General features: G+C 42.2%; 5 protein-coding genes across 7 annotated transcripts in view; 3 read left to right on the forward strand and 2 right to left on the reverse strand.

Moving 5' to 3' along the window:
• The first annotated feature begins 2,792 nt into the window (after positions 1-2,792).
• On the forward strand, positions 2,793-34,720 carry fndc1 (fibronectin type III domain containing 1). 2 transcript variants are annotated; one of them, XM_062412135.1, is made up of 22 exons: positions 2,793-2,898; positions 8,785-8,979; positions 10,902-10,970; positions 14,398-14,643; positions 14,813-14,911; positions 15,102-15,219; positions 15,318-15,505; positions 16,016-16,123; positions 16,530-16,718; positions 16,808-19,468; positions 19,618-19,736; positions 20,029-20,140; positions 20,289-20,633; positions 21,124-21,198; positions 22,130-22,279; positions 25,470-25,706; positions 27,875-27,983; positions 31,536-31,615; positions 31,864-31,893; positions 33,177-33,338; positions 33,424-33,546; positions 33,907-34,720. In XM_062412135.1, the coding sequence occupies exons 1-22, from the start codon at positions 2,826-2,828 to the stop codon at positions 34,020-34,022; spliced, it is 5,604 nt and encodes a 1,867-aa protein (XP_062268119.1). In that variant the 5' UTR covers positions 2,793-2,825; the 3' UTR covers positions 34,023-34,720. The 2 variants fall into 2 exon arrangements, with proteins under 2 accessions (XP_062268119.1, XP_062268120.1); XM_062412136.1 differs by lacking the exon at positions 21,124-21,198.
• Positions 34,721-53,088: 18,368 nt separating this feature from the next.
• Positions 53,089-55,545, reverse strand: sod2 (superoxide dismutase 2, mitochondrial). Its single transcript, XM_062411072.1, has 5 exons — positions 55,388-55,545; positions 54,700-54,905; positions 54,486-54,602; positions 53,755-53,934; positions 53,089-53,656 (listed from the first exon to the last, which is right to left on the reverse strand). Exons 1-5 carry the CDS (start codon positions 55,414-55,416, stop codon positions 53,511-53,513), a joined length of 678 nt encoding a protein of 225 aa, XP_062267056.1. The 5' UTR covers positions 55,417-55,545; the 3' UTR covers positions 53,089-53,510.
• A 1,207-nt stretch (positions 55,546-56,752) lies between these two features.
• On the forward strand, positions 56,753-63,011 carry wtap (WT1 associated protein). 2 transcript variants are annotated; one of them, XM_062411073.1, is made up of 8 exons: positions 56,753-56,925; positions 57,488-57,525; positions 57,639-57,694; positions 57,797-57,855; positions 57,971-58,095; positions 59,121-59,299; positions 61,526-61,680; positions 61,798-63,011. In XM_062411073.1, the coding sequence occupies exons 2-8, from the start codon at positions 57,496-57,498 to the stop codon at positions 62,445-62,447; spliced, it is 1,254 nt and encodes a 417-aa protein (XP_062267057.1). In that variant the 5' UTR covers positions 56,753-56,925; positions 57,488-57,495; the 3' UTR covers positions 62,448-63,011. The 2 variants fall into 2 exon arrangements, with proteins under 2 accessions (XP_062267057.1, XP_062267058.1); XM_062411074.1 differs by lacking the exon at positions 56,753-56,925 and adding an exon at positions 56,978-57,105.
• Positions 63,012-64,024: 1,013 nt separating this feature from the next.
• acat2 (acetyl-CoA acetyltransferase 2) lies at positions 64,025-68,163 on the forward strand. Its single transcript, XM_062411076.1, has 9 exons — positions 64,025-64,183; positions 65,112-65,246; positions 65,345-65,526; positions 65,878-65,995; positions 66,088-66,231; positions 66,581-66,703; positions 66,800-66,954; positions 67,042-67,152; positions 67,419-68,163. The coding sequence occupies exons 1-9, from the start codon at positions 64,135-64,137 to the stop codon at positions 67,587-67,589; spliced, it is 1,188 nt and encodes a 395-aa protein (XP_062267060.1). The 5' UTR covers positions 64,025-64,134; the 3' UTR covers positions 67,590-68,163.
• Positions 68,164-68,223: 60 nt separating this feature from the next.
• tcp1 (t-complex 1) overlaps positions 68,224-70,689 on the reverse strand; it is a 4,715-nt gene continuing 2,249 nt past the window's right edge. Inside the window, exons 7-12 of the mRNA XM_062411075.1 lie at positions 70,454-70,580; positions 69,936-70,111; positions 69,680-69,803; positions 69,296-69,488; positions 69,026-69,189; positions 68,224-68,624 (exon numbers count right to left, since the gene is read on the reverse strand). Coding sequence (XP_062267059.1) covers positions 68,411-68,624; positions 69,026-69,189; positions 69,296-69,488; positions 69,680-69,803; positions 69,936-70,111; positions 70,454-70,580 — 998 coding nt within the window. The 3' untranslated portion in view covers positions 68,224-68,410. The remainder of the gene's footprint in view (positions 68,625-69,025; positions 69,190-69,295; positions 69,489-69,679; positions 69,804-69,935; positions 70,112-70,453; positions 70,581-70,689) is intronic.

The following is a 70,689-nucleotide window of genomic DNA, read 5'->3' on the forward strand; positions in this document are numbered from 1 at the left end:
GGCTTCCGGTCCTCAGCGCTTACCAGCAGTGACACACTCATTAGCACAGCTTACTGTACAGATCTGCTAACAATTGTACACTGACTGTCAGGAAGGGGTTAGATCGTCTGCTCCAAAAAGTTTCCACTCACTGTGTGACCACGTATAGCACATCAGCCTGACACTTTGACATGCGTATTCAGCAACTGTGTCCATGGAGTTAAGGCAGAGGGGGTTACAGTCTATGGAAGAATGTAATCGGATGCACTGAGTTCAAATTGACACGTATAGAGGATCTAGGGCAACTCTATTCTTTTGTTTACTGGAATATTCCATGTTCTCTTTTTGACTAGTAATTACTTTGTTTCTGTTCCTCCACTCGTCCAGAGAAATTGTCAGCTTCGAATATGAAAGCTGCAGGGGAAGCCTCAACTGACATAAGAAATGAAGCCTATAAATTGCGTGTTTGTTTGTGTGCGCTTGTGTGTGCGTGTGTGTGTTCGGTGTGTTTGGTGTGTTCGGTGTGTTCGGTGTGTGCGTGAGTGGCAGGTCTGCAGGCAGTGAAAGAGACAACCATCTGCTTGGCAAATTTTTTTGTTTAGTTTGAAAACGTTGTGCTTTTTGCTGACTCATACACTCTCAGGAAGATGCTGCAGTGTGTGTCTGTGTGTGTACGTGTGTGTGCGTGCACTTGTGTCTTTGTCCATGCCTCCATGTGCTTCTGCATCTGTTTAATAGAGGAGGAGGGAGTGAGAGGCTGTTGGTTGCTCAATCATCATCAGTAAGGAGTTTATGGAGTTGAGGTTTTATGGACAGAGACCATATAAAAACAACCCCCTGTCACTTTATTGGCCCCTGGGGACCATGAAGATGGCCAGGGACACGTATATTGACTTGGTACAGATAACGATTTCCACAAAGGGCAAGACAAACATTACAGCAACTTACAATAAGTGCATTCAACAATTAGGGTACAAACCCAGAACAACAAGAATCAAGAAAGTACAATTTCTTCAAGAAAGCCAAACTACAACGTGCCAAAAGTAAAAGCTCTTTAAGTGCTCCTTAATTGTTAGTTCAAAATGTTGTTCAAGATGTATAGACTGTCTACTGGTGTCATTGAGGAGCTCGTTCCACCATTTAGGAGCCAGGACAGGATCAATGATGTACATTATGAATGTCTTGTGCTGAGATATAAGTACTTGTTGCAAAGTGCAGTCACTGCGTTTGAAAACCTGGTCACTTTATCAAACCCTGAATTTTCCATTTCACTATTTCTTTCTTGCCTCAGTCATTCATAAGTTCAGTCATGAACAGGTGCCGACTGAAATCCTTTTCCACTGCAGGTACAGGGCCAAACCAACAGAGGGCGATGTTGATCTGTAGTAAAATCACCGTCAGCCATACTTGTCTCTACTGGAGCCCATACAGGCACAAATCGATATGTACATTAGATAATCATTCAATATGTTCAGACAATTAAATACATTCTCAAATCGTTTTCACATTGTACATCATATCTTGTTTATCACCCACATGCTGTATATATGATCCGATTCTGCCAGCTTGAATGAGAATATTATTATTTAACCCATGAGCTATAAAGACTCTCAGTTAAAGGAATGCGACAGCTATGTCACAATGCTTCTGGTATTATGGGATTGTTTGAGGGTCAAGAGATTTAACTGTGAAAACAGTCAAATCTGATGAACTCACATTTGAAAAAAAGTGCTGTAAAGTTGTCCACTGTGAGTCTGTGTGTGTTTGTACATCATACATCATATTTATTATCTTCCATTCTTCCTTGAACACAAAATAAAAAAACATACTGTATCATAAGAATAATAGACAGAAGACCGATGAACTGCATAATTTAATACCAACCCTATTCACATACATATTTAACAAAGTGTCTTGTTTTTGCTACTGAAAACATCAGCTTGATTTGTTGTATAGGACATATTCACTAACTTAAAAAAACTGTATGTAATATTTAAAACGGTGGCTTGTTGCTCCATCTAGTGGTCAAATGGCTCAGTTGGAAAATGCATGTATTTGTGAACTTGTATCTCTGCAGATTAGATCATTTGTTGGAGTCTTGGCTCACAGCGCTGCTCTCTCACACCTGCTGCAGGGATGGTGTCATGGAAATGTTTAATAGGGTCTGCAAGGATAAGACTGGACAGACGGTCGGGTCATAAATGTTTTCACAGAGGTGGATGTCTGCAATAAAAAAAAAAAAATTACTTGCAGGAAGTGACATAAGATGAATTTAATATACAAAGGAGGAGCATTCAAAGACATCACAGCGTATCTGAATGAATCTGTCAGTGATCTACAGTCGTGTGTCTCAGCCTCCACCTGCTATCAGGTCTCATGAGGTCAGTGCCCCTTCCTGAAGAGGGAGACATTGTGTCAGGGTTGTTTTTTTTTTGTTTTTTTTACTAATTTTCTAAATGCAAAATAAATGTGGAAACCTCCAAGCACGATTAACAGTCTACGTAAGCTGTTGTTAGGAAATAAACAAACACATTTATATAGAGATTGCAATTAAAAATAATATTTGAACAATATAAGATCACGTCAACCTCTGATTCTTCTCACGTAGACACTTTGTTTGGCGGTTTAAAGTTTGTCCTCTGTCCAGTTGCGCATTCAGTTTTGATCTGCCAGTGTTTGGTGGTTTTTTTCAAGTTTTTCCATCCACACGAGGTGCGAGTGAGTGCAGTGCGAGCGGCTGTCCCATCGGAGGCAGAGGGGAGGGGAGGCAGGGCAGGGCCGGTGCGTCCCAGCCCTCTGCATCCAGCTGGTGCGTCGCTCCGCAGCACAGGCGCGCCACACTCACTATGGCTTTAGGCGCAAGCAGGACGCTCTTGACACTTTTCGTCACGTTTTGTGCACCGGGATGCGGATGGACAGGTATTTACGACTCATTTGAGTGTTTGCATGAGCAGGTGCATGGTCGGTTTGCACTTTCTTTCTTTTTTTTTCGAGAACTGCTGGGCCATTGTTTGCTTTCACCTCTTGGACCCGGTTAGATTGAAGAGAGAGCTGCAGGCTGTGATCAGTGTATTGCTTTAGATTGTGTATTTATATTTGCGTGAAATAGTAATTGTGCAGAATGCCACAACTGTTATTCTGCAAGGGAAGCAAACACACTGGCTGTCTGTGTGCGCACGTGTGCATGTATTTCTTTTCGAGTTAGAAATGTTCAAATCCTCCAAGTGAAGATTGGTAGATCACTTGCAGCCATTTAGATTGCATTATCCTATTTAAAGTGTGTTTGCTTCATCATTTGCACATGTGTGGTTTAAGTGAGCCATTACCCAGAAGTATGGGCTTTTGACAGTGATGTGCGTGTGTTGGGTGAAAATATGATACTGGTTTGTTTAAGGAGTCCTCACCACATACAGTAGAGTAATCTTACAGCATCTAATGGTGATAATCTCCAGGCAACATCAGGAGATAGTGTGCAAAAAGAAAGAGCTTTGTTGAGGGCTTTCTTGCCAATTGGTGACTAATCTGGGGCTGATAAATGATCTGCGTCTAGAGTTCAGTTTCATGGGAGAGTAGAAGTGGAGGAGTTTCAAGTTTTTCTGTCTGTCAAACTTCCTCTGGGCTGTGTTTTTCTAGTGCATGCTTTGAATGCCAGATCAGCCGCCAGGTAGTACAGTCAGGAATGGGTGAATTCTGCCTCATAAATTAATCAAAGTGACTCAAAAATACTTTAAACCCACACGAAAATGCAACCTGCTGCAGGGCTCTGGTCTCAGCTCATCAGAGAATTCTGCATGTCAGAACCAGGGATAAGTCAAATAGTATTTTTTAGTTTTGTACAAGCAGTTGCACACATGTTTTAAAGATTCTCAAGTAATGTTTGTAAAATCAATTTTCAGGGGAGAGACGTCTACAAACCCCGGACAGCAAAAAATATCCCAAATAACCAAAGTGCCGTAAAGCCTGTGGAGTCTCGGAGGGGAGTAAAAAAAAGCCTTCAAGCTCAGTTGAAATGCCTTTCTCTTTTTTAGGGTGGGGGGGGGGACCTGCTCACTCCATTTAATGTGTGTCTGTTGATCTATACGTTTCTATATGACTCAACTGCAAGCACTTAGTGTATGAGGTCATTGCTTTCTCTGAATATAGGCAGCTGCTATTTGTTTTGGTCCTTTCCTCTGGGGTTCTTTTTCCTCCTCATTTCAGTAAGTATTTACAGAGCAGCCACTGACATTTTTTTTGTCTTGAAAGTCTTTACATTCTCACCTGGGAGCTGCTTTCCACGGCTGCATTTCACTGCTGCTGCGCTGCCGAGCCATTTGGAAGTGAACGGCATCCTCTCAGGCATTTTGACAGCAGCAGTTTAGAGAGGGGAGAGTGTTACTCATTAACTTTCTCCGCTCACATGCCATCAGCCTGTCACCCTCAAATCTTTCAGAACCGGGGGTGAAATTGGGCTCATGGGAGGATCTGGACACTAAATGAAAACAGAAACCCAATGTGTGTTGGCAACGTACACAATGCCAACGTCTGCCGTGCAGCCATAGTCCGTCAGCTCCTGGAAAGTGAGGTAGTAATTGGGTTAGAGAGTTGGGGGGGAAAGAGGGAATCATGTCCTTGCAGGCCAGTGGAATTTAATTTTTCCTGCCCCACTTAACAAGCTGGAATTCTGCAGGAACAACTCGAGACAGATCTCGGAGTGAACTATCAGTATCAGGAATTTCATATCTTCTTTCACATTTTCTTTTTGCCTTGGGAAACACAGGAGCAAAAGAGACGCACAGGCAGCTTGTGTGTGATATTTCTAATATTTTCCACAACACCAGGTGTGCTTCATCACCCGGCAGAGCTTGACCCAGTTCCCCCACCCACCTGCAACTTGGCTGCCTGTCAGACCTGACGGCGATGGCATGTCTCGTGTCATGATGTCATTTCTTGATGCTGTTCCAGTTGTTTAAACAAGCTGCGCCTGGGCTGTGAACGCACTTGTCACAGCAGCGCAAGAGAAGACGGCTTGTGAGGATGTTAGAATCATGTGGAAAGTGAGCTGGTGGCCACCACCACTGAAAACCCATGCATGTTTGTAGCAGTATCATTAATGCAATGAGAACGACATATAACTGGACAGCCTGGTGATTGACGTGCTGGTGAGAGGAGGGTAACGGCCAGGTATGCTCATGGCCTCAGTCTGCTCTCTATGAAAGAGTGGATCAGTGCAGAGGTCAGTGAAGGTCAGAGGGGAGAGGAGTTTAACACACAAGTACGACAAAGAATTGTGTAGCCTCTACACACATACACACACACACTTAATTAGATGAGAAAACTCTCATGTCTGTTTACCAAAGCTACAACCAGGAGATGGTTAGCTTAGCTTAGCATAAAGAGTGCAAACACAACTGAGGACCTCCGTCTCCAAAGCTCAGTAATGCAAAACAAACAAGATACAATGTGATAACCGGAGAAATGTCCCCCTGGGTCCTGTTTTCGCAAAGCTAGATTCATGATTTTATTGTCAAATGCACAACAATAACATTAAGCAGTCGCTGGCAGTGAAATGCTTGGAGGCATTTCACTGCTAGGTGTTTCCTGGGGTGAGTTTTTATATTTGATGAAAATGGAAAAAATGTAATAGTGATATTGATCTGCTCATCTAACTGGAGATGTCCTGCCATGCAGATACATTAGGTTTTATTTGCCCTGGTTTACTGCGTCTGTTTGGTTTTTGCCTCCACCCAAAGTAATGTTGCAGAATGGAAAATTGTTTGTGGAACTCATAACAACTCTAAACTCTCATCTCCATAAATTTAATTTCAAAAATAAGTTTTCCAGATACTCATGACTGTCAACAATTTATACATGGGCTATTTACTGAAATGATGACAAACATTTTGACAGTGTGTGCTGTGGATCATCCAGACTAACTGGAAGATTGTATCTGGACACGCACACTTTGCTGTTGCTGTAATTCTCTTAGTGCTGTGAGGACCACGGCACATCTTCTATTCCACATGTGATTTTGGCAGAGGGAATTGCAGACTGGTGACTCAGCCACCGGACAAAGAAACCAAAACTCTCTGCATTGCTGACCTGTGGTGACGGAGAACAGTTTTAATGATGGTTTGAATTCTCAAATCTGAAAATACAGCTCAGTCTCACCACATACAGACTGAACTTCCAGTTTTAAGAGACTATGCACATGGTGATAAATAGTTAGACAGCTCAAGGAGGCCCAGCAATGAAGCACTGCATAGACATATCTGATACCTTATCCTTGTTTTTGCTGCAGCAAGTAAAAAATATGTAAAAAATGGCAAAGGCGAAACTGTTGCATCACTCGCAGTTTGAAGGAAAAGACGCTTTGATCTGGTTTCACAGATCTAATGATCTAAACTCAACACTGCATCGTCTCACATCTGACGAAGCTCCTCTCCCTACACACACACACACACACACACACACACACACACACACACATAGTGATCTGGTTATTGATGGGACTTTGAAGATGACAGTTATTAGGGGTCAAAGGCAAACTCCTCACGGGTGAGTGGAGGGTCAGCGTCTGCGAATCTGTGGTGAGGGGGTGCGCTTGTAAAAGAGGAGCACATTGCAGGTGCATGCGTGTTTTCTCAAACTCTTTTACAGGAGTCCTTTGACCTCGGGGCTTACCTGCATATGCTTTTTATAACAAACACATATACACATGCACATACACGTGTGTGGCTGTTGTTCGGCCTTTCGGTGAGCATATGTGCTGGATATCCTTCAAAGAGGATATATGACGCACAAAACTAGCTTCATTGTTGACAATCATTATGCCATCATTATGTTTTTGAGTTCAGGGAACCTCAGGCCTTGCTTTCATTCTTCACACACTTAATACTTTCCACTGTCTTCCTCAATCATATACTGTCTGTGTTTTACATTCACGAACACAGCACAGAAAGTGTTGCTCCGGTCTCCCCTGGTGACGCCCTGAAACCCAGCCGCCCTCCGTAGGATTAGGATGTTACATCCACTCAGTTGCTTAACTGCTTCCCAAACTGTTTATTCTTGGATGGTAATCACGCATCTGTTGTGACTCAAAGGAGGCTCGGTTTAATCAGAAATATCTGCTCTGCTTTTTTGGATCATACATTTTCCAAAGGGGCCAAATTACAGAGTGATATCTGGATCCCTTGCTACGTAATACACGGGCTTATTGGAAACAGGGTGCAAGTGATTGAAGTGTTTCCAGACTTGTGTCAATGGAGTCAGCAATGGACAGCTGATAAAACGGGCTCCACGGGAACCCCGAGTTAATGAGGAAATAAAGAAAAGGAATTATTATTTCTATAAAACTGAGAAAACACTCCCTCGTGGAGCCAGGCCCGGTGTGATATGAGGCCTGCAGCCAGAGTGCTGCTCTCAACAGTCAGCAGAAACAAGGAGGAGACAGTCTCTCAGCACATACCAAACACTTTAGGAGAAGCAGAGGCAACACTTCGGGCTTCAGATGAGCCCTCACCATCCGTGCACTTCAGCAATGAGTAAGCCGAGTGTCAGGAGTTGTTTGCAAATGTGAGAAAATGAAAGTGCAGGAACAGCTGGGAGCACACCTGGAGACACCAAGAATTCAGAGTGATAAAGTGATTTTGTGCCGAATGCAAAAGCAAAACTGCCGCTGTAAACCTTCGGGGAGCAAAGAGCAACATGAGAAGCAGCTGTTTATGAGATGGACAGATGATGCTGACAGTTATGTGACAGCAATGAATGATTAACATGATAATAAACCTTAAATGACATTTGTTTAAGTGCTGCATGTTGTCTCTAATTAGCCAAAGGTTACAACTACTTAACATTTGAGATGTTTTTTTTCTCTCACTAAGTCTTTCTTGAAAAAGTGCTGTTAAAGACAGTTTACTTTTTAAATAATACTAAAGAAAAACCTGGACTACTTCTTTTTGGAGACAAAAATCAGATTTGGAAAGGCCTGGGTTAATTCCTTCTAAATCTCAATCTTTCGAGACTTTTTCGATTTAGCACGATGTTCATTTTGTAAATTTTCACTGGATGCTTTCAAACAGCACTTCACAAGTCAGGGGGTGACTTCACGGCAGGTCCCACATTACAAGGCTTGGATATGGTTCAAATTAATTTTTCTTTATGGCAACTAAGGATTGTAGTTCAGCATCAGCATCTGATCAAGCTCTCTGATACAAAGCCATTATTTTGTTCATGACGAATCAAATCTGCGATGGCAAATATATCAAGTGCTTGTTTATTATTTCCCACATGTGCACTGGGGCCTTTTTGGATATTTTCCATTCATTCAAGCCAAATTCATGTTTTATGTCGATGTGTTAATATCACCCTCAATGCTTCTTTTTATTATCTGGTTGTAATGTCGGCCTGTTGGAAAATTGGCTCTGATGCATTGTGCTTGCATGCCAATAAAAAGAAAGACAAAGACATGGTTGCTTTCCAACAGACAGTGGTACTATTTTATTTTTTTGTTGTAGCTATTTTGAGTACATCTTTTTATCGTTCCATTTATTCATCAAATTTATCAAATTAGTTTCTATTTTTCAGGGCTGCCTCACACATTGGTTTTTATATTTCGTCAGAATCCAAGTTACTTTAAATGCAACGTATACAACTAAATTGTCATGGTGGCGCTGAATTAAAGGTATTAGCACGTCCGGAGCTCAAACAGTGGGACTACTTACTGGCACAACCGTAGTATTTACTGTGAGGAACAGTGCAAAAATTATGACTGTTTAGATCAACTAAATAAAGACTAAATTAATCCAGATGTCCTTTGCTTTGCAGCAGAGAAGCCCCTGCGGACACACAATGGGAAACAGACCTCTGTGGACAAGGTCCTGAGAGAAAGCTGGGAGCCGTCTATCCATCTGGACGGAAGACCCGTCGACCGCTTCGTGATCAGCTCCAACAAACCCACGAGGTCACACCGCTTCGCTAAAGCGGGCAAGGACAGTCGCTCTCATCTACTGGAGGATGTAGGTAAGACAGAAAGAGAGGAAAGGTTCAACAGAGCAACATGGGGATGTGAAGCCCCTTTTTACACTGGTCAAAAAACCCATCTAACACCTGCTTACATCTGGCTTTGGTCTGCGATGGGAATGGATTCAATCGTCATTCACTCCCGGGTCAAATGGCTCTGCAGGTTTGTATCAGCTGCTCCAATGGGCAGTGATGGAAAAAAAAATACACACTGGTGAATGGGTTCATTTGGCAAGACAGAGAGGTGAGGATATGCCTCAGTATTCCTGTTCATGACGCACGGCGGGTAAAACAGAAACACGGACAACCCCTACTGGCATCGGTAAGGAGTCAATCGCCTTTCTTATCAGGTTTTCTGGAATTTAAAAAACCTGGATATACTTGGTGTAAAAGTGATATGAGATGGTGTGAAAATCTGATGTGACGAACGAATCGAGGTGAAGTTGGACCTTAAGATTTTGTTGAAGAAAATACATGGACCAAGAGAGAGATAAAGAGTTTTGGCTTAAATTGCAGGTTTGAGTTCTCCGATTCTGGAGTTCTGCACTTTCTCAAAACAAGTGCGGAGTAAGGAGGGGGATGAGCAAAGCGGTTTCCACAGGAAAGATGCCAGGAGATGAAGTCTATTGACACACATGTGCAAGCTTATCATCAATAGGTTTGTTCTCATCATCGAATGTTTTGTCATCCAAGTTTGCCAGCAGCCAAGACACAAAGGCAGAAAGCACTGGGGGTTGTGATGTGGATGTGACCAGAGGTTGTCTTAAGCGTCAGAGGAGAATATTATTTTTAGATCTTAACAGCTTCTATGATAATTTCTAATTCCGCCTTGTAAAAACTTAACAGGTTCTTACGTTTCTCTACACATGACACAGTGAGGCCTGCTTTTGTCATTATCTCCTTTTCCTCTGCACTTGGCATCTTCATCAGCAGCTCGGAGTCTGCGGCCAACCCTTCTTTTCCACATCTGAACCCAGCCCAGCTCCTATAACCTAGCTTCCTGTGTTGTGGTCACTTGACATGTGTGTGTGTGTGCGTGTGCATGTGTGTTTGTTTGGTGGTGGTTGTGGCAAAGGACAGGGTGGTGCCAAGGGATGAAGTCATGCATTGTCTTGTATTGTGTACAAAAATATAGTTTTATGTGAGTGTGGGGCTCTCTGTGTGCTGCCCATAGTGCGTAGCGGTGGACCTTGTGGTCTCTCAAGCTCTGGTTCAGTTTGCCATAAATCTGTGGCCCCACTGACTTGCATCTCCAGTGTTGCCGCTCCAGAAATTCCTTGCAGATCGTTTGTTGTTCCCTCAGCAGCATGAGAGCAGCGTCAGTCGTCGTAAATAACACAACGCTGTTTGCCTCCACATCATTAAAGTGACTGGCCAGCCGCTGTTGGAGCAACAGGGACGGAGAGAGGACTCGTACGGAGCAACAGGGAGTAAGATGGAGAGTGGAGGTAAAGGGGAGCTGAGGGAAGAGGTCAACCTTCTTCTAGGGCTGATGTTTCTTTCCTAAAGTTGAACACGTTGATCCATTCGTCTGTGCCCCCCCCCCCCCCTCTGCTGCCTCACTTGGGTGGACAGTTGAGCATGCAGATTGGTGGATGGTGAAATTTATGCCCCCACGGATTATAGCAGACCTCAAAAGGGCACACAAAGGTTATAGCTGATAGTGAGCGCCCCCTGCTGGATCCCGATGCAAGCTACTTACAAACACACTGATGCACTTCTAGGCTGTATGTTTTAAATTTGAGCAGGTCGTTATAGTTGGAATATGAATTTTTCCCTTGAATATTCAAAAGAAGTATATTTTTCTTCATTGGGTTGATATTATTCTCAAAATCTGTGGATTCCTCTTTAAAGTCATATTATTTGTTTCCTGCTTTTCCTCATTTCCACCATTTCACAAGAACTCCTGTGTCTTTTTTCAGACCCTGAATGGGTTAACCTGGATGGCTTTGCCGTGTTGGGCGGTGCACCTGTCAACAACTCATCAGCAGGTAAACCTGAAGCCAAAACACCTTCACCATCAGCACATGGGAGTGGTCTCAGTTCACATCCATTCATATACAACCACCTGGTTAAATCCATGAAAAGCTGTTTCGTTGAAATGATCTGCCGTCATTGTGGATATAAAAGAGGCCGCTGGATCTGACACGGTGATGACTAACGGTGCAGTGTCTCGGGGCGACAGTCTCCTTTTGCATCATTCCCTCACTTGTTTTGTCCCTAAAGATAAGAAGGGAACAACACACTCACTTTTCTGTGACTCATAGTTTTCCATGTGTTTAACCAGGTATGTTTTTCTTGCAGTTCATCCAAATGAAACGTCTATTTTAAAGTTTTTCTGCTTCAGTGGTGTCCACGCCATTAATTATCACTTATTAGCTTGTCACCATTTTCAGCAGACTGTAAAATTAAAGGAAATGACTTGTAGACAGATGTGTAGAATTGATTACAACATGATTGCATCATCATCCATACCTTAGTCTTAACTTAACTCTGTACTTTTATATTAAGTATAGTGCAGCCAAAGATAGAAAATAATAATTAATAATCAGTTATTCTCAAGAAAAATGTTAAACATTAGAGTTCTTTCAAATTTTCAGATATGCAAGTATTTGGATTTTTGTTTAATAATCATTGTCAGATTTAATACATGTGGATTTTAGCCTGTTGGATAGACATAATATTACGGCACAGCGGTGGAGTTATCAGTAAATATCCAGGGTTTGAACCTGTCGCCCGGTTGAGGTCTTTCTGGGTTGAGTTTTTATGTTCTCTCCCCGTGTCTGAGTGGGTTTCCTCCAGATGCTTCATTCACCTCAGTCCATGCCGGTTAGGATCAATGGCGACTTTGAATTGCCTGTAGGTGTGAATGTGAGCATGAACAGTATGTTCTTACATGTCAGCCCTGCGGTTGACTGCTGGCCCGTCCAGGGTGTACCCACATCTCAACTATGATGGACTCCGGTTACCTCAAGGCCCTCAGGGATAAACCTGTCCTGTGTAGGTGACAGATGAACGGACAAAACAAGCAGTTTGGTCTCTGAACTTGTGATGCGTCTTTTGGGACATTTAAGGACTGAATCTTTAATGCATTACTAGGACTTCATTTTTAACTCATCAATCAATACTGAAAACACAGCTGTAAAATTCATATAACCTTTATTGAAGCTCTTCAAATGACCTTTGTTATGTTCTTTTTTAAGGCAGAAAGTTACACAAGAAAGGAAATACCCTACTCAATTACCTTCATCATTATCTGTTTATTTGGAAATTAGCCGATACATTTGTCCTGTTCTTTTTTGTTTAGCTAACATAGGCTCATTTGCCAAACATTTTAACTTATTTTGTTATACTCTATTTGTTGATAATCTAGTGAACAAATGACAAAGATATTTCCATTAGTGTTCCTTGGAGCTGTTTCTTAGACATGAGTTAGTGAACGTCTCTGCCAGTTTGGAATTGTTTCATTATTTCTGCCTCCAGGAAAGCTCAGACACTGAGAACTGTTTGTGTAGCTGTTAAAGGAAACTGCGGCTAAACTGAGCACCGTAATCCACTGTGACGCACAAACTCACCGAATCATATCCGTGAGTTTTACATTCGATATTGGTGATACCTGGCATTCTTCAGGTAAGGGTATGAGGAGGGAGTGAGAAGACAACAGCATCTCAGCCGGATACACTGAGGTGGTCTCCTGCTGCAGCAGTGGTATGTCCCTCTGTCTGGAGACCTGCCTCGCAGCGCTGACTATTGAGCTTCCAGGAAAAGACAGACAGGATCTGGCACTGAGAGCTTTGTGCAGTCAATGGTTTAGTGGTTCGCGGGCGGCGAGATGACCTGGGGCCAAACTATGCACTGTGACAGTTTTCCAGAGAGAGAAAGAGAGGAAGCAGAAAATAGGGGAAAAAGGAGAAGTCAGCAGATTCAAACCAAACGGATCGGTTTCTGTTAGAGATTAGAGCTAGAACGAGGAGAGACGGTCAAACAGGTGTGGAATGACACATCATTGGATCAGATCTTTAACAGTTACCAGTAATCAGTAACCAAAACATTACAAAGAAAGCTGTGTCAAAGAAAGCTGTAAAATAATTGAACAATGTGCCCTCATGACAAAAGCATGTGTTTATTGTGTGGTAATTCCCCCAAAACTGTGCTTTCAGCTACATTACCACATGTTTACACATATAACAATGATTTATTCAGAGGTTATCAGATTTGTTTTTGTCTTCAGGTTAAGTGGATCCAGTTGTAGATGAAGGATGAATGGATAAAACACAGCACAGTGACTCAAGTCTTTATTTATAGTACTCTGATTAACTTAATATTGAATTTCCACTCTTTACACCTTTAAAATACACATTGAAGCGTCTGTGATCACGCTGGCAGACGAATGAAGGCAGGAGTGGAACAACCAGAATGGAAAAATAATCCTCTCGATCCTGAGAATTTCAAAATGCTACGAGTGCAGACACAAAGCAGAGATAAAGATTTGAAAACCGAATAAGGTGAGAGGAGAAGAAAGTTTCACAGGGGAGTTGGTGAATCGCCAAACAAACAGTCGATGCTTTCATGATCATAAAGATGCAGCTGTGCTGGCAGGACAGAGCAGAGGATAAAGACTGAGTTGTAAAAAACATGAATAAAGCATTCTAAGTGTCTCAGAAACAAATCAACTCTGTCTTCCTGGGAGCTTTTTACTCACTTTCATATTTCACAAACCTTTGTTATATACAAATATTGTGTCATAATAGAGGCCCATCAGGGCTAAAAATCTCTTTTTCTAATTTATCGCTTAGGCAAATTTAGTTAATTCTCATGGAAAACTATTATCAGTTGGCATTCGTCCACCTGTCGAAGGAGAATCCCTACATAACAATGTTGCTTTTTGTCAAATCCACTTTGTTACATCAGCTAGCCGACCCTGCTTCGCATGAAACTCTCCTCTTGGGAAACAGGGCAATTTATTTTTCATCTGACAGTGATTATGAGAAACGTACAAAGAAGGGATGGAGGGAGGAGAGGAAAGAAAAGAGACAAGAAAGAGAGAGAGTTTTTTGGGGATTTGTTATATTGCCAGGGCTATCACTGAGCAGAACTGCAACCAGATGATGTTGTGGCTGCCTGAGCCAGTGTCTGAGATGTTAACCAGGACGGAGTGACCACCAGGGTGCGATTCAGACAGGAAGCAGGACACCAGTAGTTAGATTAGATCACAGGAGACGTGTTGCGGATTCATGACAAAAATATGTGTTTATGGTTAAATGAAGCAGATGTGTCTTGAGTGGAGATGTTAAAATATTTCATTCTCAATGGCACTTAAACGTCTCAGTTAGTCCCCAAAGGCAAATCCAACACAGGCGACAGGTTATGAACTTAATTGCACTTTGAATTTCCCTCTCTGTTATCATCCTCCGACAGGTCCACTCAGGTTTCCACACACTCCAGCCAGAAAGCAGCTGTCTGTGAGGCGAGCCACCAGGGTGAACAGGACGGCTCATCCATCGGGCGTGTCCAATACCCGGACACAGAGGAGGGCACCTCAGTCCTCCTCGGGTCCCAGGCAGCCTGATAGAGCTGTGCCAGGAACCCCGCTGCTGCAGAGGAGATATCCACACCACACCAAGCCTCAGTCGGATCAGAGGAACCGTAACGCACACAAACTAAGTAAGCAGAACCACATCTCACACTCTTAATTTCCAGATTTAAAGGACTACTTTTTAGGTTCCAGTAAAATGTTTAAATTACTCTGAGCTAAATAGTGTTTAGAATAAGAATAATCTCTAGTGTCCATAGTGTAAACCCTGGCCGTGCCTGGTATCCCTTTCATTCATAGCATCTGAGTCCGTTCATGTGGTGTCAATGCAGGCACAGAAAGCCCTTGGTCAAAGCGCATCCGCCGGCAGAGCAGTCGCAACCAAAACAACCACACCAGGTACTCCCAGATTTACATTGAATGTTTGCTTTTGTCTACCAATCTGTCTGTTAAAAAATTAAATAAAAAAACAAACATTTAGTTGGTGTATAAAACCAAGCTCAACGTTTTTTGTCTCTGTGCCTCTGTGTGTTGTTGTTGTTTTGTGTGTGTTTGTGTGTGTGTGTGTGTGTGTGTGTGTGTTGAACAGAGCCACCAGAGTACGAGGCCCGGGACATAAGTGTCAGGGTCATGTCTCCTCAGTCCGTCCTCATCTCCTGGGTTGACCCTGCAGTGGAGATGGGGAAAGTCGCCCCCGGGGCATCCAGGTGGGATCTGTCGAAGTGCACAGAGAGAGAGAAAGAAAGACCATTAAAGACAAAGAGAGAACCCTAACCCCTCGTTCTGTCCTTCTGTCTTAACACAGATCCTACACAATTAGGTTCAGGGAGAAGGGTGAATCGGCACGCTGGGAGTACAAGGAAAGCACCCAGAGGAGAATGATGGTCGAAACCCTGTCCGCTGACGGCATGTACGAGTTCTCCGTCAGAATCTCTCAAGGAGAAAATCATAGCAAGTGGAGCGTCTCAGTCTTTCAGAGGACTCCTGAGTCAGGTCGGTGCTGCCACATGAGAAATGCTTATACAGAAATGCAGTGATTTTCTTTTTATAGACGCAGCTATACAGAGCCAAATCCCTGCTTTTTCCATAGACTTTGAAAATAGCAATTATACTTGCAGAGAAGGATTTATTCTTGCATAGCTGTGTCTGTTCATTTTTTTCCACTTATTTCTCCTTATGACAATTCATCACATTCAATAACTATTAATAATCCCATTTTCATATAGCGTCTCACTTTACTGCCTATCTCTGCAGCTCAGCTCTGCTACTGCATTTCTATACATGATCTCGGGGGGGGGGGGGGGGGGGGGTCCCTAGCAATGTAAGGCAGCAGTACTTTCCTCAGCTGAATCCTCTTGGCACACAAGATCGCCTTGCTGTTTTTATATTCTTTAAGCAGCAATTTCCTCACGCTGCTCCCTCTGTGCTGCCTCTGGTTTCTGTCCCGCTGCTCCTCCCTTCACTGGTGTCTTTCCACTCACTCGTGTTCTCCTCGCTCACCAGCACCATCTGGACCACCAGAGAATTTTGAAGTCAAGCCACTACGAGGGAAAGGAACAGCTGTCGTAGCAACATGGGATCCACCTGAGGAACCCAATGGCAGGATAAGAGGTGAGACCAGGAGGATCAAAGTCAAATTAAAATTAGGGTCTTTTTTTCTTAGAAATCAGTAGATAAAGATCCCCGGTGTTTGACTTGTAAACTTATTTAAACATTTCATTCACTTTCTGTTGTGGTTTGACTGTTAAATTATCATCATCACTACTTGACCCATGAATGAGAGGCCGCTAACACCATTGTGAACGCATGCTATCTATTTATGTGTGGTTACAAACACAAAGCACAGTCCTTTGGAAATCTGAATGATGACTGATGGAAGCACACACTTAAGTGGACTCCTTATCCTCCCAAATGTTGAATGTTGTGAAAGGACTGATGTTTTATTTTTGCTGTGTGGGCTTCCTGAAAAATAAGGGCTGTTGAGATTTTCACTTTTCTTTGCTTTGCCTCCCAACAGAGTACATCCTGTCATATGCACCTGCTATGAAGCCATTTGGAATGAAGAGTGTGACGTTACGTGGCAGCATCACCACAGCCACCGTCGATGGACTCAAACCGGGAGACCGGTACATCTTCAAGATCAAGGCCACCAACAGGAGGGGGCAGGGACCACAGAGCAAGGCCTTCAGTGTTGCCATGCCAGGATGTAAGCACCTTTCTTTCAGTTTTTTTCTAGCATGTTTTCATAAAAAAATTGTTTAATCCTTAATTCATTCTGATTATGTCCCCTGTCAGCCAGCAGCACGGCCTCATCATCCTCTAAAACCAAGGAAACCCCCAGAGCAAGCCACACTCCTTCCAAACAGGATACTGACCATGACGAATCTGACCTCTTGTCAACAGAGGCACCAGAGGAGCCAACAACAACCCCTCCACCACGACCTGCTGCACCTGTCAACCGGCGTAAACACCCGCTCTCCCAGTCACGCTCTTATCACAGCATCTTGTCCACTGTGAGGGGCTCGGTGAGGAACACAGGAAACAGAGATTCCTCCAAAAGAAGGGCTCAAGACAGGGAGGAGGAAGAAGAGGAGGAAGAAGAGACAATACCCACAACGCCATCTCCACCAGAGGAACCAACAACAACCCCTCCACCACGACCTGCTGTACCTGTCAACAGGCGTAAAAACCCGCTCTCCCAGTCACGCTCCTATCACAGCATCTTGTCCACTGTAAGAGGCTCGGTGAGAAACACAGGAAACAGAGGTTCCTCCAATAGAAGGGCTCAAGATAGGGGAGGAGAGGAGGAAGAAGAGACAATTCCAACAACGCCATCTCCAGTAGAGGAGACGACAACCATGGAGACAAAAGAGCCAGATAACAATGTTTCCCTTGACCCTGAGGATGACGTGGACTATGATGAGGATCCGCCAACTACTGAGAGCCCCAACCTCAAAGTTATTACACCCTCACCAACTAAATCGGCTACTGCTCGTCCCAAAACACAACCCAGAAGGCCCGTAAGGATTAGGGTCCATGACAGACCGGTATCCAAGGGGGCCTCCTCCTCATCTACTTCTTCATCATCTTCAACTTCCTCCTCCTCAGATGCCTCCTCAGATGGCTCCTCATCGTCGTTTCCCTCAACCTCATCATCAACTTCCTCCTCCTCTGATGCCTCCTCATCTTCGTTTCCCTCTACTTCCTCTTCATCCAGCTCAACCTCATTATCATCTTCTTCCTCACATAATCAAGAGTCAGCAGCTAGTAGAAAGGACTATGTAGCTTCTACGTACCCAAAGAGTAAAGACACCTACGATAAGACCAGTATGACATATAACAAACCTTCCACTCCAGTTGTAAAGGAGGATAGTTCACAGCAGTCAGAGGCCACAGCTTTAGGAAGAGGGCGTCACAGTGGGTCTAGTTTTGGTTTCGGACGAAGACAACCTGGAATTTTGTTTAGAGGGAATTCAAGTCGAATGTCCAATGGTTACAAACCTGCCATCACCTCACAGTCAAATTTGCCAAGCAGAACTCTAACCCAAGCAACATCAAACACACGAGCTTCAGCAACAACACAAGAAAAGACTGAAAACCATGAAACATTACATACTTTCAATCCAACAACATCAAAGCCAACTTCAGGAAGGGCGTCCAACGGTCACACAACATCTGAAACAAATCACTTTGACAAATCGCAGAGCAGCTCACAGTCCAGGTCACATGGCAACTCCCAGCACCCGTCCACTGCAGCCACATCAGGCTCTTCTCCGTCAACATCACACGGAGGATCTCACAGCTCTCCAACTTCTCACAGCCCGCACAATTCACAGACTTCACACACATACAGTGAGGGAAATGACAACACAGATGCAGAAGTAGCCAAAGACGAGGAGCCAACAGAGGAGGAGAGAACTAATAAAAAACCTGTGGTTTCCCGGACCCGAATTAGTTCCTCCTTGGTCGAAAAATTCCCTTGGCTAGCAAGTCGTTATCCAGGAAGATTCAATTCAGGAACAAGGGTGTCATCTTCGAGGCAGGACGGTAGGACCCCTTGGACTCGGACTTCGGCCTCTGTAGGGGCTGGCAGACCCATCTTGAGGGGGGCACCCACTCGGGTCGCAGCTGCTTCGGGTGCTGCAGGAGTGTCCACAATTCAAGAGACCAGTGAAGATCTGAAGACTCCTGTCACTCATGAATCAGTTAAATATGGGGTTGTGGCGGACTCGACTAAGCCATCTCTGACAGATACAAGTATGGCAGCTAGTGATACGAGAAACCCAACTACCTCATCCTCCTCTTCCTCAGTATCCTCTTCTTCAAATTCCCGTCATTCTTTAGGTGGACACGAGGACACAATTGAGCCTATACTTAGTGGAACATCTTATGACAATAATAATAAGGACGATGTGGATGAGGGAAGTAGAGAAGTCAGTGGGAGAAATGAGGAAGTTGCAGACCCCACAGCTGCCCAGAAGAATCCTGCTATAACATCAGCAGACCCTCAAAGAAACACAGAGGACAATGAGAGTGTGGATACAATGGACACTTCTTCCAGGACCAGGACAGGCACGTCTTTAGGAGCCACTTCAACTCACCGACGTCTTGGTGTAGGAACTAATGGGAGGGGACGCTCCCCTCTGTTGGCTAACAGGCAGTTTGGTGGATCTAGACTTCCCTTCAGACCACAACCAGCACAGAACTCGAGGGTGGATACTTCAGCATCACAATCTTCTTCATCAAATTCACCAGTGTTGACCTCAGATCGCGAAGCTGGCACTGGTACTGCTGTGACAAACACAGGGGGAATAAATGGAGGAAACTCCCAGTCCACACTGCCGTCTTCATCATCTTCATCTTCCTCTAGGGAAAGCTTTAGGGGACAAGGGGGTAGGTCTCGATATCCCATCATCAGAGGGAAACCAATCAATGGAGGAGCTGTCAATGGAAATGGTAAAGTCAATAGCTTCAGTGCATGATATTGAGAATTGCTGCCACTACATTATACAGATGATGCAATGATTTTTATGTTCAAGAATATAAAATGATAGTCTGTAACTCAGATACTGCATTTCACTTTTCTTCAATCATACAATTGTTAGGTAAAAATGGTCGACCCAACCTAACAGCAACTAACAGTAAGGATTCCTCCTCCTCCTCTCATGGAACCAGTAAGGCCGTTGGTCAAAAGTTTATCACAGGACCAGATGGAAGCAAATGGGTAACTGTGTATAATGATCTTTAAACTTCTTTTTGTAATTTGCTTCAGCATGAAATACTGTACATTTTGGAAAGATGCTAGATGAAAAGAGGAATTAAGTGCACCTGGCCAAGAAATGATCTGACACCAAAATAGCTAGTTTCAAGCTTTATTTGTTTTTGTGGTTTAAATAGATCATCTATAACATGTTGATTATCGAACCTTTGGAGCTGCCATTTCTTTACCTATGGACATACCCAGGCATGTCCACATTTTCTTTGTATTGTTTTGGTACATTTTACTTTCTATCTAGGTGGTAGACTTGGAGAGAGGGATTCTTATGAACCAGGATGGACGAGTTCTCCAGGACTCCGATGGCAAACCTAAGAGAGTCATCCTTGGCGAGGATGGACGCACAATTTTTGGTAATAGACTTCATTAAATCTTACATTTTATTTAAACTTACAGTATACAGACTGAATGTGAAAATTAAAACCCTTTTTCCATTCTCAATATTATCTTGCTGTTTAAGACAAGGTTATGTATACTCTGTTGCTGTCCTTCGCCCACCAGACCACATGGGCAGTCCCCTGCTAAACAATGAAGGCATGGCTCTGTTCGGCCATGGCAGAGATAGTCAGCCAGTGGTCAACCCCAAAGAGAAGCTCCTCATGGTCGGAGGGAAACCTTTACTTGGCTTGGACCTACCCCGCTTTAGGGCTCCGATCAAACCCCAAACCACCACCACCACCGTGGCTCCTACCACCACACCTGAACCCACCACCCCTGAATGGACCACAGAGGAGTCTACCACAGCATTGAAATTCCCAACCTGTCCACCAGGAACCTTCGCTAAGATAGATGAATATGGGTATCCAGTGATGGACCAAGACGGAATATTAGACTGTTATCCAGAAGGTGAGTATTTCCCTTGAAACTCACAACACGCTACAGATATAATCATAAAAGATTAATATAAATATACATTTTTAATACAGTAATGAAACCCCCTACTTGTTAAAAAATGAAAATTCTTAATCTGTGGAGACAGAGCCAATTTAATGCAGCTTCTGAGATACCATACTCTTTACAATGATGGATGAAGCCCCACAAAATACTTCTCAATATAATGTCAAGATTTTCTTCATGATGACACACAGCATACAGTTAAAAAGAATGTCACACAGTATCCATTATTAGTAACAGTATCATGTATAAACTAGTAAGTAAAACTGGAAAGAAGTTGAAATATAGCCACGCTTCATTGAAAATTGAAAGATGTATCAGTGGCTTTAACTATGGGTCTGAGCAGGTTTGTCTGTGGATGTGTGGGTGTATGTTGACATGTCAGAAATGTGTACAAAGCCTTGTGAGATTGATGCTGCAGCTTGTTCTGCTTCTCTGACAGAGGAATCCTCAGGATTGGAAATGGACTACATGGTTACAGTGACCATGGTGCCTGATGCTTTAGCTCTTAAGAAAGGTATTGGCTGAGTTTGGCTTCGGACCGACCTACCGCCACTGAGCTGGATGTACTAAACTGCTCTGTGTGTGCTCATTGTTTGTTGGTCATCGTCTTGTTTATTCCTCAGTGGATCTGTTAGCCAGCTCTTCTCGTCTCGTCCTCTTTGCCGTGCCTGTGGTTGTTTCTCCTCTTGTGTTTTTGTTTGGGTTTGGTCCTGGTTCATCGCCGGGATTTTGGATATTTTCCATTCTGGCTGTTTTTAATCAGTCTTATTCTAAAAAAAAAAGTGGACTCGAGCTGCATGTGAACTGCATTACTAAGTGTAAGAGCATGCCCTGGCTTAAGATTTGATGTAATGTATTTGCTGTTATTAACAGTCATTTGTACTGTAATAGATGAACCCGAGCTCAAATATTAGCTGAATAGAAAACTGCAATTTCATTGTTTTGCATGTGCATGTGATGTTTTTTCTTTTGGAGGGGTTCTGCTGGAAAATACACATTGAGCATCACAATATTTTTCTTAGCATTTCCCTGCCACGGCTCAGAGCTGGTTGCATGTTTGTGGATCATGATGTAACGCCAAGGTCAGATTGAGCACGAACGGAAAAAAACAGTGATGAAAGAGGAAGGAGCTAATTGAATTGCACCCACTGAATGCTTTCCCATTTGTCAGCCTTGGAGACTTGTGAAATGGCCATTGTCTTCAAGGCCCCCTTGCATGGAAAATATGGGTAACAGAACATTACATAAGAATACAGCCTTGGGTGTTGGGCCTTTCCAGAGTGAGCTCACATATCTGACCACACGTAATATCATCTTGTTTAATGCTTTTATTACACAGATCACAAAGGATTAACAAGACACAGAGCAGCATTTTATGGATTCAGGATACAAATAACATAAATACATTTTTCTCAAAATCTCACTGATACATGTATTGTTGTTAGATGAGTTTTTTGAGCAGACCACCCAGCAGCCGCCCACAACCACCGATCCCACCACCACCACAGAGATCTCGACTGCCGAGCCGCAAACCAGACCTTCCAACCATGGACCTTCATCTGAGTTTGACCTCAGTGGGAAGAAGCGATTCACAGGTATGCAGAGAGTCTACTTTCATATGATTCAAATAATCTCTACCGCAATTTATTTCTGTTTCCTGTGCATCTCTTGCCTTAGATTATTATAAAGGAGACATATGATATTTTGTAATAAGTGCACCTCTTTTTTATGGTAATCCCAACAAACATAAAAAGCAATGGTTTTAATTTCTCCGTAGAGGAAGCAGATTATACATTTCTTTGAACTTTATGTTTGCTGTGCAGCTTTAAATTCAGATTTTTTTATTATCATATTCCATAGTGCATGATGAATCTCTTTATAAATGATTCTACCCTCCTCAGGGATACAATAAGTTTTACTTTCACCATACGCATGAAAAAACATCCTTCACCCAACATTTCTCTGCTGCAGAAGTCGGAGAGACTAACAAGAAAAGAGACGTTATCTTAACCTGCCGACCAGATGAACATCATATGTCTTAAATAGCATCAGAAAGGAAAGAAGCTTGATTGAACATCCATCTGTGACTTCTGAGTATCATATTTATTTCTGGTTCCCCATTTGTGTGCATGTGGTGGTCCCTCCGTGCAGTAAATAATGATAGGTCAGTGGAAGTTCTGTTTTGTTTTGTAGAGGGGTGATAAATTTGTGCGGTTATCTTGGCTCTCTCAGCAATACCTCACAATAAAAGACCCTGTCAGACGCTGTACAAACAATCGGCCAAGTAAAAAAAAACTACATTCACTTTCCTGCATGTTTCGTTTTCGCTATTTGCCGCTTTAACATCTCATCATATCGGAAACTATCAACCAGCAGAACATTCGAAAGCTAGTTTTATATTACTCTGTTTAAATATATGACTGAACCATATATTCATTTTTGGTTAATGGCTGTAAATACAATTAAGGGTAAAGGAATATAGTTCACTAAGGACAAGCTGCCCCCTCCTTTATTTTTACTGTTCCTGTAAGTTTACTTTGGCCTCTCATACTTTATCCCCTCATCTGGTTGCACAAACTGACCAAAATATTTCCCTGACAGAATAAAAACAGAATCTGTGGGACACTCAAACCTCCTCAAAAAAAAACTACACAAAGTCAAAGGTCCTTTAAATAATTCTGTTTTTAATGGCGATGATTTCAGTCCTGAAAATAGTAAAATAATAATGAATAATAGTAACTGCTGCAAATGGCTTTGATAACAAATTGTTGCTTGTTACATTCATTTATTTTTATAGACATTTCAGTGCTCTCAGTAAGTAAGAAACTGTTTATCCATCAGCAGTAGACAAGAGGACATTGGCTTGTTACAACTGAATTTAGTAGATTTTCATAAATGTGTTTTAAAGTAGTGCTTTAGTATTGCACCTATATCCATCAACAAAGAGATGAAATCACAGGCATTCTCTTCTTTGGCCTCAAAAACACCTGATCCTACAATTCCCAGAATGCAAATCAGTGCATCATCTTTGGTCAGACCCTCTCATCTCTCTCCATTTTAAACTTGTATATACTCAAGCCAAGGTGTCAAGCCCAATATATCCCCTGAGTAATTTTCTCAAAGTTCCTCCAGAGAAGAAGAAATTGCACGATTGTCTTCACAGGAAGTAGATTACTCCCTGTGATGAGTAAATTGCCTTTGACAATTGTTGGAGAGCCACTTTAATTTAGAATAGCAGCGAGGCATCTACTTCAGAGCCGCGCGGATCATCGTAAAACAACACCTGTCAGAATCAAGGGCCATTAGCTTCAGCGTGTCCCCTGTTGCCTGCTGCCAACCTAACAATGTGACTTGAGTCATGGCTCAGCAATCACTTATTTGAAGATTAAGTTCAACGTGTCAAAATCACTTAAACTGATCTTGGCTAGAAACCGTTTGTAAAAAGGGAAGATAATATTTATGGCTGGGTTTTTTATCACTGCAGTGTCAGAACTATCGGTGTGATCTGCTCCAGGAGCAACCGTGGAGCAATATCACGGCTTAGTCTGGACACATCCGTCTTGATGAACTGCGGCCTCCTCGTCATCGCACACCTCTCATACGCACATCTGAAAGCTATTACTTTCCCCGAAGCTTCAAGACAAAAACAGACGAGAGCAGAGACGCAGTGGAAATCATAAAAAGTTCAGAGGAGACTGCTGGCTTCATGTTGAGACATCCTCTTTCCTATGGATTAGTTTATTCTATTTTAGGTCCACTTCAGTCCAACTACATTCTCCACATAAACTGTCTAGCAGAGGCATATCTTTGACTCTTTATCTGTTTGGTTTGGATGAATCCAGTTGTATTATCTAATAATTATTAGCAGTTGTGTGAATTTTCTTCACATTAAGATCCAGAGGGATGGACTTTGCCACATTGAATAAATAATGAACTGTCTACCAAGATATTTGGACCAATGGAAATGCTTATTTATGCCTGACAAGACAGCTATTAGAGCCGACATGATGCAAACTGTCCTGATGCTGCTTCCAAGTGACATTTCATCCACGCCAGGCTCACCAAGCCAGGTGTCTGTCAACAAGCAGAGAGAACACAGTGTGTCTCCCTGGAAATGTGGATGCAGCACAGAAATACATCCTACATGCGCCCTGTGTATAAATCTGCTCACCACTATGACAGATCCGGTATTTCATCCAATGAATGTGTAACACATAATCCATATGGCCACGTATTTGCATATAATAGGATTCTGTGACCCGCACAGCCTTGCGGAATGTGTGTTGATGTGTAGATCGTGACACGCGTTAGACTCTTGGCCTGCGCGGAGGGCCAATCATCTGAGGAGGTGGGAGCAAATCCAGGCTCCAGCGGTTCCTTCCAAATCCCAGTGAGTGTAGGAATTGTGGGATATCTGAAGTATTTCGCAGCTGTAGGTCCAGCTGGTGTTAGTGAAGAGTCACTGAAAACAAATGAGGGGAAAGGGCCTGAGGTTGTGTGTGTGTGTGTGTGTGTGTGTGTGTGTGTGTGTGTGTGTGTGTGTGTGTGTGTGTGTGTGTGTGTGTATGTCTGACTCCTTTAAAAAAAAATAACTCCACGGGAACTACAACTAATCTAAAAATGACTTAACAGGACCGGAAGTATATCAGATAGTGGTATTATTTGAATTCATTGTGACATATCAAGTTTTGTTCAATTTCCAAAAATGAATTGAGCTCATCTGAAATTGGATGCATCAGAAAATCATGTCGCCAAAATAATTCAATGACTTTCTCCTGCCATCAGCTCCCTATGTGAACTACATCCGGAAGGACCAAGCGTCCCCCTGCTCCCTGACGGAGGCTCTGGAGTTTCTACAGGTGGACGTCCTGGAAGACCTGATGAAGAGGGACAGGATCCAAGCCAATCAGAACCAGCCTCCCAAAAACAAGCCCCAGAACTTCACCGTGGTCGCCATGGAGGGATGCCATTCGTTTATCATCCTAGACTGGGCCCGCCCACTGAAAAATGACATGGTGTCAGGTAAGAAATGAAGGCTGTTATTTGTCTGCAGCAGGATCTCCTCTGTAGGTTAATGTTCCCCAAGAGGTTTGAGTTTTTGGTTTCGACTCAGACCTTGGGTGTTTTATTAGGGCGATATCTGTGCGGTCAGGCACTTTGTAATATTCATGTCAACTCTAATGGTCAAACTGTGAGGTAACCAGCTGTGGGGCTGTTGTGGAGCCAATGCTTGGTCCCATATTGACCTCTATCTACTATAAACAGTGACTCCAAACGATTGTTATTGATATATAATCAAAAAATATATAATAGTTGTTGTACTAGTAGTATGTATTCCCTTACCAACTTTCCCAATGAAATGAAAATAGCAGTGTTCATGTTATGAACACAGCTTTCTGCAAACAATCCCATAATGCAATGCACCATATTTCATGTAATCCAAAAAGTCAATTTAACCTTTATATGTAACTGTTTTGAATGTGGAAGACTCTCTGCTTCCACTTTGTCAAATGTGTGAATTAGATTTGAGTTAATTATTGATTTTAGATAGTTGTTCAGAACTGACTCCAGCAGGGGATTGTTGACAAAAGGATGAAAAACCAGACTGTATTGAGCACATGGAGTCAGAATGTTTCTCGGTTAAAACCAAAATCCCTCCGACATTGAAAGTGGCTCAGAGAAGAGACTGAAGATATCTGCCCGCTGCATAGGACATGATGGACTACCGGGGGTGGGAGTCTGGCCAGCTACAGACCCAGAATGTTTTCATTGGGAGGAAATCACAAGCTTCTGTTCATGCTGTGGGCTGGTCCGTCCTCTGATGTGTAAAACAGATAGATGTCACTGGTGATTTCGTCCACTGTTTCTTTCCATTTGCTCCCCTCAGCGTTTCCTCTCTGCTCACACAGTATCATGACACTTTCTGTGTTGTGTAGCAAATAAGCCTGGACATTTGGCACCTGATCCCTATTTCTCATACATTGTATCCGACACATCACAATCCACTTCATTTTAAGTTTTGTTGTGGTGTTGGGGATTTGATAGAAGACTGGATTCAGCGTATCCGGCCAAGACGTAGTGTAAATAAAGTTTTTTCTGACACACACACACACATGCAGGTACAGTTCACACATGCATATCCAATCACGAGGAACTGTTTAAGTTATTAGGGAATGTTTGCACAACCATGTCTTACAAGTTATAGGTCATGGCTTTAAAAACAAGTGCATGGAAACAGCTGTTAGCATGTGGAAGGTTTTTGTACTTTTTACTGGAAACAAACCTCTGGTTCCATTTTACTTTAATGCATTCAGGACCTTTAGCTTGAAGTGTTTGGGTAAAAAAGGCCAGTTATTCATATTCATCTAAGTGCTGCTTTTGGCTCAAAAGACCAACTTCTATGGGAGTTATTTAATGAATTTCTACCTAAAGGGGAAGAGGGAGCACAGATGTGGAGGGCAAAGGCACTACCACTCTATCAAACCTCAATCTAATGGAGTAAAATGAGAGCTGGAATAAAAATAAAAAAAACAATAGAAGAAAAAGAAGCGAGAATTTCCAGTATTTCCCTTTCCTCCTGTCGGCAGCCAGCTGTCTTGGTGCGGCTCCAGTAAAAATAGAAACTCAAAGTTGAGAGTCCAGTAGAAAGGGCTGGTAGTTTGATGAGCAGCAGAGCTGGTCTTTAAAGTTTTATAGTGAATGATCGTGGGCTGCTTGACCTCAGGTTACTCGCCTGATTCTGATGATTAGTCTGAGTGGCTGAGGAACAGAAGAAAACAGACAGTCAGGTGGAACCGAGCCATGAGCTGCAGAGAAGCCAGAACTGCACATTTTCCTCAGAGTTAAATGTGTATGGGAAATCAGTAACTCTCACAAAATCATTTTCGTAAACCACAACATGTTGTTTTTACACTTCAACTTTGTTTTCTTGACTGAGCAGATACATGAGTGTGTCTCTTGTGAGCATTATAGGAGGGTAAGGTAACTTTTGGAATGATCAAGGCAGCTGATGTCCAGGTTCCTGCCAAGCTAACTGGCTGCTAGCGGTACCTTCATATTTACTGTAAAGACATGAGAGGGGGGTTGATTTCCTCAACTCAACCCGAGCAAGAAAGGAAATAATTGCATTTCTTGAAAACGTCCAGGCATTGCTGTGCTGAGCTCATGTCTTTCTTCTTCATTCCCTGCAGGCTACATGGTTCACAGTGCGTCATATGATGATGTGCTCAACAATAGATGGTCTTCTAGATCCTCCAGTGGGACTCACCTGCCTGTGGAGAATCTCAAACCCAACTCAAGGTAAGACAAACAGCTGTTGTGTTTGTTAGGGTGTATATATATGTGGATTGGATATCATGGACTGTTATATAAAGATGGAGGACATGACTACTCCCCAAAAGTGAGGCCAAATCATCTTGCTCTCCCCCTGTTGGCCACCTGCAGTATAATTCATAAACCTCCATGTTAGTGGATGGGACATGGGCCATTGTAAAAAGCACACGTCAAATACTTTTTCCTTAGAATAAGTTTTTGTAATTTTAGGTCATTCTTACCAAACTTTTCACAAAAGTTTCATTTGAATTAGTTATTTGATGCTATAAAATCAAGGGGTAATGCCATGATTGACAGAGGAGACTAAGTATTGCCGCAATGCTTTGGCTTTGATCACTACTTCAAAGACTCTTGCTCCAAATGACGTCATCAGTGCAAGATGGCAGCATTTATATCCAGGATATCTTGGCCTAATTTCTGGATTATGGGAGGAAGTTTAGACTTGTCGTCCATCTTTATGTACATTCTATGATGCTCAGGCACAATCCTTTCAGAAGTAAAGAAACTTATTTTACAAACAAAGATTCTCATTACCCCGATCTGTGCGTAATATTTATTATCAGGTTTCTGCCTCTGGTGCAGAGTCTTGGCTGTGGCTTTTTCGACTATTTATTTATACTGCTGAGTGTTTATATCATTATCCTGTCATCAAATAATCCACATAATATACAGCTTGTCTACATGTTTGTGTGTGATTTCATGTATTTATACGCGTAGTTCATGTAAGTCTGTTGGTGCTGTGCCATGATTGTGCACGAATATGTGGCAATTTGTGACGTCAAACCAGACGGACACTAATCAGATCAAGGGCAGTGAAACTACAACTGTTGAATGTGAGATCAGTAAAAAAAACTCTGTGGGATGTAAATCAGTTTAAGGAAACCTAAGACCGGTTAATAAAAACAGTTAAATCTGCACCAGAATGTTGAAAAACACTGCTGGGATGTTGGAAATTCAGAGGACCATAAACGCTACACACATTATCTGACCCTTCATCATAAATACAGTAACAATATTAGAGCGTGTTTTCACAACTATGTCTTATGAGACACGGGTGATGGTTTTTAAAATAAAAGCATGGAAACAGCTCTTAGCATTTGGGCCCAGAGAGAAGGGATCCCTGAGCATTTAGTGTTTATGTGTGAAAGGTGCTGTTAGCAGATGTTATTCCAGTTTTTGTAACTCACTGAAAGAGTCACTCAAAGTTTTCACTGGACACTTAAAATATGTCGCCTTTGAGAACATGATTTTCATATTGTTTGTGTCAGGTCTGTCAAGTCCAGATGTGTCTTTCCACAGCCAGTTCTCATAGTAAAAAATCAATTTTGTTTCTCAAATGATCCAACTAGAGCTTGTCGGTTTACACGGAGAACCAGTGGCTCAGATGTTAGAGAACATCAGCAGCAGAGCGTGTCCTCTCACCTGGTGGAAGTGTGAATCTTTCGAGGTGTTATGAGAGGTGACTCGTCTGTGGCCGCACAACCACACACCTGCTGCTGAACACAAACAGCAGCAGGTGTGTGTGTGTGTGTGTATACGTGTGTGTGTGTGTCTGTATATGTGTAGGAGTAGGAGTAAAGTTTTCCAAGAGGCTGCAACAAGGGCTTCCCTCCTTGACAACCAGCTTGTATTCAGGATCGTGTGTCTCCAGTGGTTACAGTTGATCCCAGGATGGTTTATGGGAGAGTGTTGGTATTTCCCATTGGGCTGCAGGCTCCTCCTGGCTGCCAGAAATACTGAGCTACTGCACTAAACACACACGTATGGACATTTACAGATCATGGATAAATATCAAAGTAGATCCGAAGGTTTTCCCGCTTTAAATCTACTGTTAAGACAGATCCCAAAACTAGAAATCCCACAATTGAATCCTGAACTGAGAAGGATTAGCTTTCAGGTGCCCACTGTAGCTCACCTGGTGGAGTGGTCACCTCAAAGGTCTGACCGGGCACTTTGCTGCATGCTCTCTCTCCCACTCTCTCTCTCTTCATATAAAAAGATCTGTGTCTATCTCATTGCATGATTTTAATGAAAATGAAAAATGAAAATGGTTTATTTTGGTCACGTTCTTTAACATTTGAACAACATGTTTTTCAACAGTGTCTTTGATTCGTTAGAGACATTTTCATGGAATCTAGATACAAAATAATTCATGGATCTAGATGGAAGAAATCAGGCATGTTTAGGGGACTGATATTTGAGTGTGAACAATTCTAGATGATAGTCAATTAATTGTAAAGTGCAAATCATTTGATGGTTCTGGCTTCTAAATGTGAGCAGTTGAGAGTTACCTTATTTTATTTTGAAGTCATTCTCTTGGAATTTTATTGGTCAGAAACATGTGATGACATCAACTTAGACGTTTCAAGACATAATTTCAGAAAACAAATTTATGAATTTCAAAACTTTCCATAATTGACTCTCTACAAGTTCGCTACTATCACATACACTGACTGAGGAGAATGTAGTGGGGCCAGACTGAATATGACTTACGTGATGTGTGATTACCACATCCAGATTCTGACGTGATGAGAAGCCCCGGCAGCGATGCTCTGAATGAAGCTGACAGATCTCTGTATTAGGGGTTTCAAATAGCTATAGCATGGCTTCATGAAGTCTATCCACTGCTTTCATATTCTGGCTCAAACTTCCCTTTTTCTACCTTCTCCAATTTCTACTTTGATTACATCATCTCTCTGCAGCTGCTGTGCTCTCACTCCTCTCTCTCTCTCTCTCCCTCGCTCGCTCTGTTGATGTATATTTTGGTCGCTGTTGTCACGTGGCCGTGGTGATTGGTTCCAGGCCTCGTGGCCGTACGTGGTGGAAGTTTTTCACCGACAGGCCGCGAACTCACTGTGCGCGACCTTGCCGAGTGAAAGAAAACACAGCACGCACACACAAAGCTGCGTGAGTGGACACACACTCGCAGAAACAGTCATCAGTGGAAAAAAAGTGTGCGGCCTCTCAGAGTTGTCACTGGTGGGTTGGGTTTTAATCTGATAGGATTTTTAACGATCCACCACCTGAAGACAAAGTGAGCTCACTGCACGCCATAGGAAAACTCTGACTTTTTCAACCTCCTCCATTCTCATCCGTCCATCTTCTCTCTGTCAGCATCTATTCCTCTGCTTTACTTCATCTGAATCTTTTCAATTTCTTTTTTTCCCGGTTGGGAATCTGTAAAATCAATACATGTGTCTCTCTGTCTGTCTGTTTCCTCCTTTCTTTCTTTCTTTGTTTCTTTGTCATTTTTTTGCCCTTCATTCCTTCCTCTCCTATCTGTTATTGTTCACTCGTCTACTGTCTCTTTCTCCACTCACCACCCTCTCCAAAGCCAAACAGCCATTTCATTGTGCTGCACTCACTCTGGATTTGTGCAGACATGAAATAGACGACTCCTAAATCAGCCTGACCGCTCATCTGCTACAGCCATTAACATTTTCCTCACCTTCGCCCAGTCGCAACAAAACTGAACTACTGAACCTCTCATTGAGTCCTTTGTGGTGTGTTTTCATGCAGGTACTACTTCAAAGTGCAAGCCAAGAATGTTTTCGGTTTGGGACCAGTCAGCGAAACACTCACCTATGTGACTGAATCAGGTGTGTATCCCATCAGCACATGCAAAGAAAAGGCTTAAACGCAAATATCACTGTGACATTTCTTCTATTGCAATGCAACATATCCAATGCTGAAAATCCTCCAGGTAGGAGTAGACTTCCAGATGTGCGCTGCATTCGTTATGTGTGTTATGGTTTTCGCAGTCCTATAATCAGGGGAATGCATTAAACTTACAGTGCTGTCTGTGTGCTTGTCCTCCCTGCTGAAACGATCCCATCCTTTCTTTCAGACGATCCTCTTCTCATCGAAAGGCCACCTGGTAAGTCCGAGCGAAGCTGCCCTCAGTGTTTAAAGGAGAGAGACATCATCCTGTTAAACAACCCGTCTGGATCTGATTCAGTATTGATGTTCCCCCTCTATCATCACCCCCCCCCCCTTCCCCCACAGTAACACTCCTCAGAAAGGATTTAGACGTCACTCTCAATAACTGAGACAGAGCTTGACCGATGAGTCGGCCAGGACGATGTTTGTGCCAATGTCAGTGTAATGGAGACGCTTCATCCAGTGTAGGTTTTCCTCTTTTGAAAAAAAATAATAAAATAACTCTGCAGAAGGCCAAAGATATGTTGTCGACATTCCACACACGCCGTGGAGAAGGCAGAAGACTCACTTTAAGAAATGAAGTTTGCACTCTAGCCATAGAAATGATTCAATTGTAAAACGGTTCCATAGTTTGTTTACTCCCTCAGCACATTTCTTGGTTCTAATTCTTAACAACCACATTCAGAGGATCTTTATCAAAAATAATATCCATCCATCCGTTATTCATACCGCTTATTACTTGAGGGTCATGAGGGAGCTGGAGCCGAGCTGACATTGGTTTTGCATTTACACCTACAGGCAGATATGGGAAGAACATGCAAAGTCCACCCAGAGAGGCTCCATCAAGCCATCACAACTTATCTAAATTCCTTTCCTGCAGCGTCTTTGTACTGAGAGGCCATTCAAAGTGACGTGTATTTAAAATTTCAATTTGGGATTATGATGTGTATTGTATATTTATAGTTTTTCACTTTCATCTGCATTCAGTTTTTTAAATCATATGTAAAGTTTCTTTTAGACTTTGATAAAAGTGCTATACAAAATGTAATATAATTATTCTAAAAGTGCTTTCATAATACTATTAATAAAAAAAACACATCAGATGATATAAATAATAATTTGAAACTATTAAAATGAGAGCGAAGAAAGAAATGAGGAAAAACTGACCTGTAACTATAATAAAAATGTGGATTTTAATCCAGATATTCAGATATGTAGGACACAAGAACCTGTTTTTATTTAGACTCTGGAAACAGTAAGCAGACTGGTTCCAGATGTTAAAATGTCTGGACGAGTCATTAAGTATCTGCAGATCGAAAATGAGATTTGGTCCTAAAACATTCAGTGCTCTATAAACCTATAACAGTGTAAATCATCATAACATCAAGGTTACGGATATAAACTGAAACACATGCCTTCTGGCGACCCCCAGACGAGACCATCTCTGAACTCACCACAAGGTCAAGACTCATAACGTGGATGATGCATTCTGCTCCTCAGGTGGAGAACCAATCTGGATCCCCTTCACCTTCAAATACAACTCGGCCCACAGCAGCTGTAAGGGCAGCCAGTACGTCAAGCGGACCTGGTACAGGAAGTTCGTGGGCGTGGTTCTGTGTAACTCACTGCGATACAAGATTTTCATGGGAGACGGTCTTCGAGGTAACGACGTGTTTGTCAGTCTCTCTCCATCGAAGCATTGGTTGTTTTTGTGGAGGTTTAAAATAGCATTCTCCTCCCTCTGCAGAGCCTTTCTACAGTATAGGAGACACATTTGGACAGGGAGAGGACCACTGCCAGTTTGTGGACTCCTACAGGGATGGAAGGACGGGCCCGGCCTACCTTTCAAATATTCTGCCCTCAGCACAGGGTAAACAACATCAGATTGTACACACAAGGCTCCTTTTGGGGCTTTGATACTCAGCCCTCATCTGTTAATATTATTATATAACCGATCGTATCAATGCAGAATAATGATTAGATAAATTCTTACAAAAGGATCAACCTGGCTTTTGAATGTTTTAGTCTAAATCTCACATGCTTCTCATTAGTGCTCAACATTTTTCTGATTATACCGTAACTTCTAAATGATCATGATAATGAAGCTACTTCCTGGCTTTTATTGGTTCCAGGGCATATTTGTGCATAAGGAGAATATTCGAATATTTAAATTTGGATGGAAACCAGTGTCATGGCTATGAACAACATTTGTTATTCTTTTACGTTTTAGGTTTTTATCGAGCGTACCGACAGGAGCCCGTCACATTCGGAGTCGTTGGCAGACGTACACCTCATCCATTCGTGGGTTGGTATGAATGCGGTGTGCCCATCCCTGGGAAGTGGTAACACAGGAGGAGGAAGAGGAGGAGGTGATATTTCTATCAAGGGCAACTGGTCTGCATCCCGCTGCAGGCTCACACCTTCACTGGTCCTGCCCGGAAACACAGACTTTTGCCTGCCATGCGAAAAAGACACCACTACAAGTTTATTACAGCTTCACAGAAAGAGAATATAGTACTTTTTAAACAACTCAATGTATATCGTTACAATGCACTTTTTATATAAAGCAGTCTGTATATGAGGGGAAAAGAAGCATGTGTGCTCTCACTTAGTTTAACGCTTGTCTTAAAGTGTCCTTGTACTATTCCCAACTCTGCCAGAGACAGGCCCTTCTCCAGTGTTATTTATCTCATCAGTAATGCACACACGGTCAAAGCAGGGACATTGGACCAAAGCACAGGCTGCGAAGAAAACTGTAAGAATGGGCACTTGAGGTGTGTATAGGTCTGTTTATTTTCAATCATGACATTTGTCTTTCATAATGTAACGGCTTCTGAAAGCTACTTTTGATTTGTTCATATGTGTCCTTAAATCTGCATACAGATTTTTGGGGGTATTCACCAGATTTCATTAAGAGTTACTGTGTAAGTTTTGTGTGTATACGTACAAAAGAATAAAAGACCAAATATTTGCTCAGGAACTGTGGGAGATTCAATAAAAGGTGCTAAGGAAACCACGACAATCCCAAAACATGAATCATAACATCTTCTCTCTCGAACACATTCTTTTTCGGGCTAAAACCTTCCACTCGAGATCCAGATCTACTTCATCAGCCTAAAGGAAGATGTGAGGTCACAGAGTTTGCTGGAGTCAGTTGGAAAAGCAAAAACAGAAAAAAGAAAATACCAGTTCATTAGCATTAGGCATGTTAGCAAATATGAAGAGAACCATCAGTCACGTGTAGAGCGCTAACACCCTGCTCCATAATTATCCAAACTGGATTTGTAATGCTTGGTTTTTATACCATAATTAGTTTTAATCTAAAATCAATGGTTGAAAGTAACAAAGTACTCTATAAAGTAATAAAGGTATACCTCAAATTATGAAACTGGGAATATGTTTGTACTTTACCTGAGTATTTACATTTTTTGCCAACTTTATACCTCTTAAACTCTAGTTTACCAAAAGCTTTAACTCTTGTAGTTGGTTGATTTGAGACTAATTTGAATGATAATGTAATTTATCTTGAAACAAAGGCTTTTTATTTCATGAAATCATATATTTTGTAAAAGTAATTAGTGACATGTATACTTGGTATAATACTTTGCAGTCAAAAGTGTATAAATAGTGGTTAGAATACTCAATAACTAAAATGTTGTACTTCAGTTCCATATTTAATATAGTTAGTTCACCATTGATATTTGTTCATCTTCTTTCACCTAAGCTTCATGATGAATACTTTGACTATTTTGACAGTGCTACATTAGTTTTACTGTTGACACCCAAGTAAATGTGGTGTTGTGTTTTATTTGGAAACGTCTACCATGAAAATTGTTCTGGATAATTTGAAACAAAATATAAATGTTATATCCTGGGGGATTTGTTAGAATTTGCTGTTATGTTGTCCGACAAAATCTTTCACAGGGACTTGACCTTTTATTTTAATTTTCACTCTCAAAGCCAATTGTGGTTTTCAGATTTCATAGTGTTGGAAAATTAATTATGGTCCGTCAGCAAAAGTTTAATCAAAAGTGGGTCAACACTAAAGTAAACCAGAAGGAAAATATTTCTTGGATACGATGGAGTGAATGGAAAGGTTAAGTTAGCTTATTATTGATCATTTTTAAGATTTAGAAATTGAGAAGTCTTTCCTTAAAGCCCAACAGCAGAACCAGAACTTTCCAACACATGCAAACCATAAAGTCTTAATCTTATTCACACCATCGTTGTTTAGAGAAAAGGAACAGAAGCTTTATGACCCAAGAGATTCAAGAAACTGTCATTAATCCATCCATCCATCACATGGAAATTAAAATCTTATCCAGGCTACTTTTCTGATGTTCCACCTTTGTTTGTAATTCAAAGTTTTCTTAAATCAGTGCGATAACTTTATGGGTACAAGTGAGGGAAAGTATTACATTTATTCCACAACATCATGCAGAGCTGATGCACTTCTTCCTTTAACTCTGCTCTTTATCAAAAGCCAGTCTTCCAGAGCCCTTATCTGAGGAGCACAGTTTGCACAGTTTGTTGAGGTTGGCTGCGACGTGCAGTGGCTGTCAAGATTTTTAAAACATTAAATGCAAGGGGGGGGGGGGGGGGGGGCGGGGGGTGAAGACGGTGGTTGTTTTTGGAATGATAGCAGACCAATTTGTCAACACCCTGGTGGATGGTTGTCAGATATACCGGACATGTTTTCCAGGTGTGCTGTGTGCGTATGAAAGCTTCTCCGACCTTTGTGCTCAGTGAGTGATGAGCCTCCCTTTGCCCCAAAATATTTTCCTTGGCTGCGGTGCCTCTTGACCCGAGCCGGGAGTAACGATATTCACGGGGAACACGCTCTAAATATAGAAACTGGGTAATGTAATGTAACAATAAAGAGAGGAAAAAGTGAACAGAGGAGAAAGGAGGACAAACTAACACGTGTACATGAACGCTGGCACATCTGCTGTAGACGTTAAAGGAGAAAGTAATTTTGTGTGTGTGTGTCCTGATCAGATTCGATGAGAAAATGCGCTCAACTTAAAGTGTCAAAGATTTAGGCCACAATTGAAAACTTCTCCACAACCCAAAAATATGCAATATACCCCTATTCAAAGAGAAAAACAAGTTCTTACTACATCCCAGTATTGTCATTGCCTTCTGAACTCAGTGCCAGTGAAGTTGAACAACTTTCTACCAGTTAAACCACAGTGTGCATTCCCTCGAAGGAACACATGTGTATGCCGTGTTGTAAGAGAGTTTCTGCAGGAGATCGACTGTGAGCAGGGTGTTGTGGGTAACCACGGAGGTTTTGAGAGGAGCCAATTCTTGATCAGAACGTCAATCAAACTGATTAACTGATCCAACTTCTTTCGGGAACCAGGACAGAAGAAACATGAACGTTATACTTGAAATCTGTACAAGTGAAAGGAAAACAAAGTCATCCCTGCAAACGTTTCCCTGCACGCAGCTCGGAGAAACACATTCCACCTCCAATAAAGGCTCCAGCTGATTGCTGCAAATAACAATAATATGACTATGTTCACCCAGGGAAGTCGATACTGACAAACCCTATTTGCAAGTCAGTTTAAAAGGTTTTACCATAAGATTCACATTATATCTACATAGGTCGGCCTTGGTTTGCCAGTGGAGGTAAAATATTCCACGAATGGAATGAGTCCGAATCACTGATGGATTTCTCTTCCCATTAAAATCTAAATTTGTGATTTTTTATTTTTTCATTCTGGATGTAACACTGGATTGTGATTCGCTGAATCTGCTTTGATGGAGAAGTGACGCACAAAGTTGACATAAGAACGACAGGAGGATGAAAACAGTGACTGCAACCGATATCAACAGCTTTTTTTTTATTTGACGTTGAAATGTATCTTATTTTCAGCCAACGCTGTGACTTCCATCCATGACATGAGACAGGACTGAGACATCCGCACGTCAGCGTTTTTCCAGCGTGTGTCAGGTCCTTTGTAGATTTCAGTCAAGGTCTGTGCACGGAGCAAACTCCAGATCCTTGCTATAAAAAAGGGCAGAAGGCCACACTCTCTTGATTGAGCCCAGGCCCAGCTGACTTTCCACACGTGGATCTTACATTATAAATTCAGTCACTTCTCAAACTGGCCTCTCGGTGCCAGTAGGCTACTCCTATCAAATAGATTCAGAAAGAGCTCATCTCCCTTACTATTTTGTATATTTAGAACAAAATTGCTTGATTTCAGGAACATTAAGAGCTCTTGGAGAAAAGACAGTGGTTGTGAAAGAATGCAGTCCTGTAACGGTTTTCCACGAGCTGCCTTTTTTTGTTTCTCCCCGATAGAAATGGGCTGGAAAATGTTAGGACTTCATTCTGCAGAGGTGAATCACCCAATGAATCAACTGACTCATTGGGTGATTCTTCTTTTGTATTCGGTGAAAGTAAAGAGGAAAAAAAAATTTGAATATTGGGTAGACTATACTTTAAAGACTGTGAATTCCTTTAGTGCCTTTCATCAAAAATCTCACACACTTCAGAATAAAGCTAAGAATCGACCTCTACCTGTTTCACTGTTATGATGCTGAACATCGTAGCAAAATAAGCTCTAAAAAATGTGTTTTGTCTGACACTAAAACATAAAGTTTAATAATCATATTGGACATTTCTTAAAGGTGCATTGGTTGTTTTTTGTCCACCTGGGGCAGTGAAGGAAGTAGTAAACCTAAAATATTGTTCAATCCCAATAAATCCAAGTTATTATCTAATAAAGTTTATATGAATATGGCGAATGTTTCCCATCTACACATCCAGCAAACAAATCTGTTCAGCTCTCTTCCTTATATATTGCACATTTTTATCTCGCCAATGGAAGTAATACAAATAAAAAAATATATTAGAGAAGCTTTTGAAAAACTAGCTGGTATTAAAATGATTAAAAGGGGCACACACAGCTTATTCAAAATGAGAAATTAGTGTTTATTTGTTCAAGACTCCTTATTTGACTCTATTGTTTTCTGTTGAGTTGTTCACAGGTGCCGTGTCTGTGCAGGCCAACTGGAGACCCTCCACTTCTAACGAGTGGACTCCAAAAATATACAAAAATCATCCACGGTCAATTAAAGATACAGTTAATTGATGCGGTGTAATTACTAAGTAATAACAATGTCAGTGCAAATTACCAAACCGAGGCGTTCATTCCAAAGCTCATATTCTTTCTCTATTGCATATTTTCCCTTAACTATCTGGAAGAAACAAGGACCAGTTTAATTTCTTTAAGAAATATTTCTCTGGCAAAAAACAAACTTCAGCTGTTTGCTTGATTTTAACACGATGGAGGAAGTTATTGGGTTCTCAGATTATTGGGTTCTCAGGGCTCTGTAGAGGTGTATAAGAAACGTTACTTGTATTTGAGGAAAAGTCTTATTGGCAGGAGAGGGGGTGAATGTGGGAGTTTGATATTTCCTAGAATTAGTTTGAATGACTCCAGACTTCACAAACAGGAGTCGTAAACAGCAGAGATGGAGAAAATGGCCTGTCCCCTTGAACAAGTTCTTCACAAACAAACAAAAACGCCATGAAGACGAAAAAAACAAACAGATCTGGGCATTCTCATTTGCCCAGAGACATAATATTTACTGAACTCCAAGATGACATAACCGGCAGGCTGCAGTGATTGAGACCCTGATGTTTTGCTCTCGGCTCACTGTTCTTTTAATGGCATCTGGACGAGAGCACAGGGGCTCTTTTTTTTTTTGGTTTTGTTGTTGTTAACAAATCTGAGCTCATTATGAAAAACCCTGGCCCACTGAGGTTTGCAATTATGTAATTCTTCTGGCACAGGAATGGGTCCCGCAATAAACCAAGAGAGTCCAGCGGGGAGGTGGGAGGTCACTGTGAAGGAGTCGAAAATTATCTCCTTTATTGTGCTGAGACTTTTGTTATCTCCATTTAAGTGCTGGGGTTACAACGGAGGACGTACACCGTTTGCAATGTGAAATATGACCCTCCAGTATTATTAGAGAAGAAGGGGGGGGGGGGGGGGGGATTTGGATACAATACAGTGAGAGGGAGCTTTAGAAATTTGAGACATATTGATGTAATGAAGTCTAACCCTAACCCGAATCTCCTGACTGGGCGGAAAGAGGAAGAAGCTTCATCTGCTCCTTTATCTTGACAACAGAACAACGATGGTCTTTTGCTAAACAGGAAACATTCTTATGGCTTTCAAGATTTAATTAAGTAATTTAAGGAACTGGTAGTTAGGGAAATTAAGTTTAAATGCTCCAAGTATTTAAGAAAGGGAACGTTAAGTTAAATTTATGCTCGACTGTTTGACGATTCCAGCTGTTACATCTGAAACTCATCATTATATCCCAGTGACACCAATTAAATACCAAGAAAGACAGAACAATAACACTAACGTTTTAAAGGGCTGCAATTCCCAGTTCCTGTAGCATTGCTCCCACCAAAATAATTGCTGGGTATGTGGCAACTTGACAAGAAAATTCGGACAAAGTTGGGAAGTCACTACTGATTCTGACTCGTCAGCGATCTGCGCCCTTGTCATCGCTCTATCAGAGGGCTTGATAGATAGTTTTATCTCGTTTTACCTGCCCAAGTTCCAAATCGTTATGGAAATGTTAAATGTAGACTAAAAGCTCAATGAGAAGCAAATTAAACAGTGAATAAGAACAAGAAGAAAGCAGAAGGTAAATAGAAATGCAAATGATTTTAGTGCAGTTAAAACAGCAGTCTCTAATGTGGTAGAATGAATGTGTTCGTAACAAGAATTTATGCCAAAAACCAAACACAACAAACAGTAATGTAATTTAAATCATTTTCTGAGTGATGGCTCGTGAGCTAACGTGAGAAAACACCCAACTATCCATGTACTGAGCTCATCCGACACTGTTTTCCAGACCTCTCGCACAGTAACAAACCGTCGGATTAAGCCTCAGTAAATCACCTCCCGTGATGTTGTCAAATGCCAAGTTGCTCAGATTTTCTATTACTTCATTATTATCCTCGACGTCCGCAGCAGATACAAGTGCGTCATTGGAAAAGTCAATGCAAGTGGGAGCCAAGGCCGGGAGCAGCTTTTCTTGATAATCAAAACACAACGTTGGCAGCGGTACCTTTGACAAGTTTGTTGTTTTGGAAGTAATTTTTTTTCCACTCAACGTTAACTGTCCAACACGGTGGCTTCTATTGTTCAGAGACATGATTTCATCGGTATCAGGGAGGGTACGTTAATATTTACACTGCTCTTGTATGACTTCTTTGCTCCAAGACACTCCCATATTGATTGTGCTCAAATAGTGTTGTGGAGACAAGTTATTCCCAATGTGTCTCTGCTTCGAACCAATAGTTCACATCATTGAGGAGATGTTCAGCATTAAAAGAGTGACTTGCCAAGAGTATAGATTATAACTCATCAGCTAAACTAAGCAAAGATATATTTAAGCTCCAGCTCCGTATCATCTCGCTCTTAGCAAGGAAACCAAAAAGCTAATTTCGCAAAATGTCAAACTATTACCTGAATACAAGGTTCGAATTTTGGATCAAATCCATCAAAAGCATTCACCTTAATGGACGCCACTGGGCAGACCCAAATACTCATCTGTTCAAGATCCACAGTGCAAAACAGCCAGGTGAAGTCTGGCTTCCCTTGTTCCTATTCAGCTGGGGGAGAGAAGAAGCCATTAAGAGTCCTCTCGTCTTCCACGGCCTGGTCATCAGCACTTTTAGGCTGACCAAAGTTGAGGCATTATCAAAAACACAAGAAGCTGTGTCAGTGTGTGCCAGTGAGAATGTAAAATCCTAAAGTAAGTTTGAAGTCTTAACAGATGCCAAGACCGTTTACAGCATCCTGTTCTGCTTTGAGATTGGATTTTGCTGTTTTCAGCGTGGCAATCATTTTCTCCACCATTTGGAGACAGTATGGTGCCAGCGTGTACTCTAATATCCCACATACCCAGAAACAACAATAGGACCAGCCCAGCTTTTGGCCAGGAGTGAGGTTTTAACACATCACAGAACAGGCTAGTCTTCTGAATGCTTCACTGTAAAGGCCTGTAACCGCCAATGCACTCTATGGCAAGACAATAATAGACTGTGCAGTATCAGAAACTTGAGTCATGCCTGTGGTAGGCCAAAACCCTCTGCACCAACACAGTGGTCTCATTGAAATGAATGAGGAGGTTGTCTTTTTTTGATGTAGTTGACTAATGTCTAAGGCAAAGACTTGTATTCACTGTTTAATTGGTGATAAAAACTTTTATCACATTTGGTGATGTTACAATATATATTGCGCTCACAGTAAGACAGAGTGAGTCACTAGAATCGGCCGAGCTGGAAACACACAGTAACATACAGAACGGCATGGCATGGCTAGCAGGTATAACATAAAGAAGACATGCCTTGGAGAGTGTGGTGTGGAAACAGCACTTGGTCTGTCGAGGCTGTCTCCCTCTCAGCTCATTTATAGACCCCGAGAAGATCTGACAAGTTGACTTATTCCTGTTTGCCATGTGTTAGATCAAGGTGGAATATTTGCGTTACACTGCTGGAATTCATCCCCATGTGTCTCTGGGCTCGTGAGCGCTGCTTCACAGCTGCTGCTGATCCCTCAGAGTCAATCCCCCTCGGCCTGAATTTGACAGAAACAATTGCTGCAAATAATTATCAGCCTTTGTTTGAGGCGGCTGCAGCGCGCCACACAGGTAGAGAGGGTCAACTCAGATTTTGTTGGTGGAGCTGACGTACTCATGGCACGTTCTGTTTTCCCGCATGTCAAAACTCGTCTGCTGCTTCTCGCAAGTTAAGACAATGAGGAGATGTTTCTCACAACACTCGGTGAATTAAACACGTTGCTCTCCTTCTTTCACTGACACTTTTATGCTCACTCCCGCCCTGTCTGACTTGCTGGTTGTAAATGTTACACGCTTTTGCCACCGGCTGAGGAAACAGGCAGACTGCACAACAACACATTGAGACCATGTGGATTTGCGGCGGGTAGATTTGCTGTCCTCAGTGTCTCTGAGCTGTCAATCAGACTCATTCACTGCACAGAGAAAACTGACTTTATTTTGAATTAATCCAAACACACTGTATCTACTGAGAAAGTTGTGTGATTGTTGTGTGAGATCAAACTCTGCAAACGGTGGATAAGAAGTATTTTATCTTTCATCTCGGCCGAGTGGAAAGGAAAAAATGAAATTGAAGACTGATAAATGTGGCTGGTAAAATTTGTCATTTTCGAGGAGCACTTGTATAAATTTGGACTTTTGTTAGAAACTGAGTATTTTTGTGCTATACCCTGAAAAGACAGAGACTGATCATGAACACTGTTGTTTATGGTGTTTCAGTTATTCTCTATGATATTAGTTTCACATTGTCTCCATCAGCTTGGAAGGAGATCCGGGAATGAAGACAAACTTTCAGCTTCTTCACACATTTGATTTTCATTGGTTTATGCATAAGAGATTTAAATGTGTATACGCATATGTAAGAAACAAAAGATTCTTAAAATGTTCAGGTTTCAAATTTAAAATATGACCAAACATCCCATAACACAGTTCTAAAACATTTCAGAACCTTATTTCTACATTGACTTAGACAACAACAGAAAGTTATAACTGTTTCCAACATAATAAATCGACTTATAAAGATTTAGCATTGTATCCAAATCTGCATTCATCGGAACTCTCTACTCTTCTGATAATTTTGTATCTGTCAAATATTTATCGCCATCTCCCTCAGAACGTCCTCTAGATGACATCTGACCTGTGACACAGCTGGTGTCACGTTGTCAAAATACGTCAGGGGACGGCTCCTGAGGCTGGGGAGTGTAGACTCACTGATGGGTGACAGTGAGGGGTAGTTCTGTAGAAACTGGATGTGGTCCTCTGTGTCTAACAGCTGGTTCAGTTCATCGTCTTTCCTCCTCAGCTCAGTGATCTCTTGCTCCAGTTTCTCCCGAAGCTCTTGGACTTGTTTCAGTTCAGTTTCCTGCTGGGATCTGATCTTCTGCGTCACTTCAGACCTTAATTTCTTCACCTTTTCGACCAACTCAGTGAAGAGCTCCTCACTCTTCTTCACTGTGACATCAGCATTCACATTGAAGACCTTCACAATCTGTGAAAGGAGTCTCTGATGGATTTGTTTGCTGCGGACCAGAGCTCTCTCTTCCTCTTAGTCTTTGCACCTGCAGCTCTATGTTCCTCCGCAGCGCAGAGATGACAGATACACTGCTGATCAGTGTGGTTGATTATATTCTTCACCTCATTGTGACGAGGGCAGATGTTCCCCCTGAGCATCTTGGATGACTCCATCATAGTTTCCTTCTTAGATGTCGGTGATTGGAAAATATTATGGAGATGTTTTTCACAAATAGAGCCAGAACAACCCAAACCGGACATGAGAGCTTTACAGGATCCAGGGCATAGATCACAGCCCACATCACCAGGACCAAAGAAGTCTTCTGCAGGTGGGAGCTTGTTGTTTCTCAGCCGCTCCAATACATCAGCCAACAAAAAGCTTTTCTCCAGGGCAGGCCTCTGTGAGAAGGTCTGTCTACACTGAGGGCATCTGTAGCTTCCTCTCTCATCCTCCTTGCCCCAGTTGGCGTTAATACATACCATACAGTAGCTGTGTCCACAGCCAATAGTCACCGGATCCTTAATTTCATCCAGACAGATCGGACATTTGAATGATTCTTGCTCCATTTCCGCTGGTGTCAGTGACTGTGAAATAGTGCAACTGTATTGTCTGACCTCTCCTCACCAATGTTGCCACATGTTTAAAGGCGGCTTCCTTTAATGCCAGACTGTTTGGAGGCGGCTGCCTTTAATGCCAAACTCTTAGTTAAATACACTAACATCCATAAGAACATTTAAAATATACTTATTGTTACTCCTTCAACTTCAAATATGTTTTTATGTGTTATTAATTTCTATATGGTTTAAAAGCATCAATGCATATACTAGACAAATTAAAAATGAAGCTGTACACAACAAACAGCTACTGACCTACTACATTTAAACCAATTTTTAGTATCATGTCTTCAGTATTTATATGAATTCAGTTAACAGACAATTACTCCATGGACAGCAGTATTGATACAGGCTGGATTTTTCCTGTTAAAATAAGGTGAAATGAACTGATATTGAAGAAAACTTGTTATTTATATTTAAAGTACATCTCCACCAAGGTAATCAAGTACAACTTGAAAAATAAACAAAATCCTGTTTTGATGACAGACATTCAAAATCTGTATTTAATCAGAGCGTTTTCTAGTTTTATGATATTTTGTGTCAGTGATGGTAAATGTTTATAATGGAACCTTGAGACGGGCTACAGAGCTGCAATAACAGACACATACAGCAGGTTTTACATGTATCAAAGATATCAAAGGTATTGTTGTAAGGACTGGGTTAAAGTGACCTTAATATTAAATCATATTTGAAGTTTACGAGGCACAGACCTTATTTAGGCTAATTATACATTAATAACAGCTTCTCACCATCATCATGTCAGACAGAGGAGTAAAGTCATAGCAAATGTGAGTCTTTTTATGTAACTCACTGAAAAGAAAGCAGGGTTGGAAAGCTCTTCAGGGGCGTGATTTATTTATACACAGAGGGACAATGACAGATGGGGAATAAACAAGGACAAGTGCTTCCTTGTGTGCAGGCATACACTGGCCGAGCGCCTGCAAAGAGAACACACACAAGCAAAATAGACACGGAAATAATACATAAGCACAAACACAAACCTGACTACGTTTATCCACTCAGTCAATGGATATGATATTTGATGCAGACATCATAGTTGTCAAATGTTGTGTAAATTTAAAACTGGGGATGGGAGATATTTGCAGTTCTCTTCCTCTGTTGGCAACAAACATCATCATCACTAAATCTGGAGTTTTTATTTAAAATGAGAAAAAAATCACATCTTGAAAAGCCATCTCGTACTAAAGGGAAGTCATAAATGGAAAGGTTAGAATGCAGTTTCCCAGGGAGGCGTCCAAAGCAATATTTAACTTAATGTCTTATTAATCACTCTGCATTGAAAAACATGCTCGATTGTTGAACCAGGAGATGTTGTTAAAGAGTGAGGCCCTCCGCTCTGTCTGGTGATTGGCTGAGTCCCGCAGCTCTGGATTGGAAAAGACACATCACAACAGGAGCCGTCTGAACTGGCTGGCTGGCTGAGGCAAGACGACGGCCAATGAACGGAGGAGGCACATAGAGGGACAAAATGGAGTACAACCCTGCATGTTGATGAATGTTTCTGTGCCTGTTTATTTTAATTCATGTATTTTAAGTGGGAAAGGCAACTCTGATAATGGGATTGTGAGTCAGTATTTGTATATGAACATGGGATCTCTGTCCCTTCGGTTGGATTCAGTTCAACGAAGCATTCTTAGCGTCTTTCAGTTCGTGTTTGGGGTTTTACAGATCGCAACTGTACTGGTTTTGTGCACTCTCATTGTTCTCATCAACCAATCATTTTTCAGCAATAAAAGCAGATAGAAAACATGAGTGTTTAGATGCTTAAAATGATTGGACGAATATCATGGCACACCAAAATGGAGCCAAAAGGGTTTTGAACAATCTTTCACACTAAAAGATACAACTTTACAAAAAAAGGTTGACGAACACACTCACAAGACCCTCTTTAAGTGGCAATGTTGTGTTTTGCACATCCAATTGTTTCATGGCCCCCTGGTGGCATTTAAGTTGACCAATAAAATAGCATTTTCTTTATTAAAAAACCTGCATCCTATTGTAATTGTGACGTCAATTCTTGTCTCATAACTTTAATATGAAACTGAATATATTATGTTGTCAACAGCTCAATTATTTAATCATTACCATATATCAAAGTATAGGGGGAAGATGGATAGGAAATGGTGCGATCAGCCGAGTGTCGATTTCAAGGGATGTGAACCCATCTGGTATCTGCCCTTAAGATTTGGCTTTTCAGTCGCACCATTCTTGATACACACACACGCACACACACTAATGAGGCATTAAAAGCTGATGTAATGTTGAGAATAAGAGTACTCTGACTGTTTATACCAAGCCTCATTGAAAGCCTCATTGCAAATGCAAATGTGAAAGTAATTATTTATATGGGTGTACGTGTGTGTTTGTGTTTGACAATGTGTCCATGCACATGTGCATTTTCCACTGTGCAGTCTGCATATATGTGTGTGTGCATGCATGTGTTGATCAAAACCCCTGCAGAGTGCTGGGGCCCTTCATGGTGCCCTGGTGGGTGAAACACTCATGTGTGAGGATGAGGTCACTCACGTGCTGCCTTCATAACTTCCACTGATGCTGAAATCACCTCACATGGACGGAGAGCAGCAGAGAGACGGAGGGAGGGAGGGAGAGAGAGTGGGGGAGGAGTAGTGATAGAAACAGACAGCAGGGAGGAAAGATGAGAGTGTGAATTGATTATTAGTTCAATCAAAAAGCGTGAATAAAATGAATCATGTGGATGAAATGTATCTCTTAAATATTCACATTAATATGGAAATTTGTTTGAAATGAGCTGCTCCTGTAGAGAAAAGGCCTGAATCGGATTGTTAGAAGAAAAAGTAAAAGAGCGTGAGAAGAAGGAGTATACTAGTGAGCTAGTGAGGTGGCATTAAAAGAGGGAACAGCAGCAAGATAGAGGGTGAGTGTGAAATTAGCTGGGACAGCGGGAAGAATGCTTTGAGGGCCTATTTTTCTACCCGATTACTGGTTTGACTGCCAATATTGCATCTGGTTCTGAACACAGCAGTGACTATGGAAAATCCCCTGGCAGGAAAAATTACACACACACACACACACACACACACACACACACACATGCACACCACACAGATACGCAGCATTACCCTCTCTGTGTCTAGGTTTTGATCTCTTATATAAGTGACTCTAATATTGACCTGTGCCCATTCACAGCACTTGATTTTCCAAATCACATCTCCTGCCACGTCCTCTCTGGCCTCATACACAATAACATTCATGCCACGTTCATAGGTTTTAAATTGATCGACAGGCAATTCCTGAGTAACAGAGTCACAGTCTAGACTTTCTTCATCATTCTGGACACTCTCTGTCTTGGTTTCAAACAGCACTCATGAGGGCCCACAGCCGGTGGATAAAGACCAGGAAGGGACATGAGTTAAATAATCATTCAAAGTCTCTTATCTTTTTGCTTTGTTTTTGCAAAATCTGTGCAGAAGAGGTGAAAAATCGACCACTGTGACATTGAAGTAGCGTTGACCGCTTTCTTTTTCTTATTTTTTCTCTTCTCTTTTCAAAATACCGTCTGTTGTGACCCAGTCATTTTTTCCATGCCGCTCTCTGCTCCTAGTTTTCCATGTGGAGATGTGTTCAGACTGACAATGAAATATAACAGAGCATAATGATGAATGGATTCTGATGGATTGTTGCAAAAAAGAAAAAAACAGACAACCATCTCTGCTGTCCAGCATGATCTCATCATACTTATGGCATATGAAGTCAGTTAAGAGTCTTTTTCAAAATGAAACGTTTTGCTGTGATTATTGAATTCCACTATGCATCAGGGTTACAGATAATGACTTGATTGTTTTCTATGAAGATTCTCAGTTGTCCAAGTGATTGGACGTCAACTGGAGCAGCTGTTTGATCTTGAAGATCGTGCATTCGTGGAGACTTTATTTTTAAATTTCTTTGTTGTCCAAGCATTAAAGCATGTAATTCGACTTCAAAGGTTTTTATTTTTTTTAGTTAAGACTGTATGTAAAAATTGTCAAAATTACAGCTCAGAATTTACAGAAGATGTAACTGGAACGCCGCCTCAAGTCGGAATTTTGATTCGACTGGTCGGAGGAACCTCCCCGCCCCACAAGTTCGAACAACAAGATGGCTGCTCCATGTATCAACAGTAGGGAAAGCTGTAGTATTTACTGTTTGTTAGCACCTCTCTCATTAAATGGTTATAGTTAGGATAGTTGCAGGAGGTCGAGACACGTCGTCCATCATCCATTGCCAAAGTTTAGTCCCACGGAATGGAAAGGATTCTGGTTAAGGACAAAGGCCTGACATGTACGTACTCACAGTAAACTTCAGCTCACTTTATGTTCTTACTTCTCCTGTATGCATATTTGTAAAAGCACCTGTTTTTCTGCCAACATGCTTGACAGAGATTCTTCTTCATTCCACGTCTCTGCTGCTGCTGCTTACACTGCCAGCTTTCCACCATGCATTGGTAAAGGTTAAGAGAGAAAAGGTACAGACCCAGCTGCTAGCTGGCGGTTGCAGTTAATACAGACAGAAACTAGACTTTTAACTTTTTCTTCGATTATTTTCAGACCCTGCATTGTGTAGAATGACACATACCAGGCACAATAATCTATACCTAAAATAGTTAAGTAAACAAGCAGGAAATCCTTCAGGCACCGGGTGATTCTTGACAAGAAGCTTCTTGTCTGGCTACTGTCTAACATCTTCACACACTTTTGAGGACACCTGAATGGAATCGAGAAGGAGGAGGGTCATTTTTGTATGTGTTTATGGAAGTCTGTTGCTGTAAGAGGCCACCTTGAGAGGATGATATGGTTTATAATATGACTTCCTGTTTCTTTCAGTTCAGCACTAAGGGAAGGTTGTGGAGTGAGAGCAGCTCCCTCACCCCTGAGAGAAGTCAGCATGTGAATGCACCTTATTGCATGATGATACAGTCCTTGGGCATCCTCCAGCTTCTCTTCACATCTTCTCCCCCCTCTGATGTCTCATGGCCAAAGCAGATCCCTAGAGTGCTGACTCTCAACGAAGGATGGGAGAGGACGAGGGCCAGGTTTTGACAAAAAAACACATCCATTTTCTTGATTAAATCCGAAGGGATTATTAAACCAAAATCCAACATAGTCGTGGCCAAGTATGAACAGTGCAGAAATGGAAGAGGCCACTTCAGGAATTATGGATTTGGAAAGAGAAAGCAACAATGTTGAACAAGTGTTGAACAAGGCGCTGGGACTACAGAGCTTTTCGCTTCACAAATTCACAAGCCTGTAAATTATTCATTGGTCGTCGCAATCGTTTAATCGTTTAATACAAGGCTCTTAGTTCTCAGTTTGTGTCAATGCGCAAGCCAGAGATTTCCATTTTTTCAAAGAGAAAAGTCAGTTTTGTCCATGTGGATTTGTCGAGCTTGGATCAATCCCACTCAAACCCAAATGACCTCAGACCAGCGGTTATTTATCACACTCTGCTGCCTGAACGAGCCCTTTTCTACTGAAGGCTGTGAGTGACTGTTACATAAGCGAGGAGAATTATCCAGACACGGTCACGCCCTCTCGCTAAAACAATCTACTCCCTCTCTTTTCTTAGGACTTTCTCCAGAGAGAGGTTTTCAGGTGTGGAAATGTTGATCGCTTGCATGAAACACCAGAAGAGAACAAGTCTCATGAAAATGAGTCGATGAAATGTACTGTACGCACTCACACTTACACTCACACTCCGAGCCCTTCAGGATGCTTTTCTGTCTGTCTGGGGTTTTCAGCAGCCACGGTCAATCAATCACACTGTCAACCTGAGGTTAGGACAGAACCCTGCTGCCCCAAACCCTCTGAAATGTCTGGTTCCTGGCTCGCCGCTCTCTGTCTCTCGCTCAAGTCTCAGGCTCAGGCCCAAACGGGTGCCCTGGATTCAGCTCCGTCCCCCTCCCTGCCAGGAACAACGGACGGCGAGCGCTGGAAACTTTTACCACCTTAATGTTCAATGGCTTTTCAGTCCAAATGGGACAATGGCAGCTAACAGCTCAGGCTGATTCACGTCAGAGAGTGATGTGGGACGGCTTCTTCAACAGGGTGGAGGACGGTCTGGTGGAGCCCAGAAATGTGATGACAGAGCTGCAAAGCACAGAGAGATTGAAGATGTTGATGTCCCTACAGGAAGGAGTCATGGGACAACTATGCATAGTAGGAGGTTGATGTGTTACGGCCGGTGAGAAGAGTGTACAGCTGTGGTTTTAAGCCTAAAAGTACCCTTTGATTGACACTTGTCCAGTTCCAAATTTGATCATTTGAATTGTAGACTGTCAGTAAAGATGGACGCCATGACTACTCTACAAAAATTAACTCAGAGTGTCTTTATCACCGCCTTGTGGCTGGCTGAAGTATACGTCATAACACCTGTCTCCTCCACGTTATTAGATGGGACATGAACCAAACTAAGAAATCTAATTACGGGTCAAATACATTTTTCAGAATGATAGTTTTTGTCATTTTAGCAAGTTCTTACCACACTGACTTATGTTGAAGTTGATTGCAATTGTAAAAACGGGAGTGACACGTTCACCCTCTGACTCTCAACCAATAGCTGATTATTGGTCAATATCAGTTTAAACATTTAGCTTTTATTCATATATATCTAGGAAATTATCTTTGCAAACTGAATATATCTGTATAGCTTAATGCAGTCTCAATCAAAGTAATCTAGTGTCCCTTGTTAAGAATCATCGCTGCAGAGGAATCCACATTTTACATCCTTAGTTTTGTTAAGGTTTCTGTGTTTCTCTATCTCAGCCGCCAAACAGTTATCTCAGAAATGTGGGACAACAAACGAGGCCTCAACTCCACTCCACTAAGTGTTTGTGACGGTGTATGTGTGTGTTTATGTGTTTGTGTACTCGTGTGTGTACTCGTTTTTGTTAGGACCTTTTCCTGTTGACCAAATCTGGGTCCTAATGATGCTAAATGTCATCTCTGAGGTCCCGGTTAAGGTTAAGATGTGAATTGTGGTTAGGTTAAGTTTAGGGATAAGGTTTTTGGTTAGTGTGACAAAGTGAAACAGAGAAGGAGAAAGAAAAGACTGTTTCCGGAGGAGAATTTAACTCAGCGACTGAGACATTTCCCCAATATTTTCCTCTCTTCCCCTCCAGAGGTTAAAGAAACTCTATCCTGAGCGAGTTCCATCTTTTTTACGAGTTGTGGAAGAGGAAAATCATTTTTTGGCACACCCAAACTTTTATGCAGAAAAAGTAGGCCACATTTATACAAACCATCATCTTATAAGTGGGGGAGACTTACGGTTGGCAGCGGCTCCTAAATTAAACTACTTCAAGTTTGTGTGCTCGAATTTATGGCTCTGATAAATCTGAGTCTAAATTTGGGCTGTCGTTACTTCTGTCTGTTCCCACAGACTTTCTGCCACATGAGTAGTTTTGATATGGCAAAGTCCCAGAAGGCCTGTAGGTCAGACACAGTCGGGCTCCGCCAATGTGTGAGGATTTACTGTTTACAAAGTGTTTAAATCCATATTGGTCTTTAATGACACATTTTCTTTTTTAGTGATTCATTCAGTATCTATTCCTAGTGATAATGACATATAATTCAAAAGGTGGCTGGTTCCATTCCAAAGAGTCTGGTCTCCATGTGCGTGAATCCACTGCGTCCACTGAAAACTAAAAGGAGTTCACCTCCATATCATGACAGCACCTCCAGGAAAAGGGAGAGATCCCTGGAATGTGACATCCCCCGCTGGCAAACTGTAGTCGATCCTAATCAGTGTCAGGAAGAGAGGAATGACATGTTTGTGGAAAAACAGTAGACTTATGCTAGATATTATTTTGAAGCTTAACTCCTTTATCGAACATAAACAAACTCAAAAGATGACCCTTTCAAATGTTATTTCTCCAATAAGCAAGAGGTATGAATAAATATGTTCATGTCTGTTGCATGAATATACAACCCCCATATTTGTATCAATTAAATGCACGTGATATGATTTTTTTTTTTATTGTTTCGTGTGCACACAACTCAATGACCCAAGAAAAGGCACCATCCAGATGTAAACCTTGGGAAACACTGACCTCCTCTGGTGATACTGTACAGTAGCACAGCAGTGATCATAGAGTAACTATTTAACATTTGATTGTTATGCTCTGACAAGTTCATGAGGCTTAATTCATCTACTTTACATTGATCAACCCACTGACAACACATCATAGAGCCTTTAATGTCCACCTGATACAAGCATTTGCACATCTTGTTGACTTTATCATCAAAGCCTTCTGATTGGATCAAAGCCAAGTTTAGAAATATCTCTAAATAAGTGTTGATGGCCATCATGCAGTAGATGAAAGCTGAGTGTTAGAACTTGGGAAAACTCTGGACATGTTTCTCCACCTCTAAATTACATACCTCACCCGATCTGGTAAGAAATGCTAATGGGTTAACATCAACATGAATTTGACAAAGACATCCAGGATTTGTTATAACACTCACAGTGGACTTTACTCTCCTCTGAAGGAAGTCTTAATCTGTGCTGGTCGCTGTTGCAACTACAATCCCTGTTTTGTTTTCCTCTCTAGTGCACCTTTTAAGTGCATCTTACAGTCTATGAATATACATTACATGTGAAGTAACAAATGAGGAGATCAAACTTGTACAACTCAAATCATATAATTTTATTATTTTACATCAAAAACATCGACTGCAATAACATTGTATGATTTCAGTACGAGTTATTCTGACAATGACGCAGCTCACTGAATATCCTCCATGGTAACGTGACAGCTATTATTTGGCTAATAAATAAAAGCAGTGAAAGGCTGCCATTTTTGTGCGCTTTGAGTCTGGTGTTTGACGACAGACCCGAGAATAAAAAACCACTTGCAAATGATTATTAATTTTGTTTCAACTTGTACGTTTTCAATATAGAAAGCATTGAATGATGATAATGCAACTGACAATCTAAAATTCACAGAGCACCACCACTGAAACTCCGTAAAACTAAGAATTATTTGCAGCGACTATTTGAAGCAGGTCCAGGTCAGGATGGGAGAGGTTGTCAGGGATGTGCAAGGGTTAGATTCTACTTTTTGGCGTTCTGAAGACGCTCAGTCACGTTCTCCCAGTTGATGACATTCCAGATGGCCTTAACATAGTCTGGCCGCACATTTTTGTACTGAAGGTAGTAGGCATGCTCCCATACGTCAATACCAAGGAGAGGGATGAGACCTGAGGGATGGAAAAGAGAATTTTTCATCTGTGACATTAAGAGGGGACAATATAAATACTTGTAGAGAGATATTGTTCATGGCTCTTTAGTCACTGACCTGTCGTCCCCTGCAGAGGATCCTGGTTCGCACAAGCCGCGATGCGAAGGCTTCCGCTCTCCTTGTCGTAGCCCAGCCAGCCCCACCCCGAGCCCTGCACCGCAACGGTAGCAGCGGACATCTTTTCCTTCAACTTCTGGAGGGAACCAAAGTCCCGATTGATGGCTTGCAATAGCTCCCCTGCAAGAAGTGAAAGAGACAAGTAGAGTCATATTTAACATTAACAGAAAGAAGCGAAATCAGAATTCAAACATTCTGGTTGTTTATATGTTCTATTTTCCTTGGAAGAGAGCTGCCATGTCAGACTCAATTTACTGAAAATCATCCCCGATATGAAATTTATTTGTAATACAAGATTATTTACTTTTTGGTTTGCCAGACATGTAAATGAGCTTCCTGGATAATCTCTTAAAGGACTTTTAACCTCTAGGGGACTTAAAAACTATATATATATATATATATATATATATATATATATATGTATATATATACACACACACACTCAAAGACTTCACCTACCCCTCCATTGGCATAGTGGTGAGTATATAATGAGTGCATTTTCATTTATGGGTGAACTATCCCTCTAACAATCTGTACATGCCAATACAGGGTCATTTGAGTTCATTGTTTTTACATAAAAATTGATTGTTAGTTAACTGCACAACAAACCAGTGTAGGTTTAAAGACAAGCTGATTGCCGCCCGCCCCCCGCTGATATGTTTCTACCTCACCCTGTGGCCCATCTCCCCCACTTGGAGACAGGTTTGTCCAGAAGATGGTGTGATTAATGTGGCCTCCTCCGTTAAATTTCAGAGCAGGCTGGAGGGCAACTTGTGCCGTCACGTCACCTGAAATGTAACACAAATAACATCCAGGTGAATAAAAGGGACAGGAGATCTAACAGTGGCAAGCGGCTGATTACTCCATGCCATTAATTGTCCGTACCCTTCGCCAGTGCCTCGTGATACTTCTCCTCCGTGACGTTGAGGTTGTTCACATATGTGGCGTGGTGCTTGCTGTGGTGCAGCTGCATGATCTCTGCACTGACGTGGGGCTCCAGGGCACCATAGTCGTAGGTCAGGTCAGGCAGAGTGTGCTTGTGCCTCGCTGTGGTGGCCTGGCTTATGGTTTGGCTGAGGCCGGCTGCACACCTGGAAAACAATAATAAAAAGGAAACAACTGGAATGACTTGCCAACCACAACAAGAGGTTTTAAAACCGGTAGACAACACGTGATTCCTAGAACTTCTCCAATTAAAAGCTCACATTACTCCTCGCACATGTGGGTCTATCAGTTGAAGGTTTGTTGAACTTGTGCAACTGTGTGGAAGTGACCTGTGTGTTCCCTCATGTTGATGTTATCCAATTTATTAGCCAGTGTTAGCATTACGATCAATGTCAACAAGCCACACACACACGCCAGTGAATGAATGACTGTGAAGTAACAACACAACAACTTTTATTTTGTGCGCCACAGGTTAACCTAGCCGAGCTGCTGCACCAAGTTAGCATCCTGCCTAGCTAGCTGCTAGCTCTGATATCAAACTGTCAGGAGTTCATGAGCCACGACAGCTAGCAGGAGTTAGCTGCTCATTCACTGATGTCAGTAGCTGTCATGTCGGTGTCCGTTTTACCTGCGTATCTGGGCAACTCTGCAGAGCATGGTGGTGTCAGTGTCAGTGACCGCAGCACAGACGGGAGGGACGCACACAAACTACAGATTAGATCACTGCCCTTGAACTGAGCTATTTCAACTTGACGGTGCAGTGGACCGTACCATTCTCCTCTAAGCGGGGTTGTTGACGTGAGCGTGCAGGCTTTTCATAAACATCTGCTGCTCCAACCGAGACCAGGGCAACTCCCACAAATATTTAAACATAATGAATAAATACTAATATGGTGAAAATGCCTTAAAGTGTGAAAATATGCTAAAATATAATAGATGATGTTTTTTAAGCCTCCCGCCTTTATGATATTCTTCGACACACCAGGAAAAGTGCAGCGGGGCTGTTATTATAAGGGCGATTCATTTAAACTGATACAGTGTTTGTGGTTTGAAACACGTGGAGTTGAAATGATGATGATCAGTGTGTAATAAAATATAATATAAGTCGTAATAAATGTTAATGTATTGGCACAAGTTAGTATTTAAACAAACAGCAAAGAATCACGTGAACGCCTCTTCTGCCATACGGGAGGTAACGCCAGAGATCGTCTAGGTCGAGGCAAATGAGTCACTCACAACAATAAACCAACGAGACCAGTGCAAAATCCCCGAAGAATGACGTCAAGCAAAAGTTTATATTCACAACTATTGATCAACTATTAAAATTGATAAGGACAGTTAATGAAGATATTGTCTGATATTTGTATTCAAGCAAAAGTACCAATACCACACTGTAAAGCAAGTATAAGGCCTTTGTTAAGATCACAAGTAAGTAACAAACACAGAAGTAGTATAAGCTGCAAGTACTCATTGTGTAGAAAAAATGAGAGCTACTCTATAATATATGCAGCCAGTTTGTTCCTTAAATTGATTATTGGGAGTGGAAATTATAACAACAATAGAATAAACTGTATTTATGTAGCACTAAAAAGAGTTTACAAAGTGCTCTGACAGCAAAGTAAGAAAAGTTTGTCTGTCTATGTAAAGGATTCACTAGTCAAAAAAAAGGTAGCAATGTTATATTATTGAAAGTGTGCTGTATTTTGTATATAGTCTTTAATGTGACATTTGAACCGTGAAGATAACATGTTAATATATAATATAATAAGTGTTCATATAACTATATTAATACAATACTAACCAGCATAATGTAGAAAATAGAATAAGATGAAATAAAATCAAAATGAGACCTTGAAATATCCCCTAACAAATCCCTTTCATTTACATTTTAATATTAATTTAATTTAACGTCCTCTCTCGTTCTTCTCAGCAACTGGCCGCGGAGTGAGAGCTCCTGTCTGTGCTCGCAGCTGTGGAGGCGGCGCTGTGGTGCAGCGGCAGCCGCGCACAGACTCGATCTGTCCTGTGCGTTGAGAGGAGGACAATGGTGGACACGCCGAAGCGAGCTACTCACGTTTAAACCCGCAGCTCGTGCGTGTTTTTTTTGACCGAAGTCGCGCCAGAAGCAACCGGGCGCCACGGAGTCCACGAAGCGACCGCGTCTTGGTGAGTGTTTCTCCCGCGGAGTCAAGGCCCGAGATCCGCAGCCGAGAGCCCGCTACTTTCAGGAAAAGGAGCGCAGGGGAGGGGGTCATTTCCTTCACCGCCATTTTGTGATAACAAGGAGCCGAAAACAGAGCAAGGAGTCGCACGCTGCCAGGCGGGACATTAAGACACTGCCACCGGGTAACACTTTAGCTTCGGAACCGCCGTTTGTTCCCCCAACGGTTGCTATATGTTGTTAGCACTCGATGGCTAACGTTAGCGTGCTTATTTTCATAATCCTCCCAATCCTCCGCCGCTGCCCGTCTCCCTGGCTAACACCTCGGGCTCGACAGCTCTTTATAAGCGCTTATGTTGAAGTTAATTCACGTGTTCTTGCTGCTAACTTGGTGTCTGGCGTGTGTTTATCTGCAGAAGGGGGTTGGAAGCTGTATCTTATGTAGCATTTTAGCATTAGCTGTCACACCAGTGCGTTGTTGCTTAGAAGAAGAAGAAGCAGCAGATTAAACACAAGACATCAAAAATTGCGATTAACGATGTTTTTTCTGTCTTGTTTAATCCCCAGAGTCCACCATGACCAACGAGGAACCTCTACCCAAGAAGGTGGGAGTCTTTCTGCCTTCTGCTCCCGGATTTGTCACGTGTAATGAGCCATTTTATCTCCTAGAGTCGACCAGTCTCTAACCAGTCCCTGCTTTTGTATTTTCCTCACACAGGTTCGCCTCAGTGAATCTGACATGAAGACCCTGGCCAGAGAGGAGTTATGCACAAGGTAGGGTATCTGACCATTCTCTTGTTGTGAATTGAATTGTGGGAAAGCTCAAGTAAGAAGCAAATGCACATAAATCTTCTGCACCTTTTTTGTTTGTTTTAGGTGGAAACAGCATGAAGCCTATGTCCAGGTCCTGGAGGCGAAATATGCTGAGCTGTGTTGTAAGTAAACATTTGCGTCACACCTCATCTCTATATTTGCCTGTTTTTTTTGGGGGGGGGAGAAGGATTTCTCTTTTGACACGTTTGCTTTCTCTGCCCCTCTTCCACGTCTTAGCCAATGATGTCACCGGCCTGAAGGAGTCGGAGGAGAAGCTCAAGCAGCAGCAGGAGTCTGCACGCAGGGAGAACATCTTGGTCATGAGACTTGCCACCAAGGAGCAGGAGATGCAAGAGTGCACAGTATGTTTCTACTCTTCTTCTCTTTCAATGTTTTTGATATGACGGGGTGGAATTTGCTTTTGGGGTCCCCCCCACTATGAGTAGTTGTTGCCCTCAGCTCCTATTTGACTGACAGTTAGTGATGCTTTGGCCTTCATAATCCCCTTATGAATTATTAGTAGTGTGGAAGACGTGGCCACTTGTTAATACTAAGTGAAGTCCAGTTTCTCTGAGGCTGCATCCAACTATCACTTCCATTCTTTATGAATCATTTACACTATTAGTATTTTTACGTGTTGTCAAATTTTGTGTTAATTACTACTCCTGACAAACTCACACATTATCTTAAGCGTTGAATCTGCCGTCTCAGTCTGATCAATTAGAAGAAGCTGTCAAAAGTGACTTGTTTGTAAATACAAAGCGTAAACAACGGTTAACCAGTGTTGTGTCATAAATACAGAAACTTAAAATGGTAGTCATGTATCCTAATTGAAATTCTCCCCTACGAGGCACCTAATCAATTACCTGACATCCTTCGAGCTACGTAATATTCATTCATGGATCGTGGGGGGGCTTCCATAGTAGATCACCCTGTGGCTTTACAGCAGTAGGTGTCGTTCTTATAGGGCAGCTGAGGTGAGCACACACTGCTGGGTAGAGGTTGGAAAGATAGTACCTTGACGCCTGATAGGTATTTTCCTTTTAACCACTGAGCTATAACTAGTAAGAGATCGTCTGGGACTGAAGTGGTTGTTGACACGTTAGTTGCACCCTTTGCCCAGTGAAATGTTGAGGTTAAGATATGTATTTGTATAACTATGTCTCTGACGGGTGAGTTTTGGTTGACTTGTTGATTTGAATTTGTCAGCTCTGTGTTCAATCAAAATAAATGGCTGGGTATGTCCAAGAATGACATCGTACGACACTATTGCTACAAGTGTTGAACCTAGAAACAATTTTAAAATGATACCAAATCTGATTTTGGGTAAATTGCTAATGTCGCTCCATCGCACAACTTTCTAACACTTGTTTGTTTTATCCTGTAGACCCAGATCCAGTACCTCAAGCAAGTCCAACAACCGAGTGCGGCCCAACTGCGGTCATCCATGGTGGACCCAGCCATCAACTTGTTTTTCCTCAAAATGAAGGCTGAACTGGAACAGACTAAAGACAAACTGGAGCAGGCCCAAAATGAACTGAGTGCCTGGAAATTTACACCTGATAGGTAAAGACAATCAAAATAACCCCCCCCCCCTCCTTCAAACAAAAAAAGTCAAGACTTCCTCAAGCCCCTCACTCTCACTGCAGGCATGCAGGAACAATGGTGGGGGGGAGGCTGACACATGCTGTACTCACCACGAGACTCAGACTTTACAGAAAGCCAGTCACTGCAGAACAGAACTGTTTTTGTACTCTCGCACTGTGCCAGCTACATATCACATAACCTAACGTGAAAAGACAGAATGGTCAGGTGACACTTGTGTTTCAGCTCTCTCCCCTCGCATCCCCTCACCGTCCAAGGGCCCGAAGGAGTCCGGACTATTCCTGAAGAGGTGGTCACTCACTTCCCGCCATGGATATGCCCTCCCCGCCCCCGCAGCTCAAACCAGACAGTTCACATATTAAATAGGGGGGTTATGGTGGAGGTTGAGTCAGGCAGGGAGCATCCCTAGCCTTAAACAGCAATTGAACATTTTAAAGACAATCCCTATACTTGGTTTATAAAGACATTTAACCGTGGATTACACCACACACATACCTGCTAGTCTGCCTGAGAACCGTAAAGACTTTCTAGCCAGATTGCAGTAACATGAGGAAAGTTCTAGGCTTCTAAAAGTAAGACTTTGGGGGGGGGAAGAGCTGCTAGAAATGATGTTGAGACTGTGGTGGAGCCAGATCCTCGGTCCACAGGGGACTATGGTTCAGGCACGAGAGTCCAGTCGCCTAGGCCTCTGAACAGGGGCCCAGTCACGGTAGAGTCTATTTACATGTTTATTTTGTGACTTGTTTCTTTTTATTGATATTTATTTTTCTTTCTCTTGTTTCTCTCAAACACTTACCGCAGTGTGTGTGTGAATCAAGGTGTACAATTGGCTTTAATTGTTTACACTAAATGTAAAATTTGCACTTTATTTACAATTTAAGTTTGCTTTATTCTTTGGATGCACATTGAAACACACTGCTGTAGGTGAATGAGTCCCGTTTGAAGCTGTGAATGCAAATGTCTTTTAACCAGTCATGTTATGAGTTGATGAGAATGTATTGTATTTCTGTGTGTTTTTGTGATTGACCTCACAATTTCTCCCTCAGCCTTTTTCACTTATAGTTAGATTTCTTACCAGTGTCACAAATCTTTAGCCACTTTTTTCAAAATAAGAGCACACAGTGGAATCTCATACATTTTACAGTTTTTTAAACACTTATTTACACTCAGATCTTTCAGATTAGAGGTGGGAGTGTGTAAACAGCCTGTTGATACATATCTACCAAGCATCTTGGATAATAATAATGGTTTATAAGTACTAATTGTGGAGACAAGTTGTACAAGCAACTGACTAAAGATATGTGGTGCATGATTGCAAATTACAATCAGTAATGTACATATATGGATTTTAACAGGTTTAATAGAACCAGTTTAATGACTTCTGCTTTCAGATGGTGCAGCTGCTAAATTTTGCCATTATTGTTCATATTTCATCCCAGATGACTTCCATAGACATTTATAGGGGGCAGTTAACCATGGTTGTAAATTGTTTGCATCTCTCTTATGTGTAAATTTCAGCCACTTGATGACAGCTCCTTAAAGCTTAATCACAATTCTTAAAATTAGAATTAAGAGGCATGCTGAACTAAACAGAATGCTCTTATTTAAAGTGATGGTTGTGTATCTCCTATTTTGCTACACGTAGCCACAGGTCCTCTTTCAAATTACACTTGTAATATTTCATTCAGATATGATTCTGCTTGTGCTTCACCTTGGGTCATGTAGCGAGTCCACTTTTTTGCATTTCAGAACTTGATAGTAGCAGAATTGCTACTGGTTTCTTTTTAACATGTATACATAATGTAACAGGTGTTTTGGTTTATAGATGTGTGGGGTTAGGTTGCTTGTTTGGGTTTTGAGCCACATTGAGGACCTTAAATTATGACTATGAATAATAGCGCTTTTGATTCAGTCAGAAAAGGTCAGTTAAGACCATTCACAGTAAGTAATTAACATCTATTTGTATACATGTTCTGTGTGTTGGTAGCTGCTAATGATATATTGCATCGGAATCAGGTCAACATGGAAAACTGTTGTGACGAGAGTCATTAAGGTATGGTCCCTTTTGAAGGGTTTGTGCTGACTCTGCAAAGTGGGTCATACAGCTGAAGCGTATCAGATGCCATCTCTGCCTTGCGTGTTCGTCCATTGGTTCACTTTGTGATGTGAGACTTGTTTCCCTTACAGCCAAACGGGGAAGAAACTGATGGCCAAGTGTCGAATGCTGATTCAGGAAAATCAGGAGCTGGGCAGGCAGCTGTCCCAGGGACGCATTGCCCAGCTGGAAGCTGAGCTGGCCCTGCAGAAGAAGTACAGCGAGGAGCTCAAGAGCAGCCAAGACGGTGAGAACAAGAGCAACATCTGCATCTCATACCCTCATCGTTTTTCTTGTATTCTGATTTGCTATATTTGATTTTTGACTTGCATGCGTCTGTCGCTGATCTTGGTCAACCCCACAGAATTGAATGACTTCATCATCCAGCTTGACGAGGAGGTAGAAGGGATGCAAAGCACCATCCTGGTCCTGCAGCAGCAGTTAAAAGAGAGCCGACAGCAGCTGACTCACACTCAGGGTGCCGTGGCCGGACCCAGCAGGACTTCACCCGCTGCCTCCGGCTTATCCACTGAACCGTCCGCCCAGCCCGAGCAGGTGATCGTGCCCTCTGAAGTGGGCAAAGACTACGGGAGGGTCTCCAATGGACCAAGCAACGGCAACTCATCCCAGAGGAGTGAGACCACTACACCCAGCCTGTACCGGGAGGTGAGCAGCACAGAGGAAGACTTTCCCATGTCCCCCATGGTCTGCAGCCCCGGCGAAGCTGAGACCAAACTGTCCAACCACTCAGAGGAGGCATCAGGGAATCAGACTGCTGCGGGGAGAGTTGGAGGACCTGTGGGTTTCGGGAGCCAGCTGAGTGCAGGGTACGAGAGCGTGGACTCTCCGACAGGCAGCGAGACATCATTGACTCAGCACTCCAATGACACAGACTCCACCACCGACCCCCACGAGGACAAGGCTGCCGTGGTGACCAAGGGCACGAGGACTACAGGGTCACGGCACACCCAGAACGGCCTGGACTCCAGCACGAGCGACAATGCCGTTTTGTAATGTACGTTGACATGTACCTGTCTTTTCCTTTTTAAAATTTCTTTTTATACAATATACAAACAAGGCAACAAATGCATAGTCTGTAACACAGCGCTGCTGTCCAAGACATTTTGTTTTCACCCTCTGCCCCTTTGCCTATCGTGATGCCTCTGTCACATTTGTGTTGCTAAACGGGGGATATAATGGGACAGGGTTAATGTTAGATTTGAATTGCGTGGGTGTATGATTTAAAACTAGTTCCTTTCTCTCTGCTGTTTATTTGAGCACGTCTGCTGTTCTTGTTTGAGCTCTTCACACTGAAATCAGGCATCTGGTGTTGTAACTCATCGTCAAAAGTCAGTAAAATCACTTAATTACGGTAGCTTCGCAGTATTCAAGGTCATTTTTAGATGTTGGCCTGTGTTCTTTTCTTTTTTTTAATACAGTTTTAATTTTTCATTGACAAAAAAAAGTTCTGTTGAAAAATTCAGTTGAATTGTGAGTAGTTTATATGCGATGTTCATATTATTCTGACTTCAGTCCTTTTCATGTACTGACCAAATACCAATAAAGATTTTTAATACAGTGGAGTGAAAGCCATTATTACCAGTAACTATCACCAAATGCAGTAGAATGAAAACTTGGCGGTACTTTATAAAGACATATAAGCTGCTATCTTAGCTGAAGATTACAAATGAAAAAGGGTTTGTGTGAAAACCAGCAGCCTGAGCTACTTGCTTTTAAACAAAAGTAATTATTGGAAGTAATTAACATTTACTGCAACCAAAGAACTATGAAAGATTATATAAAAAAAAAAAAGGTTTTCACCATGGCCTTCATAGAGATGAATCTCAAATAAATACATGTCGTGTAAAATGAAAGCAAACTTTTTTTTTAAGAGAAATCCAGTGTAACAGCAGCATAAGAGGATCAGAGTAATATACAGGAACAGTCGAAAAAATTGTGCAATACTGATAGGAAGTAAGATTGTTGTTTTCTGATGCTACAGGAAATGTGGTACTTGTGAAATAAATATTTTTTGTTGTACATTAGTTTGTAAAAATAAAATCAAGCATGAATCCGCAAAAGTGACATAAAACGAACAATAACGCAGCTTCAAGAATGTGGTCTGTCTATGATTATTGTAACATTTTAAATTTGGAAATTTGGTCATAACCAAGAACTTCATAGAAAGCAACAGAAGGGAGTAAGTCCTCAAAACATGACAAAGATCACAGTACTAAAGGACACCTTTGTTTATAATTGGGAAGAGGAACAGTGACAAAAGTAACTATTGGGTTAAAAAAAAACACAGCGCATGTAACCTATCAATGATTGTAACGAAGCAGAAACACGAAGCTTCCAGGATCAAGTAACGAAGCAGAAACACGAAGCTTCCAGGATCAAGTGCAGAAAGATCTGATAGGGGTTTGGGGAATAGGAGACATCAGGAAGACAACTTTTTAAAACACACCAGGCCTAGAGGTAGAATTTAAGGGAAATGTTATGGCATGTAATACACTCTTGTACAGTAGGTGGCGGTACGCACCTATAGATGTTTGCGATCAGCCAGCAAAGCGAGAGAAGAAGAAGAAGACCGTATCAACACAGCTCAGTCAGAGGACGGATCAATCACAACCACCGACACCACCAGCTGCAGCAGCGACTTCAACCAGCGGCTCTCACCTCCAACCAGCCTCCTGCCAACATGAACCCTGATCCCGTGGTCATCGTCTCCGCCGCCCGGACACCCATCGGTACCGTATTCATTCATAATGACAGAAGCATCACTTCCTGATTCATGCGATCCTCTTGTAGCTCGTTGCTCATCAAGCAGCGCCGGTAATTCATTATTTCCGAGACGAAAACGTCTCCTCGTGTTTACTTGAGTCCGCAAGATCCGCTTTTAGTTAAATTTCTCTTTTTCCAATTAACTTAAGTGGCTGAAGTGCGGCTGAGCTCTGATTGGTTCTCGCTCGTGTCCAGAGTATTCTCTGGCTGTTGATTGGCTGGCTGGTCATAGTGCCACGGCGCACGAGCCTCCTGTCATTGGCTGACTATTAGAAAACCACAGTCACAGTAGCAGACTCAAGTAGTTATTCCTCTTTCAAAGTAGTTTGGAATCGTATTTATGGAATAATCAAATGGTAAAAAAGGATTACAAATTATTATATAAATATTAAGCAGAAATACACAATAAAAGGGTTTCTGTGTATAAGTGTAAAGAGCTGCACAGTGTTAAAATAGATGATGATAAAATGCAAAGAAATGAGATTAAATAAATGCAAATGTTCACAGAGAATATTCCCAAACATGTAAATTAGATCTGCTGAGTCATAGCTGTGCAAATGATAAGACTTTACCACCTGATGTGTATCGTGTACTGTCTGTAATCTGACACACCTGTTTCTTAATGAAGGCAAATATTAATATATAGAGATCTCACTCAACCTGCTTTACAGGATTAAAGAAGCAGGAACAAGCACAGATATGAAGCATAAAAACAGTATTAAATATAAACACAATTGTTTAGACCATTTCTTTCAGTGAAGTCAGATTATACATGTAGATAATCACTAATTGGCCAAAGAAACTACATATTTTTAAGATAATACTCTTAATTTATTTCCCCTTGTATAACATTGCTCATTATGTGCTCATGTTACCATATATCTCCCCACTCAGGGTCTTTGAGCGGCTCCCTGTCCTCGGTGCCTGTGCACGACTTGTGTTCAGTGGTGATCAAAGACGTTCTGACGCGGGCCGGAGTGAAGCCGGAGGAGGTCTCTGAGGTTATCATGGGACACGTCCTAACTGCAGGTAGATAAAAGGTCACATGTCGTGTTATCATTTGTGTTGAGTAATGTCACCTTTGACCGCATTTTTTTTTAACATAACTTTTCAATCATTGACTTCAGGTCAAGGTCAGAATCCGGCGCGTCAGGCCAGCGTTGGGGCCGGTATCCCGTACCCTGTCCCGGCATGGAGCTGTCAGATGGTGTGTGGCTCTGGGCTGAAGTCTGTGTGTCTGGGAGTTCAGTCCATCCAGACCGGAGACTCCACTGTGGTGGTGGCAGGAGGCATGGAGAGCATGAGCAGGGTAAGTTCCCAGACAAAAACTGTCAGGGTGTGATATGAAGTTGGTGATGGATAAGGCTGCAGGGTCTGGGATATGGAGGTAATGTGTGATTTACATAGAATATTGACAGTTTACAAGCACCAGAATCCAAAATTAGACATCAACTAATGTTTTATACTTTTTGTACTTGATTTTTAGCTTGGTCGGAATTTGAATTCTTTGGGTTTTCAAATGTTGGTTGTGAAAAAAGTATTCTTAGGATGTCTGTATTAAGAAGTTCAGTGTGAAATCGGCAATAGTATTTAAAAAAGCAAAAAACGAATGAGTCAGCCTTGGGTCTAAAGGTCTGTTCCGTTTCCTTCACCTTCTCAGGCTCCTCACACACTGCACATGCGAGCAGGGGTGAAGATGGGTGATGCTTCCCTGCAGGACTCGATATTGGCCGACGGGCTGACGGACGCCTTTCACAGCTACCACATGGGCGTCACAGGTCTGGATTTGTGTGGTATTTCCAACACAGCAGCCAGTGGTCTCTGTTTTATGTTGACATCGGGATAATATGTATTGATTCTGTTTCATCAGCGGAGAACGTGGCCAAGCAGTGGGCCGTCAGTCGAGAGGAGCAGGACCGGTTTGCTGTCCAGTCCCAGAACAAAGCCGAGGCTGCACAGAAAGCGGGACATTTTGATCAGGAGATTGTCCCCGTCATGGTGCCGTCCAGAAAAGGTTTATTTATATTCGTTTGTATTCATAATTAAAGTTATACTTATAGCCCATCAGCCCTGAGCCCTGAGTCATGGAGGTACGGGGGCAATAACTCTGTGTCGGCTCACACTTAATAAATGTCTGAATTATTAAAGGCACTTATTGTCTCTCGCGTGCCCCAGGAGTTTGATAAGTGACTGTTTAACATCTCAAACATTTATTTAGGTGCTTATAAAACATCTGCCGGCTTTAATTCTCTCCCACACAGTAAAACCTGGCCTATTATACAAATCAAACAGAGGCGTAGAATCACAAGGTCTCAACGAGCCTTAATAATGTAACCGTGGAAATCACTGTGCTTCCGCTTTAGGTCCAGTGGAGGTGAAGGTGGACGAGTTTCCTCGCCACGGCAGCAACATGGACGCCATGTCCAAGCTCAGACCCTGTTTCATCAAGGACAGCAGTGGCACCGTCACCGCTGGAAACGCCTCAGGTTTGAGTTGGAGCTTGTGAACCATGATTTACATTGAGATGTCTGGGCTGAAGAGGAAGGAATTCATAATTGACGATAAGATCATTATTGCTGTAGGTATAAATGACGGAGCAGCAGCGACCGTCCTAATGCGCCAATCGGAGGCTGAGAGGCGTGGCATCAAACCAATGGCCAGAATTGCATCGTGGGCTCAAGCTGGTCTCGAGCCGTCCATTATGGGAACTGGGCCGATACCGGCCATCAGGAAAGCGGTGAGAAGTTGGTGGCACTTGAATGTAAAACCAGACTAGACGATGATTATCTGTTCCTAATATTTATCCCTCATCATGTTGTGACAGGTTGAGAAGGCAGGCTGGCAGCTGGACCAGGTCGACTTGTACGAGATCAACGAGGCGTTCGCTGCTCAGTCCATCGCTGTGGTCAAAGAGCTCGGCCTGAATGTTGACAAGGTATTTACCTCAGCCAAGGATGTTGTTCTCGTCTGTGGCTTGTACATTTGATGACGCAAAAACTACGTGATTTGTGGAAGATGACCTCAGGAAGAATCCACTAAAGATTGGTGAAGATCTGGATCAGATCAAGTAAAACAATCTTAATCAAAAACTTGATCTAGTGAATTAAAATGATTCATAGTTTCTTCTCTCGTGTCTCTCTTGCGTTAATCTACACATGGCATCACTGAAATTACAGTCAAATCCCTTCTTCCATTCCTCAGGTGAATGTGAACGGCGGCGCCATTTCTCTGGGCCACCCCATCGGCATGTCTGGCTGCAGGGTGCTGGTGACGCTGCTGCACGCGCTGCAGAGGACCGGAGGACAGAAGGGAGTGGTGTCCCTCTGCATCGGAGGGGGGATGGGCATCGCCATGTGTGTGGAGAGGGTCTGAGGGGAATATTTAACGCTGCTATATGGAACGCACTTTTCTCTCATCTTATATTTAAAAAGGACAAAGGGAACATTCATTGTTTACACTACAGGGCAAAGGGTTGTGGTTTACCTGGGTTCTTCCGTTCACTGTACTAAAGGCAGATGTGATGAATATGTTGCAATGATAGATCGTCAAGCTCACCGTGAATTTTTATTCTCAGTTTTCAGCTGTGAAACTAACTAAGGCGTTTTCAGTTATTAACGCTACAACTAAGACAAACTGTAAAGACGAAGATTAAGATCCTTATGATTAGCAAACATGGTATTTTCTATGTAAAGCCTTATTTAATTTTTAACCTGTAATTTATTGATTATCTTGATAAGTTAATAGATTTAGCTTGCTCTGAAACACCTAGTAAACATTCCAGTATCTTAAACCCTCTTCCTCTGATCAATTGTGCATCAGTCTTAAGTCAGTCAAGTGCCATAAGGATAAGTGCACCAGCCTTTTAACCTAGTGCTTCCTGTACATAACCAGATGTTTGTCTCTTGTCATCTAGCTGTTAAACATGAATAAAAAAAATGAAAAACAAGTCAAATTATTTTACACCAGTGCAAAGTAATCACAACAACTTGAATTAACAAATCAGTGGTAATTTACAACCATTGAAGCTTTATTGAGTGTCCAAAAACAAATCACTTAACAGTTCCTCTGGGAACGAGCGCAGAGAGACAACAGTAAACAGGCAAAGTGCACGGCCTACACTAGAGCTACAGCCATGAAGCGCTCCTTATGTATAAATACAGGTGTTGAACTTATCAGGACCAATCGCACCCTCTTCAACCATCCAGAGATCCCGATTGCATGGCTTCCTGGTACGACTGCCCGCCCTCCTTCTGCTCTGGGAACAGTTTGATGAGGTCATCAATACGGAGGATGGTGATGGCGGCCTCAGTGGCAAACTTGAGGCTCTTTGTCTTGACCATGGTTGGCTCGTACACGCCAGCCTGACGGTTGTCTCTCGGCTTTCCGTTCACCAGGTCCAGTCCGATCCTATAGGACACATAGCATTAAATAGGTCATCTAAAACTGCCACTTAAGTTACAAATGGATGATGGGGGCTGAAACTAAATTATTTTACACTCCATTACTCAAAGATATTCATTTTACCATCATAGGTCTTTAAAAAAGGGCAAATATTCACATTTTTGGCTTAAACTACATAAAATAATTTAATTATTTAGTTGTTGATTAACCCAAAGTATTAATCTAGGTCCACTTGGCAATCTTACTTTCCAGCTGCTACGAGCATAAGTAAATAAATGCTATTGTCACAGGATAGACTCCGAGTAGATCAAAGTAGATACGGTTATTCTGTGATCTTTCCAGAAAATGAAAACTATTTAAAAAGGGGAAATTCTTAAACACACTTTACTGTGTCACAAAATACTCACCACTTCAGATTCTTGCGTTCAGGGTTAACTTGAGCCTCGTTGTGGAAAGCGCGAAGCTTGGCCACCAGATCAGTGGAGTCCTGTGCTGCGTTCACAGCCAGCGTCTTAGGGATGACGAGGAGAGAGCGAGCAAACTCAGCAATGGCCAACTGCTCCCGAGAACCCTGAAGAAACAAAGCTGATGAGTTAAAATTCAGCTCAGATAGTTTACCTGCTAACAACTGAACAAAGTAAGCAGGTTTTTTATCTCAGCATATACTGAGAGCTCACCATGCTGGTAGCATAGTTCTCAAGGTAGATTGAAAGAGCTGCCTCCACAGCGCCTCCTCCTGGTACTACAGACTTGGACTCCAGAACCCTCTTGACCACGCAGAGAGCATCGTGCAGAGAGCGCTCCATCTCGTCACACATGAAGTCATTGGCCCCGCGCAAGATGATGGAGGCTGATGTGCGTGCTTTGGTACTGAGGAGTAAAAGTTAGAGGGGAAAACAGAAGCAGCAGTTAATTCACCAGGTTTTCCCATCTGCTTCCAGAGCTACAGTTGAGGTGCACTTGTTAGAACTGGTTCTCTCGACATTGCTCAACAGTTCAGTGGTACTCTTTACCATCAAATGTTACAGAAGCAAAGAGATTCAAGTAGTCGCAATTCTCACTTCTTGACCAGGATGAGCTCATCGTCACAGATACGCTCCTGCACAACCTCCTCAGCCTGGCCGAGCATCGTGGCCTCGAACGTCTCCTCGCCCTCCAGGTTGGTCAGGGATGGGCAGACAGTAGCTGAGAATGGAAATAACTAAGTATTCAATATCACAACACGACTAACAGTAAAAAAGACAAATCACATGCTGAGATACAGAGCCCAATAGTTTAAAAACCACAAAACAAAGACACTGTATGCTCTCCTCTCACCTCCTGTGGCCTTGGCGATGCGTTTGAGGTCCTTCTTGAGGACCCTCCTCACTGCCATGGCTCCTACATCCACAAAGTACTTGAGGCACATGTCATCGATGCCACCTGTGGTCAGTACAACATTGGCACCTGCTGCCAAGATCTTCTGGATCCTCTCCTTGGTGATGTCAGATTCCCTGAAGCAACAAAACATATTTTATGTGTCATCATTGATGTTTAAATATCAGACAGAACAACATATGTACCGTTAATCTTTGTAATATTTGTGCAGATTTTCCAAAACAATTAAATCTTGATTTATTGTACACATGGAAAAAAGGTAGTGCAGAAAATGTGTCCCGACCACAAGTCGTCCAACAGCTCAGAGAGAAGCTGCTGCCTTGACTCGTGGCTGAGTATGTTTTCTCCCACGCGTATCACTGTGTAAACTATTGAGTCAGTATCACAGCAAATTTAAATGGGAAGATTTTGATTGATGTGTGTGAGAAGGCAAAACATTAAAATGTCACATGGCCAACCTTTGTCTGATCTGGTCAAGCTTCTCTGGGTCGCTGATAATGACTTGGACTCCCATCTTCATTTTGGTTTTCTGAAGACTGAAGTCCAGGCAAGCAATCTTAGCGTTAACAATGCGCTTTACCATGCCTTTGGAAAAAACAGAAAACAGCATGTTTAATGAGAGATTACCACAGAGCAATCATATTTGACTTAGTCACACAAATCAATCAAGTACTTAATCACAAATAGCCTCATT

This window comes from Platichthys flesus, chromosome 18, assembly GCF_949316205.1.
Source record: "Platichthys flesus chromosome 18, fPlaFle2.1, whole genome shotgun sequence".
In the NCBI taxonomy this organism is placed as follows: domain Eukaryota; kingdom Metazoa; phylum Chordata; class Actinopteri; order Pleuronectiformes; family Pleuronectidae; genus Platichthys; species Platichthys flesus.

Coding starts and splice junctions, on each gene's coding strand:
- fndc1 (XM_062412135.1), top strand. CDS start 2,826: ATGGCTTTAGGCGCAAGCAGGACGCTCTTGACACTTTTCGTCACGTTT. Junction 14,912..15,101: donor AACCAAAACAACCACACCAG/GTACTCCCAGAT, acceptor TGTGTTGAACAG/AGCCACCAGAGTACGAGGCC. Junction 31,616..31,863: donor CACCTATGTGACTGAATCAG/GTGTGTATCCCA, acceptor CCTTTCTTTCAG/ACGATCCTCTTCTCATCGAA.
- sod2 (XM_062411072.1), bottom strand. CDS start 55,416: ATGCTCTGCAGAGTTGCCCAGATACGCAG. Junction 54,603..54,699: donor TCACGAGGCACTGGCGAAGG/GTACGGACAATT, acceptor GTTACATTTCAG/GTGACGTGACGGCACAAGTT. Junction 53,935..54,485: donor TGGGGGAGATGGGCCACAGG/GTGAGGTAGAAA, acceptor CACTTCTTGCAG/GGGAGCTATTGCAAGCCATC.
- wtap (XM_062411073.1), top strand. CDS start 57,496: ATGACCAACGAGGAACCTCTACCCAAGAAG. Junction 57,526..57,638: donor AGGAACCTCTACCCAAGAAG/GTGGGAGTCTTT, acceptor TTCCTCACACAG/GTTCGCCTCAGTGAATCTGA. Junction 57,695..57,796: donor AGAGAGGAGTTATGCACAAG/GTAGGGTATCTG, acceptor TGTTTGTTTTAG/GTGGAAACAGCATGAAGCCT.
- acat2 (XM_062411076.1), top strand. CDS start 64,135: ATGAACCCTGATCCCGTGGTCATCGTCTCCGCCGCCCGGACACCCATC. Junction 64,184..65,111: donor CGCCGCCCGGACACCCATCG/GTACCGTATTCA, acceptor CTCCCCACTCAG/GGTCTTTGAGCGGCTCCCTG. Junction 66,232..66,580: donor CATGGTGCCGTCCAGAAAAG/GTTTATTTATAT, acceptor CTTCCGCTTTAG/GTCCAGTGGAGGTGAAGGTG.